General features: G+C 43.3%; 1 protein-coding gene and 1 long non-coding RNA gene across 2 annotated transcripts; one reads left to right on the top strand and one right to left on the bottom strand.

Moving 5' to 3' along the window:
* Nucleotides 1-20,224: 20,224 nt before the first annotated feature.
* LOC118711188 lies at nucleotides 20,225-21,641 on the bottom strand. The gene is made up of 2 exons (XR_006740688.1): nucleotides 21,538-21,641; nucleotides 20,225-20,845 (listed from the first exon to the last, which is right to left on the bottom strand). It is a non-coding gene; the product is annotated as an uncharacterized LOC118711188 (long non-coding RNA).
* Nucleotides 21,642-24,087: 2,446 nt separating this feature from the next.
* Nucleotides 24,088-57,044, top strand: TMEM154 (transmembrane protein 154). The gene is made up of 7 exons (XM_045576566.1): nucleotides 24,088-24,255; nucleotides 33,426-33,692; nucleotides 33,783-33,824; nucleotides 40,237-40,264; nucleotides 41,492-41,574; nucleotides 43,295-43,352; nucleotides 55,346-57,044. The coding sequence occupies exons 1-7, from the start codon at nucleotides 24,186-24,188 to the stop codon at nucleotides 55,359-55,361; spliced, it is 564 nt and encodes a 187-aa protein (XP_045432522.1). The 5' UTR covers nucleotides 24,088-24,185; the 3' UTR covers nucleotides 55,362-57,044.
* The last annotated feature ends 15,045 nt before the right edge of the window (nucleotides 57,045-72,089 follow it).

Below are 72,089 nucleotides of genomic sequence, written 5' to 3'. Positions count from 1 at the left end.
AAAATTTTAATATAGTGTAAATGTAAGCTTTTAAATAACATATTAGTTACAAAAAAACAAAACAAAACAAACAAAAAAACCCTCTAGCAGCAGGTCTAATAAGTTCCATAATTTCTAAGTAATAATGAGCCTAAACAACATTTCAAGATATCTGCAACAATTGCCATATAGTATAAAGATATCTGTGATTGCCGAAACCAGTTTGCTCAGTGGTAGAACGTTGGTCTGTGGACTGAAAGGTCCCAGGTTCGATTCCAGTCAAGGGCATGTACATTGGTTGCGGGCACATCCCCGGTAGGGGATGTGCAAGAGGCAGCTGGTCGATGTTTCTCTCTCATCGACGTTTCTAGCTCTCTATCTCTCTCCCTTCCTGTCTGTAAAATATCTATAAAATATATTTTTTAAAAAAGATATCTGTGATTTCTATTGGCAATAAAAATGCAGGTAATACATAGCTAATACTACTATGATTTATTGCCTACATTCACAATGGAAGGAAATGCCCATTTTCAGTTTGAAGTTCGTGGAAATAAAATGCAGTTTTCCCCCATACAAGTTTATAGACCCTGAAAATTATCCTTGGACACCTTAGGAGTCATGGACCCTTGGCTAAGAACTACTGACATAGTTTCTCCCTCATAGGTGAAGATAGGATAGGTTAAGTGATCTGCCAAGAGTCTCATAATTGGTGACAGAGCCAAGATTAGAACGCAGTCTCCTGGTTCCTAATCTTGTGTTTCTAGTCGTGGACATCCAATGCAAAATGGTGTACGTCTGACCTATCTCTAAATATGCCAAGGCCTTCAGCTCATTTCTTTGCACATAGTAGGTCTTAGTAAATAGAGAAAGGATGAATGGTACAAATTATAAGCAAGAGACACCAAGGCTGAACACATGATCAGCCCTCTTTGATGAGAATCTCCGTGTGAGGCCATTTTTTTTTCCCCCATCCAGCAGTAATAATAAGATAGAAATTATTATTTCATTTATATGGCTAAAGAAAAGGAAATTAAAAATTAAAGTTGGTTTGTGTCCCAACATTCATATGTAGCAAACATTATTTTCCAAGTGAATTCACGGAAGTCTGGTCCCATTTAAAAAGGTATTTGACTGATATTAGTATAAAAAGTCTTAGTAAATAGTTTCAGATTGCAAACTATTTTTTTAAAAAAATACTGTTATCATTTCAGTCATGTGCTTTGGAGGATATCTCAGCAGCATATGTCCCTAGATGTATTCTTTCCTGTTTAGTTTCTAAGGCATTAGCTGGGTGCTAGGGAAGCCCTGGCCTCAGCATGAAAGAAACCAAAGACCCAAAAAGAAGAAAACAATAAACTCAGCCTTTCCGTACATTCCTAGGTCACCCTTAGATCCTCCTTTACCATCTGAAGAAATTTGCTTGATCTTGCTAGTCGTTTTAAGTTTGTTCTTAAAACTGATGCTGACTTAGGAAGAACATTTAGATGACAATGCTTCTCCCATCACAGACAAAGCAGATGTCTATTAATTGTTAGATGTGTTTAGATTGGCTAGATTAGTCATTTGTCTGATATAAGATCTGTTGCAATCAAGTATTTAATGCCAGTTTTTCCAGTCCTATAATTGGCTGGTTCATATAACCAACTTCCTGTTTCTTTGACTGTCAGAAGCTAGAGGAACCTGCAAGCTGTCCCTTTGCTTCAGCGTTATCTGTCTGCCAACAGGCCGCTTACCTATTCACTTGAGAAATACCTACACTGACATTTCTTCCTGGAAAGCAATCAGCTCTGTTTCTGGTATGTCTGTGGATTTGGCGCGTCCAGCTTTTATCGGAGGCAAAGGGCCAAGTCTCTTAGGAAGTTTTACCTGTGTCAAGGCCAAGCGACTGTTGTTCTTTCATCGAAACAGATGGGCTGTTCCCTGAAAAGATTTAAAACTTACTAGCAGAGAGAAACATTGAAATAAGTTGGCATGGCACCACAGCTAGTCTAGGAAAAGAAAAAAAGAAAGAAGTTGGCATCATTTTTTGGCATCATTTATATTTTGTTTTCTAGGCTTTGGGGAAATGATAGAAAAATCCCTTTAGATATTTTAAGCGTTTAGCTCCTTAGATGCTAGGTGTCTGCTCTGACATCTTTGGCCCATAACTCCTATTTCTACGACAGGACAAGTCCCATTTTACTTTTCAATGCTTGGCAATCTCGAGGTGTTTTCCCATGAATGAGTGCGCGCATTTTCACAGGGAGGGGAAGCAGCCTCACCGGTTCGCCCAGGCCGCCGCCGCCACCGCAGGTGGTGCTGCACTTAGACACCTGCTGTTTGTTCTGAAGGCACGTTCACTCCACAGGAGTGCTGAGCCGGTGGCACCTCTCCAGCTCTGGTTTCTAAGGTCCGGAATTATCATTTTATTCTATCTCCCAGACAGCCGTTTTCTTTTTCTTTCTTTTTCTTTTTCTTTTTTTTTTCTTGGCACAAGATTAGGCCTGTCTGCTAAAAAATAAAAAATAAAAAAATGTAGCTGTGGATCCCACTGAATTCTCCCAGATCATCAACCTTCTCAGCAGGTCAATGTAAACCTCCCTTTAAATCCAGTCTGCTACTGTGTATTTACAGGTGAAAGTTAAAATAACATCAGTCGGTGTCGGGGGTGGGAGTGGTGATCCCTAAACGTTATGGGATCTATTCCAAGAGGTTATGAAGCCCTCTAGAGAATTCCTGTTCTGGATAAGAGAGGGCTGCCGAGAAAAGATGACATGGCCCCCAGCGCTCCTCCTCCACCACCTTAGGAGGGTCCACAAAGGGGAAGGGAGGGGAAGGCCCCACCTGGGAATGATTCTATGGAATGATCTGAAAAGCAAGTTCCTCTCTTTCATCCTCCTCTTCTGCCCACCCCCACCTGACGTTTACCATTCCAGTCATAGCACAATCCTCGTCCTTTGCTTTCTCTGCAGTGGGGGGATCTGAGCAGTCCCTGTGGTTGACACCACTGATTCCTTTCCTCCCCTTGGGCCAGCATCGTGCTGGAGAACAAGGGACACATGGGTCCGGAGGCATTCTTGAGTACAACGGTCATTTTGACCACTTATTCATACCTGGTCACTCAATCAGCACATGCTCACTAAATCTCACTGCTGCAGCACTGTCCTATGTGCTGGGAGACAGGGGTATGGGGTGAAAAAGAAAAACAAGGTTTTTCTTAGGAGCCCACATTCTGGTGGTGAGAGAAACAAATTACAGAGCAGGGTAAGTTCTTATGGTGATAAACGCTGTCATGAGATAAAGTGGGGTTCGTAAGGGACACCTGTCTGGTTTAGGAATCCAAAATTTAGGTCTTTAGCTCTGCCATGCTGGCTGCCTGGCTAGGGAACCCTGCAAAGCTTCGCTGCTGTGGCTTTCTATTCTGGAATGTTCTTTCTCTAGATTTCCACATGGCACACTCTTAGGCGGAGAAAACATTTTTCTTTACTTGTATTCAAAACAGGGAGGGAGAAATATTGCAAGGACAGTAAATTCATAGGCTGTTTACTCACCGATGGTTCCATTTGCTTGACTGTCTGTTTCTTGCTCAGGCATGTAAGATGTCTCTTGCGCATTCCCCACCTGCTCCAGTTTATCTAAAGGACGCCCTATGCCAGCAGTGTGACTCTCATGCTCCTGTTCTCTTTTTCTGATTTCCAGTGGCTGCTGGGAGAATGCAGCTCAGAACCCGGACTCTTCCTGTCACCCGGGAAGAGCACCCTTTGTGGCCTGCAAAACACTCTTACTGTTAGAACCACAGCCCTGCAGAGAGTGGTCCCTGGTGGGGCTGTCCCTGCAGGGACGGGGTTTATCGAGCATCTACAAGGCAATTATTATTATTTTTTTTTTTTTTAGGAAAGGAAATGTTGGAGTCCTTGGGCCAATTTTTCAAAGTCTTTGGAAGCTTTAGGTGTTTGTTTTTCCTAAATATGTTCTTTGGAGGAGCTTGAAGAGGAAAGAAAAAATGGTCCAAGTGTACACAGGTGGTAAATCTCTAATTCTCATCAACAGCAGCAAAGAAATCATCTTCACTCAAGCAGGCAACCTCTGAGAAGGAAACACAGCCTCGGGGGATGTGGAGGGAAGCCCCAGAACGATAGGGGGCTCCCAGGAGATCCACACCACAGTGGGCACCCAGTGCTCTCTCCCCCAGGAGACACATTTTTTAAATGGCAGCAAAGTTGATACTAAGCTGTGCAATCAATCAAGTCGTTGGATAAGTTGTTTTGATTTTCTGCAGTTTTTCTCACAGGATCATAAAGTGATTAAATGATTTTTGTTTGGAAAGAACGGCAAGAAAATATCAATGAATAAATTCATCTTCTCTTAAGGTAGGGAAATACTTTCTAATCATGGCATTGAAGATAGAACATAAGGGAAAAGATCAGGGAATTGAAATTGACATCTAGTATAAACTAAAAATGTCTGTAAATTTTTTTAGAAAACCACTATAAACAACATTAAAAGGCAAATGACAACTTTGAATAATATTTTAATATACATAGCAGACATAAGATTTTAAATCTTATTAGATAAGGAACTCTTAGAAATAAAATAAAAGAGAATACCCTAATAGAAGAATATGTAAACAAATTGGCTATTTATAGAAGAAATATGGAAATAGCCAATAAATCTATGAAAAAAATTTTCTATAAAACTAGTGAACAAGGAAATGTACATTAAAACAATCATGAGAGACCATTTTCACCAAATAAATGGCAAAGAAAATATAATCAGTATTATGAAGCAGTCATAAAAAGTAGTACCGCTATATATGTAGACTATTCTTTGGTATGTTTCTGAAGTTTTTCAATATGTATCAAAGGTCTTAAAAGTAAGTTTTCCCTTTGGCCTAAGAATTATCATACAGAAAAAATTAAGCATGCGTATAAAAGTGTGTATCAAGAATGCTCAAATTAGTATTGTTTATGATAACAAAAAGCCTGTGTGTTGGAATGCTATCTATCACAAGGAAATGGGTCCAGTTAATTACATTGCTTTATGAGTAAAAACCCACTGGGACTGTCTGGATTCAAATTCTGCCTCTCCACTAATTGCTGTGCTTCCATTTCCTCTTGTAAAATAAAGATAATTTTATAGCATCTGCCTCATTAAGTTATTGTGAGAATTAGATACATTACTCTATATAAAGTGCCTGCTATATTCTAAGTATTGTTTATGCTGCTATTATTACTATTATTACTGATATTACTATTATTCTAGTTGCTGTTGTTACTACTATTCTTTCTGTGAATAAACATGGCCACTAAATATGTTGTAGAAAAACATCTAAAAAACATGAGGAAATGGACATAATATATAAAGGGGCGGGGGACAGTACAAAAGAGTATTCATACAATAATACTCTTAGTAGCTTTGTAAATACATAATTCGTATAAAGAGAAGCAAAAAAAAAAAAAAAAAAAAAAAAAAAAGAGTGGCAACAGATCCAAGGTTAACAGTGTTTATTTCTGGGTGACTTTTATCTCTTCTCAATCTTTTGAATATTTTACAAAATTTCCACCAGGAAAATATTTTTTTGCTTTTTATCACAAGTTTTAAAAATACAAATCTATTTTTAACAATCTTTATTTAGACTCTGGTCTGCTGCATATGCCCTGCCCGTGGCAGAGTGAGATGGAGCTTCCTTCCTGCTTGTTTGCTAGTCTTTGATTTTATTCCACCTCGTGGTTGATATCCCTGGCCCAAGGATGCGCTCTATTCTGGTCACTCAGGACCCGATAAAGCTGGTGGGATTCTGAGTCCCGGGAATCCCTTTTGGGAAGGAAGTGGAACCAGAGGAGCAGGCATCCCCAGGTTGGGGCCCGGATGGGTGGGGACCACTGCTGGGCTCTGACTGTGAAGCAGTCTTCTGGTTGAGAAGCCCTCGGTAATGGGGTTTCTGCAGGAGCAGGGCCTGGTGGTAGACTTGGGTTTCAAATGTTACAAAATACTCATGTTCCTGCTGCCATGGTGAACAGGAAGCATTAGTAGGCAGGTAGCTTTCATCCCATCCAGTCAAGGTCTTTAAATCTGTTGGCATCCTGGGTTTGCCTTATGGCCCTGAATTGCCAAATAATGGCTTTGCTCACACCTCTGGGGGAGAACCAGTGGTGAGCGAGGCCTGGGATCCTAGTTGGTTAAGAGAAGCCACACTGAGATGTGTGAATAAAACAGGTTTTCCCCTTCTTCCTGGCTGAGGGCAAGAGAGGATTTGGGCGAGTCTCAGTCTCTGAGTCATTGATGGGCTGGTTTCTGTCTTTCCTGAGGCTTTCTCAGTGTTTTTGTCTCATTTCTGGAGCCTGAAATATTATGGGAGTTGCACAAATTTTGTGAACTGGTAAACAGATAAAGGAATGATTGAGAGAATGAATGAATGAATGAATGAATGAGTGGGTAGGTGGGTGGCTGATGGGCTGGAATGGAGCCCGAGGCTGACCTGCTAAAACCCCCTAATCTTTTGCCTCCTTTCAACCTCCTGGAAGGAAGATGCACCCCATTCTCCTCTTTATCACAGTTGCTCCTGCTCTCAGCACTGAAGCTGAGGCAATAGCAGGTGAAGCTAAACTGGAGCACATTGGATGCTGGTTATTTGGTGTAAATAAGGCAGGACATTTGATAGCTGTGGGTTTAAAGGTGGCTTCTCTGTAAAGTTTTAAAGGAATAGAATACAACAAGCAAACTTTCCAAACCAAGGCCCTCGTCCTGGTGTCCAAAGCTGGGGTTCATAGACATCTAGGTGGACAGACGGTAGCACTCACAGAGCTGTCACTGATGTCGGAGGAATCTGGTGTCCAGGACTAGGAATACCAATTTCTTGAGATGTTTGGGTTTGGTCACGAGTTTATACCCAGGTGAGAACACTAGGAAACTGAGCTGCAGACGCCTGATTTACTCTCAGGAAAACAGAGTATAAGGAGAGACCACTGATCAGGGCATGGTGGCTCCAGGAAAACTCAGGGGCCATCTGGCTGGGGTCCCCGTTTTCCCTACCAACGGCTGCAACCAACCCAGGCGAACAGCCAAAGAAAACTTTACACTCTTCTGCTGGAATCTAGTTAAGCTAATCAACTCCTCGATTTTTGAATATTCCCACTCTATGAGTTCCTTCTTCTCTGAATGAATACCAATATGCTCCAGGCTCCTTAGCTGAGAGAGAAAGAAAAAGTAAAAATTCTTACCTTGAACTATCAGCATGATTTCCCCTTTACTACCAAAGTCCTCCCAAAACACATCTGTCCTCTATGTTCCTCTGCTTCCTCATAGCCCAGTTGTTCCTTATTCCCTTAGAATATGACTTTCTCTGATGTTTTGTCATTGAAATTACTACCCAAGGTCACCATGACTTCTAAGTTCCCCAAATCAGTCGTTTCCACTGTTATGATCCTTTTTGGTAGCATTTGACACTGATGATCACTGCTATCTCTTGAAGTAGTTGTTGTTGTTGTCGTTGTTGTTGTTTATTTCAGGGGCTTCTCAGTACCTTGATTTTCTACCCCCAAGACCTTCCTCCTCCATTTCCTTCCCTGACTAATTTATCTCTTCTGATTGCAGAAGGCAGATATTACTTAGTGGGACAGTGTGCACCATGCATAGCATAGAGCCAGGCACATTGTAAGCACTCAAAAAAGGTCCGCCTGAGAGAAAAGAGCCCACCCCATTCCGTCCATCCTCCTCAGTCCTCTCATCCTCCCCAAGGGTCCCCCACCATCAGCTGTGTTCCCCCAGCATCCTGCATATACCTCTACCGCAGACCTTCCCATGCGCACCCGAATCCATTACTGCAGGACTCTACCTTTCTCTCTTGTGTAGCCCCAGTGAGAAGCATACTAGAGATTGTCCTGCTTTATTTACTTGTTGGTAAAAAGACCTCAGTGTGGGTGACCTAGATGTCTGTCTCCAGGAAGCCCTGCTTTTAAAGCTGCAAAGACATTTTTCTAATTGCCTGCTGAAAATTTTCACATGCATGTCTGAGTTTTACTAAATCCAAACTCATGGTTTGGAACTGTCATTCTCCCAGAAAGACTCAAAATGGCATCACCCCTGACATGCAGCCACGCAAGTCTGGGGTGTCTTCCTTCCCACTCCCTCATCCAACCCACTTTTCTATTCCCAGAACCCCACACTGGCAACGGCCCTCCCACCTAGGTTGAGACAGTAGCCTCCTAATTGTTCCCTTTACCTGCCAACTCACCCACTCTTTTATATTGTAACTAGAGGCCCGATGCATGAAATTTGTGCAAGAATAAGCCTTCCTTCCCCCAGCTGCTGGCACTGGCTTCCCTCTGGCACCCGGGACCCAGCTTCTCTTGCAGCCCAGGCTTCATCTGTAAGGTCAACCGGAAGGACGTCTGGTCTAATTAGTATATTATGCTTTTATTATTATAGAAGATCACCTGAGGATATGTTTATTGATTTTAGAGAGGAAAGAAGGGGTGGGAAGGAGAGAGAGAGAGAGAGAGAGAGAGAGAGAGAGAGAGAGAGAGAGAGAGAGAGGGAGAGAGAGAGAAACATTGATGTGAGAAACATAGATTGGTTGCCTCCTGTATGCATCATCACAACCTTTCAGAGTACAGATGATGCTCCAACCAACCACACCAGCCAGGGCCAACTCACCTGCCCTTATCCAACAAATCACATTAGAGCCAAGTCAACTTTAAAGCACTCATTGGTTCTGTCATTTCTGTTTCCTCAATCAGTCACAAAACATGGTTTAGGTGGAACCAGAGGCTTCCCTTCACACTTTCTTGTTCCACTTCTCCCCATGCAAAGACTAGGCAACATCTTTCCCAAAAACAGTGGGCATTCCCACCTTTGTGCCTTTCTCTTGGGATACCTTCTCCCTCCCTTTCCTCCTAACCAGCTCCTAGTACCATCGGCTCCTTCCTGACTACCATAGCGAGAAGTAATTCTTTTCTTCTCCGATCTCCTGAAACAGTCTGTTTCTCCCCAACATGAATGAGCGAGCATAGCTATATCAATTTATGTCCTGTCCTGCCTTTAGGGAAGATACTGTATCCACAGTGCTTTGCACATGACAGGAAATAAACATTCATTTGCATGATTGAATGAATCACTTTATCAGAATTTTACACCCAGAGACCTGTTATTTCCAGTTACTTCTGCTAGCTCATTTCCTCCCTAGATAGGTATGTGATAATTGGCCCCTATGGTAAAAAGATTATATTAGAGTTATGCTCTGGGCAAAGTCTATGCCGCCTAAAGAATGAGCCAAATACATACAGCTGTCCCTCATACATGGCAGTTACCGAGGGCCAGTGAAAGGAAGGGTAGGGGCATTTAATGGGCCCAGGGGACTTGGTGAAGCCTATTTGGAAAGTTTGCCTGGGGACTCTGAGGTGACCTTTCTTCTAAAATGGGGGGAGGGGGAGCAGAGAAGCAGTGACATGTTCCTTGAGGAAAGGCTGACTAAAGATGTGACATCACGGGCACTTACTCAGCCTGCTTGAAGACAGAGTCTGACTTTGACTTTATATATATATACTATAAAGGCCTGGTGCAAAAATTTATGCACTCAGTGGGGGTCGCTCAGTCCAGCCTGCACAGTCTGGAAGCCTTCAGGGGATGTCTGACTGATAGCTTATGCCCACTCCCCATGGGACATCCTTCGTGCTGCAATGGAGATGGAAGAGACTCCCACCACCAGTACTATACTCACCAGCCATGAGCCTGGCTTCTGGCTGAGCAGCACTCCCCCTGTGTGAGCACACTGACCACCAGGGGGCAGCTCCTGCATTGAGCATCTTTCCCCTTGGTGGTCAGTGCGCATCATAGCAATGTTTCTGTCTTTCAGTTGATTTGCATATTAGCCTTTTTTTTAATATAGGAAGGATCTTGATCTTTTTTGTTGTTGTTGTTAATCTTCTCCCAAGGATATATTTTTCAATTGATTTTTTTTTTTTTTTTTGAGACAGAGAGTGTGGAAAGGAGGGAGAGAGAGATAAACATCAATATGAGAGAGACACATCGACTGGTTGCCTCCTACACACACTCTGACTAGGGATAGGGATTGAACCTGCAACCCAGATATATGCCTTTAACTGGGAATTATACCTGAGACCCTCAGGTGTGTGGGCTGATGCTCTAACCACTTAGCACCATTGGCCATGGCTGACTTTATATTTTAAAATTTAATCTATTATTATTATATAAAACAGCTGCATCACTCTCAGAATTCTTTCATCAACCACTTTTTTTTCTGTCCATAAAGTTTTGCCTTTGCAAGAATATCATGTAAACATCATATAAATGGAGACATACAGTACATATATAGACTTTTGAGTCTGGCTTCTTTCATTTAGCATAATGTTTTCAAGGTTCCTCCATGTTGCAGCATGTGTCAGTAGTTCATTACTTTTCATTGCTGAGTATTATTTTATTATATGGAGGTAGCACAGTCTTTTTATTGTTTCTAGCTTTGGGAGATTTTGCATAATGCTATCAGAAACATTCACATCAGGCTGCTTTGTGAGAATAGGTTTTTATTCCAGTTAGATGTGAGATTGTTGGGACATGTGGTAAGCATGTGTTTAACTTTATAAGAAACTGCCAAGCTGTTTTCCGAAGTGGTTGTCACATTTTATGTTCCCATCGGCAGTGTTTGAGAGTTCCAGCTGCTCCACAACCTCACCAGCACTTGATATTGTTAATTTCATTTTGTAGGCATTCTCATAGCAGGTTTCCTGCATTTCTCTAATGACAAATGATATTGAGCATCTTTTGATGTTGGCCATGCATCTAAGCGACCCATTCGAATGCTTTCCTCTAGCTTCCTTTTTAGCAGCTGAGACGGAGTTTCTCCACATGACAGGGCTGTTTCTCTTGTGCCTGCCTGCACAAGCCACCTTAGAATCTAAAAGTAAAGCCGTGCACCCTGAGAAACCGGTGGGGCAAGGGATAGTGGATTACAGAGATCTGTGTAATGCTCCAAAAGACAGGGTGTTTCGTTAGACTGTAGAAAGGCACCGTGGATGTTTTCTCAGATGGCTCTACAGGACGGAGGACAGGAAGGGAAGGGACAGCCTGGTTCTGTTACAGGAGAAGGAAAGGTCTGCGGCCTGCAGCGGAGGGGAGTGGAAAGGGGCGGTTTGAGAAACATTCTGCTACTCTAAAAGGGATACTCAAGAGATACTGTAGTCTTGGGCCTCTTGGGCGAAGAAGGAGGCAAGTGATAATATGGAGTGACTAGGAGTTATAAATACAACATGGAATTAAGTATGTCACTGGCTAAAAAATGACTTTGTGCTTTGTTGTATTTATTTATTAAATATATTTTATTGATTTTTTACAGAGAGAAAGGGAAAGAGATATTTAGAAACATCAATCAGCTGCCTCCTGCACACCCCCTACTGGGGATGTGCCCACAATCAAGGTACATGCTCTTGACCGGAATCAAACCTGGGACCCTTCAGTCCACAGGCTGACGCTCCATCCACTGAGCCAAAAACGGTTTTGGCAATGCCTCGCTGTATTTAGCGTCTTGTTAAGTTCCTAAAGACTCTTTCCAAGAGTCCTCTTCCCCTTTGTGGATATGAGGTAATGGTTTTGCTTCTCTGCTAAAGCAGAGGCGTTATAACTAACGCTGTGGACTCACCTAACAAGAAACGCTCTCAGCACCGCTTGAGCCACGGGCTCGGCACGTGGGGTGCTGCAGGTTGGCCATTTCGCCGCTGTTCTGCGGCCTTTCTGCAGCTTCCCTCTGCCCAGACTCTCTGAATGCTAAGAAGTGGAGACGAAATGAATCATGGACAAGCTGTCGGATGAAGGTTTGAAGTGAAATGCGGATTTCACTTAGGCTGGGGTGGGGAGCAGAAACCCTCCGCACAGGTGCGGCCCCAAAAAATCCACTTCAAGTAGGAAGTGAGCCTGGGATGCAATCAGTTCAGTAATGGGACCGAGATATCATTCGGAAGAATATCTTCAAGAAGCGCCCGGTGGAAAGGTGGCTCGGCGCTGCCTTGCTCTTGGCCAGCAGGTGCCCACCTGCAACCAGTGACCATGCTCCTCCGCCCGCAGGACAGGGTCTGGGAAGCCGCTCTCTTGTGTATGCTCCATTCCAACACCACAGGTCTGATGGTGGCCAGGTGGGCAAAGCTGGGGGAAGCGCCGAGAAAGCCCGAGGCTGATGTCCCAGAGGGCCAATGGGACATGGTTTTGGTACTTTTGCTCTCCTTAAGAAATCTTCAGAAAGCATCATTCCTTTAAGCAACCGGTTTTCAGGCCAGGCCCAGCAGGCTGGAGGAGGGGTGGCTCCTTTGTTTTTCACAGGAGGGTTGTCTAGGTGACACGCTTAGGTGTTGGGACCTGGGCCAGAAATTGCTTTCATGCTCATGATTGTATCTTGAAGTTGTATAGATTTTTATTTGCAAACTTAGAGACATTCTAGTTTCAAACATTCTTTTGCTCAGAGAATGATTTCACACACACACACACACACACACACACACACACACACGCTGATGCTTTCCATAAACTCACATGAAGGAGACATAGTCCTTCCCTTCCTGGCTCCAGTGGCATTGGAGGCCAAAGCCGGTTCTGCGTTGAGGATAGAGGATAGGCCCTTCGTCCCTTCACCTGGGCTGCTGGTTTGACTCAGGGCATCTGGTGTGACTGAGTGAGTTCACCACAGCCCAGGGCATCGCCTGGCGGCTCCAGTTTTACTGGACAAAGATCTCTCCTGGAAGAGACATGGACCTGGGGCTTGTTTCTCAAGGGGCTCTGGCTTTACGCTGCAGAATCCTCCTTCTTTGAAACTGCACAGCTGCGAGCCCCTAAACAGACTCACCCAAGCAGAGAATTCCTAGATTTTATTGCCCTGTCGAGGGCTTCAAATTCCAGCTATTAATTTTCGAATGTTGTTTAGGTGCTGCTGCTGCTGCTGCTGCTGCATATAAGCTTCATTTGTTGAAATCTGTATGTATTTATTATGGTATATTTGCTGCTGTTATAAGTCATTTAGACTTGCCAGTTGGTGTATTCCGTTCTTACCCAGACCCTGCAGATCCCAAGAATGCTGAGGGAATGATTACTAAGTATGTGCTGTTCTTAGATGCCCTTGAATAGTGCTCTCACCCCGTTCACATAGTTTGAGTCCAAGGACAGACTTGTTACCTGCCTTGTTTTCTCCCACATGAGTGGGAGGCTGAGAATTTTTGTTTGTTTGTTGTTTTGTTTTGTTGTTTTTTTTGTTCCCAAAGAACTCGTATAGAGCTAAACATTTAATTAGGAGGACAAACATCAGGAACATATAAGAATGTAGTAAGAAGAGAGAAGGGGGAAATTTTAAGGACAGGCACAGAAGACCTTGCGTTAATATACTGGTACAGTTGACCTTTGAACAACATAAGTTTGAACTGTGCAGGTCCACACACCTGTGGGGGTTTTTCAGCTGCTGTTTTCAATCCATTGTTTGAAGCCCATGGGTGCAGAGGGCCAACTGTATGCATTGATCTACATGGTTTCATATAGGGGACTTTGAGCACCTGTGGACTTGGGTATCTGCGGGGAGTTCCTGGAACCGGCCTCTGTGGATACCGAGGAACAACTAAGTTCTGGGGGGCCAAAAGTTATATGCAGAAAAGAGCAGTTTACTCAGTACAGCACCCTGCCTGGTGCCAAAACTGAATAAGGACTTTCCTTTCTCGTGCCTTTGAAGGTGATGATCTCCATTCCAGGGTTAGCCAATGTCACTGACACTAGACACCCTGGGAACACACTGTGGCCTGTTTAGGTTCATGTGGATTTAGAATTGTGGCAATAAACCTATTTGGGTTAGTGTCAGATGATAGTTACTCATGTGAGTATTTGTGCTGTGACTTCACTTACTCTGTACTTAAATAGCCACCCAAAGGGACAGCTGTGCACGAAGCTATTTTCATCTGCCTTCAATTTCTCAGTAAACTGTTTCCTCCACATTGGAGCGAAGCACTTGCCTCTCCATAAAAACCCACCTAAATCAAGTCCGATGCTGTGAAGAACAACCTATTTCGTAATATGGTCAGGAGGAACAAATATTATTTAAGAGAAATGCTCTTCATTGAGTAAGCTGACTAAAATACCAGTTAAGTCACATTGCTTCTACCCTAAAAAATGTCCAGGGTTGTTCACTGCTGACAGAATCCAGCTCCGGTCATAACTTGATCTCCAGGACCTTCTCTAGCAGCATGTCAAACTCAAAGGCTAACATGGGCCAAATAAACAAGGTTGAAGTTGATGTGGGCCGCAAAAAAACACACACACACACACAAAAGCTTCCATTTTCATAGAAACAGAGGTTTATTTCAATAGACACTGAAATAAATGAGTAATAGTTAACACAAAATAACAGAACATTTTAATAAAAATTAATATTTTCTCTTGAACATTAAATTAATAGACACTGAATAACTACACAAATGAATAAGCATAACGCAAATAAACCTATTTTTCTTATTCTCCGAGAGTGAAATATTTCCTGTTGCGCACACCAAACAAGTCAGTGCAAGACTAATGATGTGGCAATCGGCCGTAAAATATTCGCTGCCAGTATTAGTGGAGAGAAATGGTGCACCTGTGCATAAGGCAGGTAAGGGAAATGAATGCAACACGATTATAGTAATCAGTCATTAGCGAACGTTGTATTAATAGTTCGCTATTAATAATTATGTACAACAGGATATTGTAAAAGTTAAGTTACAAATTTTTTCTTAAAACATTTCTTATATATGTGGACAAAAGGGGTCACAGACTAACCTGACAAGCTCAGGGAAGGCCTGCAGGGTGGTCTTGCAAAATCAGAGACCTAGAGTAACCACAAAAGATGGACTGAAATTAAACTTTAACTAAAAACAGGTGATAGTAGGTAGTTATGGCCTAGGCCAGTATTTTCCCTGAAAAAGAACAACTTAGATCTTTACTGAGCTCATTTGTCTTTTTGCATCTAAGATAACGTATCTGAAATATCTGGGTAACTTGTAACTTCCTTTTTTTTTCTTTTTTTGACCCCTCAGGACACAACAAATGGCACTAGGACATTCCCTAATTGTTATTGTTATCTAGACAACTGTTAACTGTGTTAAACTATCCTTTATCCATCTATGTCTGTGGTCAGCAAACCATGACTCATGAGCCACATGCAGCTCTTTGGCCCCTTAAATGTGGCTCTTCCACAAAATACCATGGCCTGGGCGAGTCTATTTTGAAGAAGTGGCATTAGGAGAAGTTTAAATTTTAAAAAATTGGCTCTCAAAAGAAATTTCAATCGTTGTACTGTTGATATTTGGCTCTGTTGACTCATGAGTTTGCCAACCACATAGATTCTATGTGAAAGAAGCACATGCCCATCAATTCACTGTTTATCCTATGCCAGAGGATTAGCTTTGCTTTATCCCAACTCCTTAATCTATCACCAGCTTTTCATGTCCTTCTCCAGGGTTACACTGTTCCTTCCCAGTGGATCTAATCCTTCCTGTTTTTTGTCCATATGCAAGCATACTTTTTTTCTCACAGCCTTTTCAACGTGTTCTTGTTTGTATGTGAAATCAATGATATCCTCTTAGTCTATCCCCTGCCATAATAATTCTCAGTCCGGACAGATGGCCAAGAGGAGGTTTTCTTAGTGTTCTGAAGGTATCAAAAATAGACTCCCCCTCCTGCCAGAGCCCCACAGAGGCGCCGAGTGTGCTAGAGTTGCCAGCAGCCTAAACAGGCCTCCAGACATGGCCAAGCAAACCCCTTCAAGCAGCCACACACAACACCCACAACATTAAAACCTTCATCCTATTGCTTTGATTTTATTTTATTTTTTTTAAAGAGGTGATGTGTTTTGCAAAGGAGTCCAAGGAGAGAGGAGACAGACAGGTTTACGTAATGGGGGGGAGGGGAGGAAGAGGGGGGCGGGGAAGATCATACCAGCGAAGACTTGAGGCAGGGCGTGCATGGGGCTCATTCCATTGAGCGTTCTCCCTGGCTGAGTTTAGTGAGTTAAACTCTTGGCAGGGAGATAGTAAGGATTATGCAGTTTCTTTTTTGGTAACTTGTGATCCTTTACAAAAAGAGGTGCCCAAGTGTTGAGAAGAAATTTTTTTTAAAATACCATTTGAATAAGGGCCCATTTTCTTTAATTTTTTAATCCTCACCCAAGGATATGCTTCTATTGATTTTTGGGGAGAGAAGAAGGGACACACAGAAAGAAAAACGTCAATGTAAGAAAGAAATATGGATAGGCTCCCTCTCACATACACCTGAACTGGGATGGAACCCAAAACATAGGTATGTGTCCTGACTGGGAATCAAACCCGCAACTCCTTGGTACATGGGATGACTCTCCAACCAACTGAGCCACCTGACCAGAGCAAATAAGGGCCATTTTTAGATTCTTTCTTTCATTCGTTTGTTCATTCAACATGTATTAATTGGCTTCATTAACACATGTTGAGCAAATGTATTTCGTATCTTGTAGAGCAGAGTTTTGAGAAGGAAGGTATAAAGTTAACTCAGACATGGCTCGTAACTCCAGAAGTACGTGGTCAATTGGGCCAGAAAGAGATTGTCTAAATGACACAACCCAAGCATAATGTGGTAAGATCACACGAGTACAGCTACCATTATGCAGATGCTACCTGATACTTTCCCCCCAATAAACACTGCCATAGACGTGGGTTCTAGCAACCATCCAGGGATGCCAGGGGTCATTCCACAGCATAACTCAGACACATACCTCTGCTGGCCCTGGACTGAGCAGTGGTCCCTGCAGGAGGAGGGAAGGAGGTGGCAGTAGTGAGTTAGGAGTAAACAGCCCTGTCTTCACAAGTCCTATCTTTATGTCTACAGAAAGGTGTGATGGCCATATTTCTCAGTGCCTCAACGCTTTGCCAAAAGCAGCTCTTATTTTCTTATCTGACTCCATTCAGGTTTATAACTTGTGAATGAAGAATCTTAAGAGATATATTAGTAACAAACGATCTTAAATCTCTGTGTAGCTTACAATCAAGTCCGTGGGTTTGGCTAATCTATGCTGTGCTAGGCTGGAATCAGGTTTGTGGTCTCACTGAGGTTTGCTGAGAAGTTAGTGGGCCAGGATACCATCAAATATGAATCTGGAAAGTCAAATTAAACAGAAAAACAGGAAAAAGCATTGAGACCACTAATCTGCATTTATCACTCTGAAGTGAACTTTGGTATAGATAACTATATGCTTACTAAATGACATATTTTCTACTTAAAAAATACTTGAAGAGACTTTGAAAAAAAAGTTATAAAGACAGGATTTGATCAAAAACGAAACAGCAGTGGAAGGAAGTTTGTTTCCTTTGAACTAGAATGGAAAGCCCACCGATGAGTAAAACTGGGGCAGTCAGCCCCGGGAGACATAACCAGAGACCTGATATATTCTGATGGGCACCTGGGGGTAAGGAGGAGATGGACATTTAGTCCAGCCCAAGGACAGGGAAGGCTCTGGAAAGGCTGGGGCTCCCTAGCGGAGATGGCTCCTGATCTAGGTCTTGAAGGATGAGTCAGAGTTTGCCAGGGAAAGAAATGTTCTTAGAATTGATAAGGAAACCTGAGCTTCGTGGCAAAAAAGGGAACTACTGTTTTATTTATGTCTTACTATCTGAGAAAAGGGACACGCCTTTCTAAGTGCTAAAAATGAAACTCTAGAATAATGATTCTCAAGTATTTTTTTGTGTAAAAAAATTCCCCCAAACATCTTGGGACCTCAGTTCTAGAGATTCTAAGTCAATAGTTTTAGGGTGGGGTCCAGGATTTTGAATTTTAACAAGCTCCCCAAATAATTTTGATGGAGGTAGCCCTCTCCAGCCCACTTAAGAATATACTGCTGTAAAAGGAATTTTTAAATATATATTTTTATTGATTTCAGAGAGAAAGAGAGAGGGAGAAAGAGATAGAAACATCAATGATGAGAGAGAATCATGGATTGGCTGCCTCCTTCCAGTCACACACTGGGGATTAAGTCTGCAAACTGGACATGTGCCCTGCCTGGGAATAAAACAGTAATCTCCTGGTTCATAGGTCAACACTCAACCACTAAGCCCTGCTAAAAATGTTTTAGTTCAGTTATTCATTCAGCACTGTCCTAAATGTAGGGATAGACTAGAGAACAAGACAGAGAAACCCCTTGCACTCGAAGACACTCTGGTCAGTTAGGGGAGAATTGAAGGCTCTGCCCCTGCCCCTCAGGTGGCCCCCAAAAGGGCCTCCAAACCAGAGCGCTGCACCTTGTTCCACAGGATTTCAGCTCCTACCCACAATCCTTCTCAGTTTCACTCTCGGTTACCAGGCCATGTGCTCCTGGGACCCTGTCATGGAGGCGGTCCAGGCTGATGACTAGGGTGGGAACCCCCAGGAGCCTCCAAACCCTGTAGCAGCTGCCCCGAGTGACTAGCTGACGAGTGAGTATGTGACCAGGGTTGGCAGTCAGAATAGAAGGACAGAGGCCACTGAGGGTTCTGACAAGTGCAGAGGGGCAGGTTTGGGGGGAATGTGGGTGTATAGGCTCCCAGCTTCAAAGGTGCTGTGCTCCGGGCTGAACTGTGTCCTCTCCGCCCCTAAAAGAATCAGTTGTTGACATCTCTAATCCCCAGTGTGATAGTATTCGGAGCTGGGGCCCTTGGGAAATAATTGGATTAGATGGGTCATCAGGGCCAGGCCCTCATGCTAGGCACCAGAGAGCTTGAGCTCCCTCTCTCTGCCAGTGGAGGATGGCTGGACGTCAGAGACTGGGGAGCCAGCATGGCCAGGCAGGAAGAGGCTCTCACTGAAACCTGACCATGCTGGCTCCCCAGTCTCTGACGTCCAGCCTTCCGGATCCATGACTAGGACACAGGAGAATTGCTATCAGCCTCTCTCCTAGCTGCAGCTGTTCTGCTCCCTCTGGAGTTCCGTTCAATCCTTCTGTCCCAGCCACGCCCATGTATCTCTCTGGCAATTCCTTCAGAGCCCCCTGTGCCCTCCTCCCTGGCTTCAGAGAGAGGGACAGGCACACCCATCACTCTTACCAGAGCTGAGTCCTGGCCACCTTGTGACGCAAACACTGCAGAGCCATCAGCTGCCACGGGTCAGCGTTCAGACAGAACAAGAAGCCTGGAAAAGCGTATGCTAGTGTGTTAGTGTATGTTTGTGTGGGTGTGAGATGTGTGTATATCTGAGTGAGTGTGCATGTGGGTAGGTGTTCAGAGACTGAGTACAGTTGGACAATGGCCAGACCCACCATCTGCAACACACAACCCAGGAAACCAGCCTGCTGTAAGTCAACGTGCAAAAAGTCAGACCCTATCCTAGTAACCACAATCCCTGTAACAATTGGCGCCATTTTCCCCCTCCCACTTGCAATTCAGGAGGAGAAATATATGCCTCCGAATCAATAACTCCCTTCTAGTTTCCCATGCCAACAGGGCACACCGGAAGCCTCACCTTTTCCCACGGTGAAGTGCTCTGCTCCTCTGCCTGCCTGGCAGTCTCATCCTAAGCGCGAGGAATGGTGGTAGAATAAACAGCCTTTGCTTCTTCTCATTTGGTTGGTCTCCATGGATTTCGACAGTGTGCGTGTGTGTGAGAAGGAGTGCTGTGTACATGTGTGAGTGTGTCTGAGTGTGTGTGTGTGTGTGTGTGTGTGTGTGTGTGTGTGCCTGTCTGTGTCTATTTTTTTGGGGGGGGGGGGTATGGCAATGTTGGGGGTAAGAGGGAATGTAGGGTAGCCTGCACTGACTACAAATCTTATCAGTTCTGGGTTTGTTCCCTTAGTGTCTGTCCTTCTGTTTTGGAGCTGATGAGAAGAAGGGGAAATAAGGAGACAGGAGGAAGGGAGGAGAGATTGGATGAGAGTCTCTTCTGTAACACAGATTGTAAAAGCCAGTTTTGTTGGGGTAAAATAATAAAGAGTCCCCAGAACCAGCATGCGCTTTCTGTTCCTGCCCTCCTGTGTGTGAGGCAGTCTCAGGCATCATTAACCTGCTGTGTGCCCGCTGTCCCCTGCAGAGGCACCCTGTGCCTCCCCGTGGGGTCTGGGGCCCTGACTTCCTGCCATGAGTGTATCAGGATTTAACCTGAGGCTGGGCAGCCACTTGCCAAAATGGAAGGTTGGTCAAATTAGAACAAACAGGGGTAGTAAATAGCCCATTACCTACCACATAGCCTCCCTGTGATTTTAGCTGCAGTAAAGAGATCACCAGGTGCTGCCATTTTCTGATCAATGATGGTAATTCTCTTCCCCCTAAGATCAGTTTAATCACAGCAAGGGCCTCAGAGAGCACAGAGGTCAAAAGAAAATTATATAGTTGTGCAGGATATCTCCGTGACCTCAGTTTATTCTGCACATGATTCTAACTGATGGAGGGCTGTGCTTGCTCAGAAGTAACGCACGGTGCACTGGTAGCAGCTCTGAGGAACTGTCTGACCAGGTCGCAGGCCTCTGCAGGGGGCTACAGAATAAGACCATTAGTTGTCCAGCCACAGATACCTGCCTCTGCAAAGCCTCTTGCCAGCTGTAGTTTTAAAACCAAAGAAACCAAGGCTAACACCTCGTCCTTGCCAAACACGTGCCTTGAGCCTGGGGTCCAACAATGTTTTAACGGGGGATGTGTGGTGAAATGAAGAGAGCTTTGAGCCCTGGGCCTCTTCTGTTGTGTGCGTGTGTGGCAGCTGGAGAAATGCATGTGAGTGGAGGAATAACTACCAACCAAACTCAGCGCTGGAGGGTCTCAGAGCCAGTGGCCTATTCACTCGAGCAGCAAGCGTTTGATGAATAGTTCTTTCCCTGTCGCCTTTCAATCAATCATCCAGTTTTGATGGTGTCTATTTTCTTCCACCATTTGTTCTCTGTTGTCACCTAAAGGGCAAAGGCATATTAAATCAGGAGTTGACTTAATTGCCAGTTTAAAACAATAAAAATCCATACTGTAAACCCATTAGCAAACTGCTCATTACACGAATCACCAACCTACTTCTTGTGCATGTGAACTGAGACAAACAGAGACTAATGACATTAAAAAGCAGCAATGCACTGAGCCAAAAACTAATGGCTATGTCTGGGGCAGAGACATTCCAGTCACCTCGAGTGTTTACACCAACCAGATCACTGGAGATGAAACCTGCTGGGAAGTGCTGACTCATGGTAACCTGCAGGAAAGGGTTACAGATAGGTATCTGATGCCCCTCTCTGTCTGCCCAGGCTCTCTTAGCACCATAACAACCATGATTATGAAACTACATTCTCTAGTGCTTAAGTCCTAACCCCAACCTAATGGAAGGACTTCAGTTAGAACACAAAAACCTAACACACTAATCTCCCTGAACACTGGCCTAAACAGACACCTCCTTCCTGCATTGTTTTAATTGGGTAGAATTTCCATCCCATTCTAATCCAACTCAGTCCTATTTTGCTTGTTGTTAATAACCTCAGAGGAATTTATTGTCATGCAAAGAGGAAGAAAGGTAAAATGTAACCCTTCCATCCCTCCCCTCCATTCCAATAGACTCTGCTTTGGAAATATACCCTTTAAAAGATCATTTCTCTCTTACCATATGGTCCGGCAATCAGGCCCCTTGGTATTTTTCGAAAGGAGTTTGAAAACTTACACACACACAAATATCTGCACAGGGATGTTTATAGCAGCTTATTTTTACACAAAATTCATGCACTGGGGAGGGAGGTATCCTTTAGCTCAGCCTGTTCCCTCTCCAATCTGGGACCCCTTGGGTAATGTCCGGCTGTAGGATCAGGCCTAAACCAGCAGTCAGACATCTCTCTCACAATCCAGGACTGCTGACTCCCAACCACTCACTTGCCTGCCAGCCTGATTACCCCCTAACCACTCTCCTGCCAGCCTGATTGATGCCTAACTGCTCCCCTGCTGGCTCAATTGCCCCCAACTGCCCTCCCCTGCAGGTCTGGTTGCCCCTAACTGCCCTCCCCTGCAGGCCTGGTCACCCCTAACTGTCCTCCCCTCCTGGCCTGATCAGCCACAACTACCCTCCCATTCCGGCCATCTTGTGGCAGCCATCTTTGACCACATGGGGGCAACCATCTTGTGCAAGGGCATGAGGGTCAATTTGCATATTACCTCTTTATTATATAGGATTGACAAAATTTGGAAGCAAACAAGATGTTCTTCGGTAGGTAAATGGATAAATAACTGTGGTACATGAAGAATATTATCCAAAGCTAAAAAGAAATGAGGTATCAAGCTGTAAAAAGACAAGGAGGAACCTCAAATGCATTTTGCTAAGTGAAAGAGCCAATATGAAAAGGCTACTTACTGTATGAGTCCAACATATGTCATTCTGGAAAAGGCAAAATTACAGAAACAGTAAAAAGATCTGTGGTTTTCATGATGGGGAAAATAAGACATTTGGGGAGCTAGCAATCTGAATCTGTGCCAATAACCTAATGTACATTCTCGATAGCCTATAATTAAGTCACTGCCCCTTTCTCTACAATCTGGTTTTGCAAGACCTGTTTACCTAAGAACTCCCATTTTACCGAGGCCATAAACCATGAACAATACACTGCCCCTGGAGGGGATTATCAGTGCTGGCACCAGGGCAGGCCTTTAGGTGTGGTCTCATGGCCTCCATCCCAACACACAGGGTTTTTTGCAAAGCCCTCGAAAGGTCCGGAAGTCCCACCCATATTTGGGGAACAAAGTAACCAAAGGGGATAAAAGAAGAGCTTCCACCATATTGGTTTGCTCAGGATATGAAGAGGAAGACTCTCCCCTGAGTCACTGTGCTTATACATGCAAAACATCTGAAAAACAATGTTTTTTTCCTATATCTCAGATACTTCTGCATGTTTTTTGGTCCCCTGGTAAATTCTGTAACAATCAGGGGTTGGGGGAGGGTGAGGGGTTGAGCTTGGGTGGAACACTGAGGATCTTCAGGCCAGTAAATCTACTCTGTACGATACTGCAATGAAAATACATGTCATTATTACTACACATTTGTCCAAACCCATAGAATGGACAACACCAAGAGTGAGCTTTGGGTGATGATGACATGTTCATCAGTTGTAAAAAATGCACCAGCCTATGGGGGATGGTCAAATAGGGAAGATTATGCATGTGTGAAGGCAGGGGATATATTATAGATGGAATCTCTACATCTTCTTAATTTTTTAAAATATTTTTATTGATTTTACACAGAGAGGAATTGAGAGGGACAGAGAGCTAGAAACGTCGATGAGAGAGAAACATAGACCTGCCTCTTGCACACCCCCTACTGGGGACTCATCCGCAACCAAGGTACATGCCCCTGACCGGAATTGAACCCGGGACCTTTCAGTCCGCAGGCCGATGCTCTATCCACTGAGCCAAACCGGTCCGGCTACATCTTCTTAATTTTTTTGTGAATCTAAAACTAAAGATTTAAAAAATAAATAAAGTCTTTATAAAGGAAAAATAAAAAAGGAAAAAACAAAATGAATAGAAAGTAACTCCCCAAAACCAACATAAAAAGATCATTTCTCTCCAGGGAAGCAGAGCACACCTTCCAGGCTTGGGTGTGGCATGGTCCCCTCCCTCTCCGTGAGCCCTGAGGGCGGGGCATTCCTCCAGGGCCCAGGAAAGAGGCTGGGCCTGGCTGGAGAGAAGTGGCCTGGCCATCACCTCACGGTGCTGATGCTCCTGCACTGTCCACCACGGCAGGACTAGCTACACAGAGTTATTTAGCAGGAAGCTAAGCAGGCAGTTCGCACCAGCCTCATTTCAAATCCTAGTGGCTACTGTCCTGGACAGCACCGGTCTGGAACATTTCCATCATCTCAGAAAGTCCTACTGCTGACTAACGCTGCTCTAGACTCAGCCACAGAGACTCACCTGCCGGTGGAGTAAAATCACAAATCAAAAATGCATGTGGTTCAGGACCCCCCACTCTCAGATTCTGAATGACACCTGAGCAACGGACGTGGCTGGGCGGGGGCTGGAAAGGGCTTGGGAGGCGTGCTGACTGCATCAGCGATGGAAGAGCAACCTCTCTTTTGCAATCCTTGCTTGTCTGACAGGCTCCTGCAGAGTTACATCACTTCCTAGAAAAACAGGCAAACACTTCTCCTTCAAGTTAGCACCTACCCAAACAAGCAGGAAACAGGAAATGTTCACGTTTCTAGGAGGCTGAAGCCAGCGCAGCAGCTTCGTGCAAGCAAGCCGGAGGGAGTGCCCAGGCCAGCTGACATGAAGGCTCCTCGTGCTGCCCTCCTCTGTGCCCTGATAATCGCGCTCTTCTTCACTGGCCAGGCTCAGGGTAAGCGACCTCCACTGCAGGGAGGAGGATAACGATGCCTTGTTTGGTGCCTGAGGCGAGAGAAGTCTGCGGGGCGGCTAACACCCAGAAAATGTAATCCTTTTTTTGTGAAAGAAGTGCAGGAAATTCGAACTGTCTTTTTTAAGGTAGCGGGGTGGGAGGGTGAACTTGCCTTTCCCTGAAGCTATCAGATCGCGCAGAGACCTCCCTGCAATCTTCTTGTCTTCTAAGATATGTAATTTACCAGTTTTTAATGGGCATATTAAGAAAACCATAAAGTCTTTGGCAGTTCATGGAAAAGAAGGTTTCATTCAGCTGAAACGGAGAAATAGTAATACATTTGATTTTAATAGTGTGGGGTTGAGAAGTCTGCTGGTTTCAGAAACTCCTAGAAAAGTTGTGGTATGGAGATTTACTACTGGAAAGTCTACGAAAGAAAAACATAAGTTTAGAAAAATGCAAACAGGAAATTATCCAAGGCGTTCTCAGGCATCCACTCTTAACTTTTCAAGAACGGTCTTTTCATTTGTTTTTATTTGATCATGTTACTTTGGGGGGGTAACAAAATTGAAAGTTGAAATTTTCTTTGAGTTGAGTGTTACTGATGCTTTGTTTTAAAAAGTGATATGATAATAATTGCAAATCAATGCTATTGAGAAGGGCAAAATGTTAAATCTAATTCTTTTGAGCTAAGAGCAGCTATTGGTTTATACAGCTTGACAGTTGTTACAACAAACATGGTCACCCTCAAATGCCTCTTACGGTTGTGTTGAATTGCCCTTGGGTAAATAAACTTGCTGCCAATGGTTTCTTCAGGGCATGCTACCTGCTTCTGGTGTAGGGCAGAACTTCAAGCCACAGGAGAGTTCTCAAGCTGCAGCTCTTTAAATAGGATGGGGCATTAGGTACTGGTGATCTAACCCGTGTCACAACTTCCTGGAGATTAGCAGTCAGCATCCAACCACCCCCACCCCTCCACTTTCTCTTTCCACAAGGTCCCTTCAGGCTTTTGGGGTGGGAAATGAAAGGTGAAAGGCAAACCATTCCAACAGAAAAGGTGTTTGGTTGAAATTGAGGTTAGTGTTTTAAAAAAGTTTGGGGGACATTGTTTTATGCACAAAATTTTGGAGCTGGAAGAGAGCCTAAAGGTTATGCAGCTCGAGCTGCACTGAAGTGACCAGGGGAAGAAACTGAGGCAGAGGAAGTTGAGACGTCTGAATCCCTGCTAGGCATGATTTTCTGTTGTGGACTCCAGGGTTCTCTCCTCTCACCCAGGGGACCAACCACACCCCCTGCCAAGACCACCGAACTAGACTCCCTTTTCCTCAGGGCACCCCTCAGCACTCCAAAGGAAGTGGAGCCTAGCCATCCCATTTCCACCTCTTGTAACCCTTATGACTACCACAAACACCCCTCTCCTCCCCCGAGAGCAATATTAACCTTGCCTGAGGATTTTCTTGAGCTTCTTAAAAATGAATAGAAGTATTTGCAATTGAGGAGATGCAGAAGGAAAATCTGAAGAGACTCAGTCCTTAAAACTTCTCTTTCTGAGACCCTACCTGGTCATGTGACTCTTCCACTTAAAGACCTCCAGTGGTTCCTCATTTATGTTCCTTGGACTCACACCAATCTTTCCCAATAGCACTTCCTCCCACGTGTCCTCCCACTCCCTAGCCACACCCTTCTAGTCACACTGAGCTGTAGGGTTATAACAGGTAGTGTTAGCCTGTCAGAAGTCAAAGACGAAAAGCTGCATTTAAATCACAGATGATAATCTGCATTGCAGTCAAGCACAGGGCTTATCTAGCTAATCCAACACATTTATTGGGCCCTTCCTGGATTCCCCAGGTCTGAAGATACAAAAATGCCACTTGCAAAATGCATGTATAACCAAAGGGTATTACTTTGAGATTAGTCGAGGAAAAGGCTATTCTAAATTAAAGACTGAATATATATTTTTAAATTTTAATTAATGTATATTCTTTTGATCTGATGGTGCCTAAGACTTGAGGATATGAGTTGGTGTATAGGTGTCACCCTTGTATTTTCTTGGAACTGTCTGGTGGGAGAATCCAATCTCCTGCACAGCCCAACATTCTCTTGTGAGCATATGAAGGGGTATGTCTCAAATGAGGCCGTTAGTACCCACGATCAGGCGACATTATCTAATACCTGCCGTTCCTGGAGGCCTGCCTGCCTCATTACCTCTGAGTCAGCATCTTTCTCTTTATGTAGATTGAGAGCCTGATGAAGAATTGGTTACCATTCCAAGTGAATAATCCACTTAGAAGTCACCAGGAGGCAAATGAGAAAACAGCTTTTCTGGGATTTGGACCAAACAGAAGAGCACAGTTAAAGGAAAGCTCTGGGCCCGGTATCTTGGCCAGTGTCAGATGCTATGCTAAGAAAGTTCAGCTTCCAGGGGTGACATTCTGCCCCCGGAGTGAAAGGAGACATGCCTACCTCATGCCTTACCCTGGGCCCTGTCAATGTCAACTGAACACTAATCAGCAAGCTAAAAGCAACTTCTCAGATACCGAAGGCATGGGATTTACTAGCTGCTGCAGGCAGGATGGTTTGTAGGAAGAAAGTCAAGGGCAGACAGTAGAAACAAGGTGGCTACCCCTGTTAGGGCGGCCAGAGTCAAACACCAGACTGGGAGATAGTCTGGGCTGCTTCAGAAGAGTAAGAACCATGTAATTACTGATTAATGAACCTTGAGAAGGAGATAAAGAACAGAAGAAAATACCTGTTGCATAAACAAAGTGGCACTTTCTGACACTGTCCTCGTTTCAATGAGTGTGACTGCCGCCTGCGATTTTCTGGGACAGTCCCAGTGAAGTAGTAATAATGATGATAGGGAGTATATACAGTGCTCATTACATGCCAGGCACTGTTCTAAACACTTCCCATTGACTAATTCATTTAGTTCTCATCACAGCCTTATACAACAGATACTAGTATCCTTGTTTTACATATGAGAAAACTGAGGCACAGAGAGGTTAAATGATTGGCTCAGGATCACACAGCTAAGCAGTCGATCTACATAAGATTCAGCTTCAGGAGTCTATGCTCTAACCCAGTGGTTGGCAAACTCATTAGTCAACAGAGCCAAATACCAACAGTACAACAATTGAAATTTCTTTTGAGAGCCAAATTTTTAAAACTTAAACTTCTCCTAATGGCACTTCTTCAAAATAGACTCGCCCAGGCTGTGGTATTTTTTGGAAGGGCCACACTCAAGGGGCCAAAGTGCCACATGTTGCTCGCAAGCCCCAGTTTGTCAACCACAGCTCTACCCTTATACACTACTATATTGGATCTGGGTTTTCAGGCTATGTGTCTAGTTTCAGGTTTGGAAAAATATGTCTCTGGTGCCTTCCCAACTGTAGGTAGACACACAAACTCCTGGCTGGGCTCTAAGATTACTTACCACATGTTATTAAAGAAGCTGTATGTGGTGTGGCCAGAGACTGGCTGACAGGGAAAGGAGTGGTGAGAGTTGGGTTAAACTTTGGCCTGGAAAGGGGGAAGGGAGGGGCTGAAAGGTACAGAGTGAACAAAACAGAATCTGAGGATTAGCATAGTTAACACCAGAAGCAGGTAGACCAATGCTGAAGCCACTGGATGAGAGGCTTCAGGGTGTGGGAACCAGGGAGGAAAAGCCCAGCCTTGCTGTGGGAGAGAACTGACCCCAAGGACCACACACGCGCGCACACACACACACGCAGAGAGGGATTTTCTGAGGCTTAAAGTCCCTCTGCGTCTAAAAGGATGACCCAGGAAATCAGAAGAGGACAAGATCTTGGCTGGGATGAGTTCAATTCTATAAAGAAACAATGCAGCCTGCAATTTGCTTACTCGTGTATAGTTTGTATAGCTTGCACCACCCTCAAGTGTTGGCAAAGATGTGGAGAAACAGGAACTCTGAGGGTAGATGAGTGCCCTCACCTAGTCTATCTTGCTGCTTAACACATCCATTGGGCTTTTAATTTCAGCTATCGTATTTTTTATTTCTAGAAAATCCTTCATCTACAATATATTATATATATATTGTGTCTTGGTTTTATTATCTTCTTGTGTTATTTATTTCTTCTTTTATGCATTTATTTTAAACATATTATTACTCGATAACTTTTATCTGAAGATTTTGTAGACCTACTATTGCTTGTTGTATCTGTCAACTCCTATTCATGATGGAAATCTTGGGGCCACTGAGGGCAGAACAGAGTGTGACTCACCCTATGTAGCAGAACCCCAAATTTTCTGACCCTATCACCAAGGTACTGCAAATATTTAACTAAGACAACCCCTGCCCTGGTACCACAAAACAGAATTTGAAAGAAATTCAATCAGGGATGTGCTGGGGTTGAGGAGGGCCAGTGCTTGGATCTCAGACTTAAACCTCAGCCTTGGATGGGGAGGGGCAGGCCTCTGGGGTCAACCTTCAGGAGTCACAGGAGGAGGTGCCAAAACCTTATTAAAAGTGCAAACCAGAGTTAGCAGTGGAGCCAAGTCACTAACCAGAAGCAGGTAGTCAAAGAAACCAAAGTGATTGCCAAAGAGAAAGAAGTAGACAAACACAAATTAAAAACCAGAGGAGGGGCCAGGTGCACAGAGTCAGGATGATGGATGACGGTGGATCAGCCTGGGGTGGTACACCTGACTTTGACTTTGAACTTTACTAAAATCAGTGCTGTTGCTTAGTTTTTCTCCCTCTTTCCCTTTCTCTCTCTCTTTCTCCCTCCATCCCGCCCCTCTCTCTCTTGTTTTTTAAATCTTCAAGCCTCCATCTCTGGACAGTCCTGTGACAACCTTCCTCACAGCTCTTACTGTCTCAACCAACTCCACAGTAACCTCAAGATAATAATAATAAAAAATACTGACTGACCTTTGAGCTAAGAATGATTTTTTAAAAAATAATTCTCTCTTGAGAACTTACATAATAGCCTGTATTTTGCCTCATGGCCTCAAGATCTAAAGTACTTATTCGGTGATCCTTTAAGAAAAAGTTTGCCAACCACTCTAGTCAATGTGGAAATATTTAATATAATACAGTGTTATCCGTTTCATTTTTCTCTATTCTTTTTAATAGGTATACATTCACAACTGCCCTCCCTTGCAGGCCTGGTTGCCCTCAACTGCTCTCCCCCTGCTGCAGGCCTTGGTCCCCCTCAACTGTCCTCCCCTGAAGGCCTGGTACCCTCAACTGCCCTCCCTTTCTGGGCATCTTGTGCCCACATGGGGGGAACCATCTCTGACCTCATGGGGGCAGACATCTTGTGTGTTGGAGTGACAGTCAATTTGCATATTACTATTTTATTAGATAGGATATATATATATATATATATATATATATATATATATATTACTAGTTTATATACATATATAATGCATACTTTCCTGGCCCTGCTGGTGTTGCTCAGTGGTTGAGCATCACCTGTGAACAAAGAGGTCACGGTCTGGTTCCCTATCAGGGCACATGTCTGGCTTGCAGGCTTGATCCCCAGTAGAGGGCATGTTGGAGGCAACCAATCAGTGATTCCCTCTCATCATTGATGTTTCTATCTCTCTCTCTTTTTCTCTCTGAAATCAATAAAAATATATTTTAAAAATACATATATTCCTTTAATCTTCTAGTCACTACAGGCCAGAATAGGATTGGAATGTACAAAAATGTAGTCTGATGGTGAAAAACCCAGCTTCCCCAGGCAGTTAACTTCAAACTAGAGACAACCTGAGAGTCTTGGAAAGTCTGATTAATTATGAGCAAACTTTCTCTAAAAAAGACATAAAAATAAAATAGAAACAGACACCAGAGCTTCATGGGCCCCCATTGTGGGGTATGTTTTAATCCTATATAATAAAAGCCCAGCAACCATAATGACAGAATGTTTAGAATGACCACGCAACCACTCACTATGAGGTGCATTGACCACTTCTCCGTCCCTTTTCCTCCATGGTAGGTTCCAATCGCTGATGGAAAATGGTGATCCAGGGTGGGTGGTGGGGAATCTGGTGGGAACACAGAGGGAGACTGGTGGTGAAAGTGGGGCTGATGAGTGGCAGGAAGGGCTGACCTCTTAGTCCCTTCCCCAGCCATCTGGCTCCCATCACTAGATGGCAAACAGAGAACTGGGGTGAGTGGCAGCGGAAGGGCAGGGGCCAGTTGCTGGCAGCCAGGGAAGATGGCCCTGATCACAGGCTAGGCCTAGGGACCGTACCTGCATATGATGTAGTCTGATAATAAATTGCAAATGCAGGTGTGCATTTCTTAAGACAATGAGGTCAAAATACAATTTGGCTTCACTAGTCAATTCCCAGAGCAGAAGATTGCATGAAAGCTTCTTAACCAGATGACCCTCCTCAAAATAAGCAAAATAAATATATTTTTATATTTTAACCCAGGCCCGGGTTACAGTCTCATTCCCCAGTAGGGGATATGCAGAAGGCAGCCAGTCAATGATTCTCTCTCATTATTGATGTTTCTCTCCCCCTTCCTTCCTTCCTTTCTCTCTGAAATTAATAAAAATGTTTTTTAAATGTGAACAAGAAAGTTGTAAAGATTAAATTAGGTAGTGCACATATTAAGCACTCCATAAACACCAGTGGCTGTTGTTTATTACTTTGAGGCTATTGTGGAGGGTCTTGGCAGGGAGAGCTGTGAGGAAGGTTGTCATAGGAGAGTCTGGAGATGAAAGCTTGAAGAGCAAAGAAAAGAGAAACTTGATTCTCATGTATTTAGCCACAAGAGAATCTTACTGAGTAAATGATGTTTAACAAGGAAAACGTACATATGAGAGGGATATTGTAGAGAGGAGTTCTGGCCCCTTTCACTGAAAAAGGCCACTAATGGCCACTAGTGACCAGCATTGTCTCTTATGCTGAAAAGTGTATGTACACAACCCAGAACTATCTGCTGCCCTTCTTTCCATGTCTCCTTCATTTCCTGTTGTCAGAAAGCCCTCATTTTCCCTGCTAGCTTATTTGTTTTCCCCTTTTCTTCTCTTTGGGGCCATAGGTCAAGTGGTGACTCGGGGTGCTGAGTGTTCCCCTGGGAACTTGCTGGCCTTTCTTGGAGAGGCACAGAGAAGACCCTGCATCCGGGCAGCTTTGTTCACAGCGGTCTGGGCAGAGAAGCTTAGCGAGAGCTCTGGCAGAGCCGAGGCTTCTGGGAACCCTTCCTCTCCCTTGCCCTTAAGCCAGGAAGCCACCTCCTTAGAAACTGATGGGCAAGAATATGAGGTCCCCATTGTTCACCACGTCATGATTTGTAATCAGTACATTCCAGCCAGGTTCAAACGATCACCCCTCCACGATAGCTCTGTGATCGTGGGCAAGTTGTGTAATCTCTTGGCCCCAGTTTCTATCTGAAAAAGTGGTGAAGACAAAATGAATTCATCCAGCTAAAAGGCAGAGCACAGGACTGGGCTCTTAGTAAGTGCTTTGCTTGGAATGGTAGCAGCAGCTACAGCAATAACAGAAGACAAAAAAAAAAAAAAAAAAAAAAAAAAAGAAAGAAATAAAAGGGAAATCTGGATGTTTGAAAAAGATCCATAAGGACTGATCTCAAGGAAAAGGGTCATTACCACCAACTCCACTTGTGTATGTACCCCTCCCCCATACCTCCCTTCACTGCCCCCTTCCCAGTCCCCCTACTTCCCACCCCCATCAGGTCTTCAGTGGCCTGGATTTTCAGTAAATAGTGCAGATTGCTTCTAGCAGTCCTGCAAGTGAATGAGTTTAATGAGGACACTGCCCTGGTAGACAAATATCTTTTCCTGACCCAGGATGGTATGTAATATATCAAAGCTTGAGTGAATACAGCATTGACTTACTTTATTTCAAAGACATAAAAATAGGGCAAAGTCACTTAATCCAGAAGGCAAAGGTCAATAAATGGTAGGTTTTCTTTTTAATCCTGCTTTTGGTTCATTCAGGTGAAGGAGCACCAGTTAGTTGCATTCTGCAGTTTGTCATTGCATGGATCACTCATGTGATCATCAAGTGGATTCCCTGGTCTTGGGGAAAATGGAAATATATATATCCAAAATAACTAGACAGTGATCAAACAAAGGTTTTATAAATCAAGTCAGAGGAACCCGTTGTCATATAGTCATGCATCTAGACAAGGTACTAGATTGCTTCTACTGTGGCTAGCAAGGTCCTTCTATTGGAGCACTGGTCTAGCCTGTAGCAACAGGGCATAGTTTAAAACAGCCAACTTTTCCATTTCCATAACACCTTAGAAAGAGCTTTCACAAAAATGAACTCATTTGATAAGTGTTCTGTAGCCTTAACTCATACTCTATTTTCCTCAACGGGCCCCATCTGAATGACAGATAACCTTGTAACATGGTAGTGAAAACCTTTAGCTCACCTACCCATGACCACCACATGGCCAGGTGTGAGGAAAGATCTTTCAAATAATAGTCCTTTCCAGTGCTGTGATGAACCACAGGATGGTTTTCCAACACAATCTGAAGTTTACACAGAATTAACTTGCTTGGAGTTTCTACATAGGGACGTTCTAAAGATTCATTTTACTAAATACTTTTAAATATTGGTACCATTTTTTTTTTTGTCTCTGAATTCTGCCTGAGAATGTCACTTGTATTTTTATTTAGCATCCAGGAGGATTTCTGTCAGATAATCTCGGAGGCAGACACGTTTCTCTGCAGAATGTGAGCCCTGACGCTGAAATTAAAGCAGTTACTGCAATTTCAAAAAATTCTTTTCCACTCATAGGTAGCCTTTTATTAAAAGTGTTATGTGGCAAGTACCTACCTTTCAGTACATGTGGCTCAGATTTATTCAGAAATGCTATTAAAATATGATACCCTACAGGAGATGTCTCAGGATATCACCCATGACAGGGCAAAGGTTCTTAATGCCTTTGATTAAATGTATCTAAAGTACCTGTCAAAGCTAAACTGCCTGCATTTGTGGGAGGTTTATCTGGACTCTGATTCCATGTTCAATGTACTCCCAGCTTGAGTGCCATTTATGTTACTTCAGTACTCTATAACACACTGAACTGGAAGGCCCAACTCAGGAAATCAAGTTTACCACTGGATGCATGTAGAGAAAAATTTAAAATACCATTGAAAACATAACTTACTAGCTTAGTCTCCATGGCAACCTCAATTTTGTGTGTGTGTTTCTCACAGAGAATTCTGAGGAAGAAAAAGAGTCAGGAGATGAGTCAACAGATGTCACCCACAAAGTGGAACCTACAGATGAAGATACGACTATTATAAGTACAGTTGCTGCACTGACCACAGAAGTAGACTATAGGAATAATACCTTCGGTAATGAGAAGGACACTCAGCTAGAGTTTATATTGATGGTGTTGGTCCCATTGGTTTTCTTGGCACTCCTACTCATATCAGTGGTACTCATTGTAATCAACTGTAAAAGAAAAAAAGCTAAACAAGGTAAATATTTTGTGTGTTCCCAATCCCAGACAATCGCTCCATGGGTCAATGGCCAAACACTAAAACAAAATACTTTTTGCTTCTACACAGAGCTGCCTTCTAGCCAAGGATCTCAGAGTGTTTTACAGACATGTGAGTATTATCCTAACACCTGCCTGGAGTTGGGGATAGGATAGGAGAAGGAACTGAGAGGTTTTAAGTTAAGCAAAAAGGATTATATAAAACTAGAGCCCTGGTGCATGAAATTTGTGCACTGGGGGGTGGGGGTGGGGGGGGGGGCGCGTTCCCTCAGCCTGGCCTGCCCTCTCTTGCAGTCTGGGAGTCCTTGGGGGATGTGTGACTGCTGGACCCTAAGGCGGCAGTCAGACAACCCTCTCACAGTCCAGAGCTCTCGCAGTCCAGGACTTCTCACTTTTTACCTCCCGCCTGCAGAGGAGGCAGGAGAGGCTCCTGCCACCACTGCTATGCTTGCCAGCCATGAACCCAGCTTCTGGCTGTGTGGGGCTGCCCCTGTGGGAGGGCACTGGCCACCAGGGGGCAGCTCTTGTGTTGAGTGTCTTCCCCCTGGTGGTCATTGCATATCATAGCAATTAGTCATCCCACAAGTCTTTCCACCATTCTGTTGATTTGCACATTAGAGTTTTATTATATGGGATAATAATAAGTCATGAATGACATATTTCAACGAAATTTTCCAAAATTTAAGAATGCCATATTTTGTTCTTTTTTAAAAAAGAGAATATTTTTAGCCTAAATTGAAAGTTAATATACACAGCTACCAACTCTGTACCTAATCCAGATAATGCCCTTGTATAATCTTGGCCAATAGGTCAATGTAACATGTTCCTACAGTTGGAGGAAAGGGTGAGGATGGTGAAGCAGTGGGGTCAGGGTTGGGAAGGCAGAGACCATGGCATCATTCTGCAAGAAGGAAATTCTTCCACCTAAATTTCTGCCATAGATATTGTTTTCTCCCCCATGCCACATTCCAATTTGATCTTGAAAAGGCCTGGGTGATGCATTGTTCTTATTCCCATGAAAGCTATGCTAACTTTCATAAGCAAAGTCCTACTTGGCTAAAGATTGCTATCATCAAGCTCCTAGAAAATCAGTCTCATAGAAAATTCCCCAGGTCAGAGATTCACTCTGAAAGTATTCAGTTCCTATTCCAGGAGCACCACATACTAGATTTTAGGGTATCTAGGTCCAAAGGAGACTTGGATACTTTTGGCTTGTGCTGGTAAAAAAAAAAAAAAAAAAAAAAAAAAAAATATATATATATATATATATATATATATATATATATATATATATATATGATTCCAATTAGATTTTTGTTGTTGTTGTTGTTGTTAATCCTCACCTGAGGATTTTTAAAAAAAATATATATATATATTTTATTGATTTTTTACAGAGAGGAAGAGAGAGGGACAGAGAGTTAGAAACATCGATGAGAGAGAGTCATCGATCAGTTGCCTCTTGCACACCCCCTACTGGGGATGTGCCTGCAACCAAGGTACATGCCTTTCACCGGAATCGAACCCAGGACCTTTCAGTCCGCAGGCCGACGCTCTATCCACTGAGCCAAACCGGTTTCGGCCACCTGAGGATTTTTTCCCATTGATTTTTAGAGAGAGTAGGAGGGAGGGAGAGAAAGGGTGAGAGAGAGAAACATCAATGTGTGAGAGAGAGGTCACCAGGGCCAGGGAGCAAAACCTTCACTGGTAATCAAACCTGTGACCCTCCAGTGTGTGAGCCGACACTCTAATCACTGAACCACACTGTCCAAGGCACCAATTAGATTTTAAGTTGAAGACTTTATTCACTCCAGAGATCACTCACAGGATGAGAATTTCTCTAAGATACATATTCATATGCACATACAAAACTCACTGTATGTCCCTCACACCCATTAACAGGGCATCTCTGGCTTTGAGATCATGCCCTTGGTCTTCAGGCCTTGCTCACTGTCCTAGCCCCTGGAAAGCCTTCAAGCTCTCAGCAGGAACTGTAAATGGTCTTTTCCCATTATGCCCTCATGAGCTGGGGAAGAAGCACTTATGTTTGTTACCTTTCACGATAGGGGCTGATATAATAGATTTCAAGGAAGGAGGAAATACACATGTTCCTTCCTTGCTTGAAATTTCGGGGTGACCTATTAACCGTGATCACATGGGAGCTCCTTTGGAAGCTAAAGAAAAAGAAAAAGCAAACAGAGGTGCATAGGCCTAATTTTTTTTTGTTTGTTTTTAGTAAGAAAGGTGAGAATTTCCTGCCTAAACCCTTTAGCCAGCCCCACAGCTGGTTTTGCTAGTGGGGTCATGGGGTTGGGAGGAATTTGGGGGTATCAGTCAAATGGTCATACTCTTAGGCTCTAAATCCAGAAAGGGGTTTTTCATTGAACTTTACTATGGGAATCTCAAAGTTCAGAAGCCATCATATGAGTGAGAACCAGCCTCATCTTCAGACATGGCCTATGCATCCTCCACGGCAGCCATACTTGAAGTGTTTGCTGTTCCCAGAGCAGGGCTTGTACTTTCAGGATGCCTTTATGCCTGGGTGCTGCCATTTCTTCTGTCTGGATTGCCTTCTTGTCTGATTAGCAAATTGCAGCCCCATTCTTCAATGCTCACTTCTAAAGTTTTCATGAAGCCTTGAGTAATCGCTCCTCAGGCAAAATTAATCACCACGTCTTCTGTGCTTGCATAGACTGTGGTCACAACGTGCACAGTATTTACTTTGGCATAAAATGGGAACTTGCCCTTTTCTGGTCTTTCTTACCAGGTTATGTTCTCTTTAAGGTCCAAGAGAGGCAAGAACTTGTCTTATTTATCTGTTTAACAGTGTGGGCTGGAGGTGGAGAGGGCAGACTCTGGAACCACACTGCCTAGTTGGCTTTTGCATTTCCTAGTTCTGTGACTTCTTTGTCAGCTTCCTCATCTGTAAAATGGACGAATTCAAAACCTACCTCACAGAGTTGTTGTGAGAATTAAATGGATTCATCTATGGAAAGGGCTTAGAAAAAAACAATACCTGGCATATTGTATTAGCTTGTTATTATTATCCCTTTTACATAACCTAGTGCCTGGCCCAACATAAAGATTAGCAGCTCAATAAATGTTTATTGAGTAAATAGAACAATGTTATGACTTATTTTAAAGAAGACCTATTCTCAGAGATTAAAAAACAAAATTTTCACATATCCTTGCTATAAATTGGCACATTCCGTTTAGTTTAAGTATACCCTACTTTAAGAAAACACAACATAGAGAGCTCAGCATTTTGAAGAAGTTGCTTATTACAAAATAAGTAAATAAATATATAGAGTTTGACTTGAATATTTTCTTTTAGTATCCACTCCTTTAATATAGATACTGGTGGTTAACCTGCATATCTCCTCAGACAAACTGAATGCTAAAGGGTTAATGATGACTGTCCACTGAATTCTACCCATTCGTATTTCACATCATAAGCAAGCCAAAAAAAAAGGATAATATTTAAATTTACAAAATCTGATTTAAATACATTTGTTTTCCAGGAAAAATAAAAGTTCCAGGGGACTTAAAAAGTTCCCGAAGGACTGTTATGTGGGAGGCATGAAAGATGTCCCCTCAGAGTTAGCAATAAACACACGATTGGTTTCTTTCTTCATATATTCTTCTACACCAGAAAGTAAGTCTTTAAATTTGACACTGGCAATGACTTGGCCAGTATGTTTAGGAAGAACGCATTCCTCCGTTTGGGAATTGCCTTTTTGCTTTGGGCCCTTCAGGTTCCCGTCCAGGAAAAGGGGAAATGCTGTGTAGTAACTCGATGTTCTATTGTCATTCTTCCTACACCTCCAGGCGTTGCATTTGCAGTTGTTATTATTAAATGTCTTGGTGTGCTGTGACGCTTTGAAAGAGCTGCAGGGGAAACAGCTGGCAGTAAACCATCACTTTGAACAGGCTGTGGCCACATGACACCTGGCTCTGCTCAGTAAATCTCTAGAAAGAGGCTGTCTCCCTTGCTCACTGTTCAGCATGGAAACAAGATAAGCGAGCCAGCCCGCTGCTGGGTTCCTGTTTGGTGTCTCTCCCACCTCCTTCCCCTCCTTCTCCCCCACCCCCCAATGCACAGGGGTAGCTTTGAGAGAGGGGGCATTGTCAGGCCAAGCCGGTGCAATGTAGGAACTGAAAGAGGAGGACAAAGTGGGTGGAAGGATGTGAAACCGGAGGCGATGGCAGGGAAAATGGGAGCAAGTGAGGGTGAGGGGCTGTGTAAGAGCAACCTTTGCCTCCTGGATGCAGGGGAGTGGGGGGCTATTAATAAAGGGATTTAGGCCAGGTGGAGTGGAGCGGGCAGGGCCTGATTGCTGGGGACAAATAATTGGTCTTTCTCCTGGTTTAATGCTCTGCTCTGGCGTTCTCTCCCAGATGTTTCTCTGTTGCCATGGCGGCTGGGGCAGGGGTAATGGTCCTGGAGCAGGGGAGATGAGGCTGCAGAAAGCTTTTTGCTCTGTTTGAATACTGATTATAGGAGCTTCCCATTTGGTGCCTCTGGAGCACTTTGGTAATGGAGTTTTAAACTTTTCCATCATCTGCAGCGAGGGCTAGCTTTTACTCACCACAAAGCCTGTGGGCGCTCAGATTATAGAGATAAATCCATGCCCTAGACAGTGGGGCTCCAGGGACACTTGCTCCCTGAGAATTTAGCGGGGGGCGGAGGTATTAAACAGGGAAGAGGGTGAGGGAATGACAAAACAGGGGATTTTTATGGGTCTCCTGTAGTGGCTTTAATTTATAGTAAAAGCCCTTAAGGAAACAGAATGTAAATTTTAGATGAAAAAAAATATTAGTATATATTAGTATATGTATGTATACATACATACACTCACATATATATGTACACACACATATTTATAAGATGTACATGAATATAAAATATACGATGTACATCTCCCCTTCCTCCAAAGTTTTAAGGAGTCAGGCCTCTGCAGGAATCTTCAGATTCCTATTTGGGGGCAGCAGGTGGGAATCAGGAGGACATAACCTACAGCCCCTGCAAGGTAAGCAGTGATGGCATGAAACTTACATCTGTGCCCAGCTTTCCTGGATTAGCAATGCCATTCAAGCCTGCCAACCCACAGAAAACTACAGCCGTTCCCAGCTGCGGCCAGGAGCTCAGTTCCAAGGGCCTGCTGGTTATGTCCCCTCACTGGGGACCTGCATTTCTGCAGACCAGACAAAATGAGGCCTCTGACTGCCAAGGACTGGGAACATCCAACTATTTGGTGGGCCTCTACAAAAGTGCTTTGTTTCTTTCTGGTTTTCACATCATAAAAGGGGCAGCAGGCCTGTGCTGTCCACTTGCTTGACATCATAGCCTCATTTCTCTGGGTGTGTCGATCCTCTTGCCAAACAAAACACAGCCTGCGCTGGGACACTGGGCTCTGATTCCTGCCACATGTTCATTTGCAGTCTGATCTGCATGTATCAGAGCCTTTTTGCAAACTGTTCTCTGACTCTTACCTCTACCAGTAGCAGGAAAAGCAGGGAAAGGCAGGGAAAACCTGGCTTGTTGGAAGCAGGCATGCAGTTAGGCTGTTTTGCAAACTGTGGTCTGACTCTTACCTCAACCAATAGCAAGGAACAGCAGACTTGTTGGAAGTTTCACTATTTGATAATGTTAAGTCCAAAACAGCAGCCATGAATTTAACCCCAGGGCTGGGCGATATCCAGATTAAGATCTGTTCATTTACTCAGTAAATGAACGCTGCGTGGTTCCCAAGGATTGTCCTGGGTGGATGGGAGGAGAGGGCGCTATGACAAACATGACAGACACAATCTCTACCCTTTGGGAGCAACTGTCGATTGGAAAAAAAAAAAAAAAAAACGATGGAAAAGAATTAAACAGATGAATCTCAGTGACAAATTGGGGCCAAGGCTATGAAAGTGTTCAGCTGGGGAACAGTATGGAAGAGGGGCCCCACTTCAGGTAGAGGAGTTGGGGGAGGCCTCCCTGGGGAAAGCGTGTAAGTTGAGGATAGAAGTGAGGGTTCCAGCCACGCAAAGAGCAGGTGCTAGGACCCTTCCGAGGGGAGCTCTGGATGGAGTCCCCACCTCCTACTCTGCGTGAAAGGGACAGTCACAGTGTTGGGTTCAGTGTGTCACAAGCAGATGGAAAGCAGTGCTTTGAACTGGGACATTTTGGAGCCATGGGCCAAGGAGCAAGCCCTCTTGTAAGACCCTTTTCTTCCCCCCTTTACCACTGCGGGTCCTCTGTGTGTGGAGAAAACAAAGAGGGAAGGACGTCTGAGCTGAAGTGAGTGCTCCCTGAGCACCTCCGATCTAAAAGAAAACAGTTTTCCAATGGTCTGGGGCCTCATTTCAATATGGCAATCAGCACACGTTTGATTTAGAGGTTAATTACTGCTCCTTTAAAAACGCAATTTACTTGAGGCCCATTCTGTTCTCTTTGTGAAGCAGATTTCAGCTGTTGTTGAAATAAAAAGCTGTTCCAGGCAGACAAAGCCAGCATGACCTTTATGTTTATTCCCTTTTAGATGAACCTGGAGGCGACAACATGAAACTGTAAGTCTTCCCCGCTCCCTCCGCCCCGCTCGGCGTGGACAAGCACGTTGGGGAGGGGAGCAGATTAGAGGACCCACTGGTCCTTATGAGTTTTTGTTCCTTGTGGGGACTTCTTGCTTCCCGAGCCCCAGAAAACAGCCTGTCATGGTCTACAGCCTTTGGAAGGATGTCCCTGTCATCAAACCTCAACCTGGAAGGGGGTCTGGGCTGGTGACAGGGTCCTCTGTTCAGAAAAGAATCTTTTTCTGCCTCCTGCTGCCAATTCCAAACGCACCACGCTGGGTGGTTTTCAAAGATGTTGCTTCATTTATTTGGATAGACATTTTTATCACCAGGGAAGATATAGTTCAGCTGGTATTAAGGAGGGAGATCCCTGGTAGAAGGGGAATGGAGGGGAGAGGAAGACAAATTGGCGGGAGGGGGGAAGTAGAAGCTTTACCAGGGGAGGATGTTCTAGAACCATACCCACATCCTCCTCCGGCCCCCACCCCAACCACAGCAGCCTTACTCCTACATGGGGCCTGCTTCCTATTCAAGGTGTCATACCTTTGCAATGTTCAGAGTTGGTGACCGCCCTCCTCGTCCCCACCTCCATTCACCAGGGGCTTCTTTCTCCACACTGGGGGCTCCAAACCTCTAAGCCCTGGCAAGCAAGCGAGGGCAGTGGATTTCTCAAAGGAACTGCTCACTTTCTCCAAGACAGAAAAGCGTGGGAACTGAAGGGAGAGGCGATGCAAGCAATTCGTTGACTGTAGCCTCTTGACTCGGTTTGGTGATCAAAAACACCAAAAAAAAAGAGAAGTGAAATTAAGCAAGGTGAAAACGCTAAATGTGGCAACGCCGGGGAGGAGCCGCCCAGTGGAAGCCTTGTGTGCTCCGCTCTGTGCCTTCCCGGGGGTAGTCTCCGGTTCCCTTTCAACCCCTTCTCCTCCACCATCCCCCGCAACACACACACACACACACACACACACACACACACACACACACTGGGTTGTGCTGGGTTATGCGCCCTCCATTTTCGGACCAGTGGTAGGCCAAGATTGTTGTTCTTATTTTCTCCCCGTTAGAGTTTGGTACATTGGAGCAGGCCACACGCTGAGTCTACCCTGGAGTGTAAGACACTGAGTCAAATTTATCTCCTTCACGGCCAACATGCTAGACGCCCCCACAGACATTCAGCCCACCAAGCCTTTCTTTCTTTCAACAAGCTTTTTGCTCTCTTTCTAGCCCTATTTTTGAGGAAGACACGCCCTCTGTTATGGAAATAGAGATGGAAGAGCTTGATAAATGGATGAGCATGCATAGAAATGGTACGTGGTAACCTTGTTTTTTTCTGTCCTATCTACTCACAGAAGGCTGCAGCAGCTCTGTAGATGCCCCATAAACCCTGGCGTGGAACGGTGTGGGCCCGGTCCACACACACTCTGGTGCACACAGATAGCACACTTGGGCCTGTCCGTCCTTAACTATTCAGTTTAATAATCGCATGATTGCCGCTTGTTTTTATTTTTGTCCACGGTTTTCAAATGATCTTTTTCAAGAAGAAAATGGTTTGTTTTTTTGTTTTTTTTCAAGCAAGGAAACTGGAGTCCAAATTATCTGGAAAAAGTTAGCTTGTGACATCACTTTATATTTAGAGATTTATGATTGTAATCTGTATCTGGTTTTAAACTTCATCAAATATATATAGTTGACAGATCGGTGCTGTCCAATACAATAGACATTAGCCATATGTGGCTATTGAGCTTAAAATTTTAAAAATAAAATTTTAAATACTGTTCCTCAGTCACTCTAGTGAAAATCTAGAACATTCCTATCACTATAAAGAAAGCTATTGGACAGCACTAACATGAACAGTGATATAAATATTCCAATTTAACCTAATTTCCAATTGATATCTGGCAGTAAGTGCAGTATATGTTTTTAGTTTTCACTAAATATTTGGACTTAAAAATAACACTAGCCGTTTTTTCTAATTTCTTTAAAAATCAATAAATTATTTTTAATGCTCAGCTTAAATTAATAAAATCCACTATTGTTATTGTTATATCATTTGTATTTTTAACACTTATCATAAAAAAATACCCCGGGGACTATCAGATTCAACAATCTACAATGGAGTTTATATAATTTAAAGATTTTTATTAGAATTATTGCACCAGAGGCTTATCAAGACCAGTTTTCCAAAAGCTTAGAACCACTTAACTAACTAGCATAATTTTGAAGTTTTTGGTAATCCAATATTGAGGACTGAATGTCTCTGGAAAGTATGTGAGGAAAGGAAACAATCCTTAAATTAGATTCACTTCTTGTTTTTAGTTTATAAAAGTAAAATACATACACCTTAGAATTTAGACAGTAAAAAAAAGAATGAAAAATAATTTCACCACTCAAAGACAGCCTTTCTTAAAATGTTGGTGTATTCCTTTTGTTCCTGAGATCATTTAAATACAAAACCATGATCCTGGTTCACTCACTAAAAGCATAAAAGGGGGAAAAGACATTTCTATTCGACACTAAAGCCGTTATTTTGACACACAGGTGATAGACTCAATAGTTCTCTATTTCCCTTAAAAAATGGTAGTGGTGTCATAGAAGTCTTGATGACTTTAAGGTTAGTTGCTCCCCACGTCACCTGCTTCTTTCTGATGGTGCATCCTGATTGGAGTCATTCTCCAGGCACATCAGGGCCTCAGGTGAAGCCCTTTTATTCCAGCGAGCATTCTGAATAGTGCAGATTTGGGCTTTTGTAGCCACAGTGGGGTTCTGCAGGGGCTGAATGACCAAGCCACCATTATCTGTGCCCTTTCCAACAGGGCTAGACGCACACTGAAGTCTTGCATCTGTGCGTTAGTGCTTTGTCCGTTTCAAGAGCCTTGCCACCATTAATCCCCAGACCTCTGCAACTCCCTGGCGAGGCCATTTCTGCACATGCAGGCTGGGGAAATGTGATGTTTAACTGTGTGAGTTTTATGGATAGAAAATAGAATTTCAGTGACTAACAATGCGTTTGCTTTCATTCTGTCCTAGCCGACAGTGAATGTTTACCTACTTTAAAAGAAGAAAAGGAATCAAACCACAGCCCAAGGTACTTCTAATTCCTGCCATAGATTCCATGTGCATCCAGGAGGGAACAGAGACCCCTGCAGAGCACTTTTGCTCACCTTCTCCCTGCCTGTACATTTATGTGACATTTTCCATGGCTGCATATATGTGTAGTGTGGAGAAAAGGAAGTGTGAATTTTGGAAAACAGAAAGGTACAAAGTAAATAGTTACTCTTTATCTTTAGAAATAATTTAGTATTGACATTTTCTTGCCCTTCTAAAGAGACACTGACTTATAAGTCTGCTTCTGTTTCAGTTATAAAAACTTTTTTCATTATAACAAACTGTAGGTGTGTTTATCTTGGATGAGTAGATGTTTGATAAGGAAAATAGAGGTGATGGTCTCAAAGGGGGTAGCTGAAAACAGGAGTAAAATGAACAGGAAAGAAAGGAGGGAGATAAAAAAAAGGAGGGAGAAAAGAAGGAAGAGAGGGAACCCTATCTGAATGGGATTATTATAGGAGAGAAATTAAAGGCGAATTAAAAAAAAAACAACATTTCATTCTACCACTAGGTGGCTCTGCTTGATAGAAAATTTTAGTGCATGCGGCTTGGGTGTCTCAGCATTACACAATCTCATTTAAATTATATTATCTTTTGGATAGAGGATAGAAATTACCATGTTTGAGATGTTTTGATAAGAAAATTGTCTGGTCAGGACGTGGGAAGTGCTTGCAGGAAACAGGATTGACTGTTCGCCGGGCAGGGACGGCTGCACAGGGCACTGCTGTGATTTGGCAGGCACCGAACTGTTGACAGAGGTGACTCGAGATGACCAGCGAGCAGAGAACCTGACTGAGCCCATGACTGAGACATTACACTTCTGTCGGAATAAGCGGAATAAAAGTTCAGAGCAGGATAAATAGCACCCACCTTTGCTCCCTCCGTGCTGACCAGAGGTCGTGTGCCAATCATCTTCAGAGTGCAGCCACTTACCATTGGGGCCCTCCTCGGTCAGGGCACTACAGGAAAAGACCATTATTGGAGCAATCAGATGTTTGTCTTTTGGACCCTTATTCTGCGCCTTCCCCTAAACCTTACCGAAGAAGTCATATTCTATAGTAGGGGTGTCGAACTCAATCAGAGAAGGGGCCAAAATCTAAAATCCAGCCTAAATTGCGGTTTACTGAACAGTCATAAACTGTCATTGTGATGGAAACGCAGCGGAGTGCAGTGATAACAGTGCGGTGCAGGCCACATTGCAAGGCCTGGCGGGACGGATTTGGCCCGCGGGCCTTGTGTTTGACACATGTGTTCTATAGTATCTTTCCCCTCATCAAACCTCCACAATCCTCTGCTCTGATACAGAAGTCTGTAAATCTTATCACAGATGTGACCTGTTGTTACCTCACCAGGTATTGCTGCTTCAGAAAAGATTCTGTCTTATCTAAACGAGACACCAGATATTAATAAACAGATAAAAGAAAAAAAAATGCTAGGGCGAGTTCCCAAAGGCCATTACAAAGGAGTATTTCCCCTGCATTTTTATCTTACCTAAAAGTGAACCACTAGGTATGTCCAGTATAGGGCTCAAGTCATCACTAAAACTCTATAAATATCTAAGTATTGTATCTCTGATGGGATTCTGTCAAATGATGTAAAATGCCAGTGGTTTCATTTGCCTCTCTCTCTCTCTCTCTCTCTCTCTCTCTCTATTATTGACAGCATTGAAAAAGCTTAACATTAGAGCCTTGTATGATGGAGAAAGTTTAGAAACCATATTTTCTAAATATTGAGAGGTTGTTCTTAGAAATAAGTTCTAGCCCATTTCTACGTTTAAGGCAAAACTCCCTAACTTATTTGGAGATCTGCTTTATGCTAAATTATTGTCTTTTAAAAAACATATAGTTTGATTGATTTCAGAGAGAAGGGAGAGGGAGAGAGACAGAATCATTGATTGGCTGCCTCCTAAACACCCCACACTGAGGATTGAGCCCACAACCCAGCATGTTCCCTTGACTGGAATGGAACCCCAGACCCTTTAGTCCACAGGCTGACACTCTATCCACTGAGCAAACTAGCTAGAGCTAAATTATTGTCTTTAAAGGGAACAATTACCTTCTTCTGGTGGCCCAGAACCCTCTGGTTGTGATTCACAGAATGACTGTCAGGCCTTCATTCATTCCTCTATATGAAGCCAGCACCAGAGTTATAAAACCAGAGTGGCAAGTCCCACATCTGGTGCCATCGGCACTTTCCGGTTACTTCAAAGGGTGTTACAATATTGCAAAGCAAATGTATTTTTTATTCAGTAAAAACTAAGAAAAGACATAATGCTTAAAACAAAGCCTGGCATAAAATAAGCTCTCAATAAGTATTGGTTATTATTATTAACACATTAAAATTGAGGTACATAGACTCATGTCTTTTGGACTGAGTGGCTGTGTCCTGAGGCCCAGGCACATCTAGTGTTGGGTGGGCATTATTTTTGCACCTGGTTTTCCAGGTGACTTCTCTTTGAATCTCACTGATCTGAGAAATCAGGAAATTGTTTGATCTTCTAGGAATGACCTGGAGACGTTTGATTCCTCTCCATTATCAGCATTGGCCCATTCATGTTGGTAATTTCAGTACAGCCCTCTTAGCAGCCTGGAGCTTTTCAAAGGATATGCATATAGTTTGGATACTTTCATAGTTTAGATTATTTATACTTTTCATTGTGATTTCGTTTACATTTCTTTCTCCTGCTATTGTCTTAATTACACTGATAATCGGTGAAACTTACTTTCACTGGATTTGGTCACGACCTTGTACTTAATGCACCTCCTCTTGTTAGGCTCCATTATCTCAGGTGTTTCAGAACGTTGAATATCTGATCTAGGGAGAAATAAGATTTGTTCTTTTCTCTAGAAGCTGTGAATCCTAAGAGATACAGGTGGTGAGTGCATTGGTCATTGGACTTAGAATCAGAAGACTATTTTAAGACCTGACTTGTATGGTCTTTTGTTCCTTATGGGAAGACAAGTCACTTTAACTCACTGAGCTTCAGTTTCCTCATCTTGAAATCATGGCACCTGTTCTTCCATTTTCATGGGCTCATGAGAGAAAAAAACCAGCTTTGTAAGTCTTAAACTATCATGCAAATGAAAAGAATTCTTTTACACTCTGGCAACTGCTCCCCCTCCCCCAATTGGCTTTTTAAAATTTTTGTTTATTGATTAAGGTGCTACATACGTGTCCTTATTCCCCCATTACCCCCCTCCCAATTCTCTCCACTTATGTCCTCACCCCCCTGTTGTCTGTGACCACTGGTTAGGCTTATATGAATGCATACAAGTCCTTTGGTTGATCTCTCCCCCTTACCCCCACCCTCCCCTATCTTCCCTCTGAGGTTTGAGGGTCTGATCCATATTTCTCTCTCTCTGGATCTATTTTTGTTCATCAGTTTATGTTGTTCATTATATTCCACAAATGAGTGAGATCATGTGATATTTATCTTTCTCTGACTGGCTTATTTCACTTAGCATAATGCTCTCCAGTTCCATCCATGCTGTTGCAAATGGTAAGAACTCCTTCCTTTTTACCACAGTGTAGTAGTCCATTGCCAACTGGCTTTTTAAAAGACTATATTTTAGAGCAGTTTTAGGTTCACAGCAAAGTGGAGCAGGAAGCACAGAGATTTCCCATATATTCCCTGCCCCCCACACAGGCACAGACTCCCCCTCCAGTGAGATTCCCCCACCAGACAATCAGTTAACCTACTTTGACACATCATCACCCCCCAAATTCCCCATTGGCTTTTACCAACACGAGTCACCTTTCCTCTACCATTTAAGCAGTTACAGGTGACTCTGATGCTTCAGAAAGTATATCGTAGTCACTGAGGCTTGATCTCAATGGAAAACACACTTCCCCATCTCCTGCTAATAAAGACTTCCAGAGTCTGTTTACAGAGTTCAGCCCTTCTTGATGCTGGAAAGCCAGCCTGACACAGAAGCTCTGTTATGTATTGTCTTTTGTGCTTTTGGGGAAGGGGAGTTCATCTGGTCCCCATCCTAAGCCTAATGCTTCACCTTGTGTGCGGAAACTTCAACCCTTCAAGCTTCTCTTGTTAGGGTTTGTACTCTCAGGTCTTTTTGAACTTTCCCCACATATCCCATTGGCCAGCCCTGTCCGCACTGCAGGGACCTTTTCCCCTGGGCTGTGGAATTTAAACGTTTGCATAGGATTTAAATAAGGGCCAGAGATGTACAAAGCATATGGGGAATTTATATTATGGTTTTCATGTTTCTAAAAATTTCAGTAGGAAAAGAGAAAGGAATTATAGGGGAGGCGGAGTTCTAGATTATTGTTTCTCACATTATTACCTTCTCCTGCAAATCATACATGTTATGTGCCAGGCATTGTCTTAGGCATTGGGAACCGTGTCAGTGGAATAGTGTCCAAGGGGTGGGGCCGGGCGGTGGGAGAGGTCTGCCTTAGAGCGGGAGAGATTTCATCACTGACATTGTTAAGCATTGCCAGCTCATGGTGATAACGAAGGACAAACCCACTGAGTTGGTTTCATGGTTGTTTAAATGTTCTAAAGAATGTACTCTCTCATTGTCTACCCTACCCTCATAACACCTTCCTGAGTGCCACTGGATAGTGATAAAAGCAAGAAAGGCAGAGTCCTTTTTATTACGGTGCTTACAGGCTAGCCAGCCTCTTCCTTCTTCCAGAGGCCTTTATATTTAGGCAATTTCCTGAAAGCTTGGTATTTTTATCTCTGCAAGTTTAGGTGAACAATTGTAGAAAAGAAATAGCAAATATTAGCCAAGTGCCCATCTTCTTTCCCTGGATGCTTATTGGCCACAGTAACATCATGGGAAAAGATTAGGGGGGAAATTAGATTAGGTACCCTCCAAGTGGACTTATAATTTTGTTAAGTACAATAATAATAATAAGACATTTGTAAAGATAGCATTTTTTTTATATATCCAATGCTTAGGTATTTGTTTGTTTTTTATTGTTGTTGTTTTTTGTTAAACCTCACCCAAGGATATATTTTCCATTGATTTTTAGGGAGAGTGGAAGGTGGGGAGAGATAGGGAGAGAGAAAGAGAGAGACATGGATGTGTGAGAGAAACATGGATTAGTTGTCTCCCCCACACATGACCCAACAGGGGCCTGGACTAGAACCTGCAATCCAGGTATGTGCCCTTGATCAAGAATCTGAAACCCTTCTGCCAATGCTCTAACCACAGAGTAGCACAACCCAGGACAAGATAACTATTGTTTATTGATTCATGTCTGAATTCAATGACAGTAGAAAAATGAATCACTTCGATATTTTTCAGGAAAACCCAGGTTAGTTTAATATTTTATATATATATATATATATATATATATGTGTGTGTGTGTGTGTGTGTGTGTGTGTGTGTATATATATATATATATATATATATATATATATATATATATATATATATTATTTCTTCCTGTTTCTTCCTTTCTCTTTGTCTTTCTTTCTTTCTTTCTTTCTTTTTTTTTTTTTTTTTTTTTGAGAAAGTACAGTTGTTGATGTAATTTTTCAAACTACACTTATTGAGCACCTAATGTGTCTGGCACTGTCTACATCATGCCAAGACAACCAGTTAAAAATTAAATAATTCATCTGCATAAACCTGGAACTCAGAGAAGTTAATTGACTTGTCCAAGTTTACACAATCAGTTTATGATAAAGGTTAATCTAGAGAAGAGTGTCTTTTAAAACTGAATTTTTTGTTTTCTTTTATTAATTAGTTAAAATAAAAGGATGTTCCATAAATTAAAAGACAAATTGGAGACATAAAACAAAACAATAACCCTTAGCAGCAAGAAAGCCAGCTACCATGGGGCTAATACATGAAAGTATTTGGCGGATGATGGTTCATCATGTAGTGCAGTCGTTGACGAGACCCAAACCATTAATTGCAAGAAAACAGGCATTTTGCATGAACTGTTTTTGGCCTTTCCACTCAAGTAAATCTCTGTGGCCATGTCCGATTATTTTCTTTGTTTATGATCTCTTTCCTCTTTCCCTCTCAAAAGTCATAAGTCAAGAAGGACTGAATATTAAGTGTATTAAGTGCCAACTGGCTTCCCTTAAATCTAAGCTAAGTATTATGAGGGATACAATGGAACAGTTTATAATCCTACAAGATGATAACTTCAAGTAACACTGTTAAAATGTAGGTGTGTGGGCAGGAGGGTGGGAAGATAGACTACATTTAATGAACCACAGCATTGCTTGAATAGTGGCCCAGATTAAGTCTATACTGTGAGGGTGATCTATATGCTCTGGACTAATGCTGGGCCTGACTCTGATGTTAGCCAGATGCGTGACCTCTGTAATTTCACCCGGACCAGGCCTCTTTCGGGAAGAAGAAGGGACATTATATTGATGCACAGAAAGGGAGCATGATCTAATTGTTATGTGACTTTGTGCTAAATTGAACTCCGCACTCTCCAAAAGGCACGTTAGAGAGCATCATACCGCAAGAAAGGTTTAATGCAGGTTTATTGTCATCTTCGGGGGGGGGGAGGGGAACATTAGCTGTGGTCATAAAGAGGGATTGTTACACGTTAAACCGATCAGAACAAAGATGGCTTATCTGATCCTGACGGCAACAAAGGGGCAGTTATGAAACAAGGTGTCAGAGTTGCATCTGTCCTCATTTAACTGGTAGCGTTCCAATGAAGTGTTTTTCTTAAAAAATAATTAGGTGATGCGTTTTAATCCATTCAATTTGTTTTTACAGTTTGTAGGCTTGTTACTACACAGGCTTTGGGGGAAAGCTGTCCCATCGTCTTAAACTATCTATATACACTCCTAGAATAATTACTGCACTAATGCTGCTGTCATAAATAAGTTACTAAGACCTAAGGAATCAACATCAAGGCAAGCAATAGAGATCTGAAGCAAGATCACTTATTTTATCTGTTGCAATTCTGGGGCAGCTTGCCAAGATATTTTTAACAGGGAACTCTAGAATTTGCCGGAGTTTAAAACGTCTGGGCTTATTTGATTATTTCACAGAGATGATAAATAGCCGCAGAGACAGCAGGAAGCACATCTAACTAAATAAAGGAATGCGTGAGAGAGAGAATGCCTCCAGGCTCAGATGGTAGGCCAGATCCTAGGCTGTTGACTTACTAACAGGCTGTGGAGCCACCGCTGGAAGTTTGCATGTGCGAGTTGCGACACTGGGAATGGCACGCTGCCCCACAGCTGAAGCAACTTGTACCTACATTGGGTCAGTCCCATGTCATGGGGTCTGCCAAGTTGCTCAGGGTCTGCAGAGCCGGAGCAGGAGACGCCATGCGTGAGCTCCTGAGCTCTTCGGTGCTCTAAGTGAGTAAGTTCTGGTTGGTGGGCAGTGTCACACACTAAGCCTTCAAAATGCTTGGAGAGTGTTCCAAAGGAACCACTTGTAAGCACATTCTGCTCAAAAACCGAAAGATTGTTCCAGAAGATGGTTTCTTAAAGCCTTTGGAAATTTGGCAATGTTCCAGCTCCTGTGTCACAGACAAATAGTTGCTAGTGTAGAATCTTTAAAATAAGAATAGCATGCAGTCTATGACCATTCTACTCCGAACATGCCCCATCTCGTTAGATCTCAGAAACCAAGCAGGGTCGGGCCTGGTTAGCACTTAGATAGGAGACTGCCTGGGAATACCAAGTGCTAGCAGCTTAAAAACTAATAATAATAACATGCATTCAAGTGCCTGTACATTAGGCCTGGGGTATAGTACTTTAACCTACATTTTCTCATTCTTTTTATTTTATTTTATCTTTATTGCTGAAAGTATTACAGATGTCCCTGTTTTTCCCCATTTGATCCCCTCCACCCCACACCCCTCTCCCTTCTACCAGGCCTTCACCACATTATTGCCTGTGTTTATAAATTATACATATAATATATACATGTAAGTTCTTTGGTTAATCTCTTCCTGACCCCCTCCTTACACCCCCCCCAGCCCCCCCCACCCCCGTTCCATCTAAGAGTCTCATTTATTCTTTACAACAACTCTATAAGGTGCATGGTATTATTAGGTATGTTTTGCAGATGAGATGAGAACAGAAAACTGAGGCTAAGAAAGGCTAACTTGCCCAAGGTCACACAACACGGAAGTGGCTGAGCCATGGATTAAGATCTGGCCATCAGACCCTCTGCTCTGCCTCCTAGGCCAAAAAGCCACGGTTAGCACATCCAGCATTCACACTACCATAAAAGCAACACAAGATGTGAAATACCCAGGCATAAACATAACCAAAAAATGCATGGGATAACATAAAAAGAAATTGTTCAAATTTTAATTTAACTATTAAAGATTTAACTATTTTAAAATAGTTAAATAAATGGAGAGACATACTGTGCTCCTAAATGAAAGGATTTTCATTTTAAATCATTTTAAATTTTTATCATTTTAAAACCAACCCTGTCTCTTTTTATTTTATTTTATATATTTTATTGATTTTGTACAGAGAGAAAGGGAGAGAGATTGAGAGTTAGAAACATCGATGAGAGACATTGATCAGCTGCCTCTTGCACACCCCCTACTGGGAATATGCCAGCAACCAAGGTACATGCCCTTGACCGGAACCAAACCCGGGACCCTTCAGTCCCCAAGCCGACGCTCTATCCATTGAGCCAAATTGGTTTCGGCCCAACCCTGTCTCTTAAAGATCCCAATGAACATTTGATCTGGAAGAATCACTGTGTCTAAATAGTCAGGACAATTCTAAAAGAAGGAAAAAGTAATTGTGAGGTAGTAGGGAAGGGCCAGGATTTGCAGGGAATATGCTCCAATCATTACAACTATGTACACACAGAATCAAATGAGAATTATTAATGGAATAGAATTTAATAACAATAAAATAGCCTCAAGTATATGTAAACCTCTAATATATTATAAATGTCAAATATAAAAAAATATAGAAAAATTATAAACAAATATTATTATAATTTTAAGGTAGAGACTAGTTTCAAGGCATGACACAAAGTCAGAAACCATATCAGGAAATGATAGCCTTAACTACATTAAAAACTCAAATTTTCTGTACTTCAAAACCACCGTATATAAAATTAGAAGGGAAATGACAAACTGGAGAAAAGTGTTTGTTCATGATGAACAAAAAAAATTATTATTAATACACAAACTAATAAAAAAAAAAGATTGATCCATTTTCATTATGAGAAAAGTACCAATAAGCAATTCAGAAAAAGAAATTCAATTACCAATAGAGCTTTGAAAAATGTTTATTCTTTCTAGAAATAAATAATAATGAAAAAAGTAAAGGTAAATACTGTACTATTTCCACCCAAAACAGTAAAAATCCATTATTGGAGAGAATGTGGGGAAAAGCATATTTCCCTAAAGGAAAGCATTGAGAGAAGATAAATTATACAAAATTTCTAGGGAAGAGGGTAATTGGCAGCAGGCTAGTCAAGCTTCAAAATTAAAAATACTTTAAACTAGCAATTCTTCTTCTAGCTATTTATGCAAAGCTTAATAACTGGAAGTATGCAGCAATTTTATAATAGATAAAAACAAAAAATTGGAAATAGCCAAAATGTTTAACAATAAACTTATGTGTTAAAACAATATACTTGGGGGAGGGGGGGGGGGTCTAGTGATAATGGAATTCTCTATAAGACACTAAAAAGGTATTTTATATTTATTAGCAAGAAAAGATGCCTATATGTGAATCAGAGTGAATAAAGCAGATTACTACACACTATGCATAATATGATCCCATTTTTGTACAAAAGGGACATATATCATTATCACAGAAAAAAAGTTTGGGAGAGTAAATAGCAAAACGATAAGTGTTGTGAGCTTGTTAATATTTTTTTGCTTATTTGTATTTTCTATTTTTTCAACAATGAATATGGATTGGTGTTATATAATTAATATCACTTCTTTTTTTTCTTTTTTCTTTTCAAAAAATATATTTTATTGATTTCTTACAGAGAGGAAGGGAGAGAGGTAGAGAGCTAGAAACGTCGATGAGAGAGAAACATCGACCAGTTGCCTCTTGCACACCCCCTACCGGGGATGTGCCCGCAACCAAGGTACATGCCCTTGACCGGAATCGAACCAGTCCGGAGACGACGCTCTACCACTGAGCCAAACCGGTTTCGGCTAATATCACTTCTATTATAACTGCTGGACACGGATCAGGGTTGTGGACAAAAAAGACATTGTGCTCATTCCTAGCCAGCTTTGTCATACACTCAGCTTGGAGCAGCAGAAATGTTAAGGTAAACAAAAGGAAAACATGGAATTAAGAGACATGCTCTGTGGAGATGCACTCTGGATTTTAGAAATCTTATCTTGCTACCACCAATTTCCAAGAAATGAAACTTCTTGGCTCAGTTTAAAAGTTGCTCAGGGTGATTTAAGTGCAGTGCATTGTTACATCTACTCTCCAGATTTAAAAAAATAAAAAGCCCTGGCTGGTTTGGCTCAGTGACTAGAGCCTTGGCCCTCGGACTGAGGGGTCTCAGGTTTGATTCCTGGTCAAGGGCACGTATCTTGTTGCAGGTTCGATCCCCAGTGCCTGGTCAGGGTGAGGGAGACAGCAACTAAATGTCTCACATCGATGTCTCTCTCCTTCTCCTCCCTTCTTCCCTCCCTCCCACTCTCTCTCTAAAAATCAATGGGGGAAAAAATATCCTCGGGTGAATATTAGGGAAAAAGGGTCTTAATTTTCAACTAGGCTTCCATTTTAAATAAGTTTTGCTACAGAAGTTGTCCTTTTGACAACGTCTACCTTCCCCCTTCTTTCCCATTGATCATCCCTCCTTATCACAACCTCTTCCCCATCTTCACAACACAAACACACACACACAATGTTTCCCTCCTTTTTCATGGATCTGCCTGTCTATGACTATCAAGTTGCCTTAGAGTCCTTTTTGGAACACGGGGTGTTTCACTGAGCAGGAGAGCACCGAAGCAGGAGTCAGAAGAACAATCTACGGCAGACTATACACGCCTATAAACCAAGGAGACACCAGGTGGTGTTGATTAGTCTCATTCAGGCACTTCCTTGGAGACAGAGGTCGCTTCAAGTTCAGATGTACTAGGACCTGAGTGAAGGGACACCAAAGTAAAGAGAGACACAGAGGAGAGGGAGACTGGCCTGCCTTCCGGGATACCTGAATGGTGGCTTGGTCCTACTGGGGAAAAGCCACAGAGCCAGGTATGTGGCAAAGATAGCCACGTTAGAAACAAAGCACAAGTTAGCCAGACAGCATGGTCATGCCCAAATACGATGTCCATCATTAATGTCAACGCACCCCCCAGGATGCCTGATGATCAGATTCTAAAGGACACCGAGAGGGCACCTCCTGATATGAACAAAATGGGCTGGCGGGAGGGGGGCAGGTAGGGGAAAATCATGCCCTGGCCACAAACTCTTCAGGGAAAACAGCACATGGAATTTTTTTTAAAAGGGTGTGAGCGTGTATGTGTGTGTGTGTGTGGGGGGGGGGGGGCAATTGGCATTTCTTCATAGAGTAGGGGTGTCGAACTCAATCAGAGAAGGGGCCAAAATCTAAAATCCAGCCTAAATTGCGGGCCGAATGGTTTACTGAACAGTCATAAACTGTCATTGTGATGGAAACGCAGCGGAGTGCAGTGATGACAGCGCAGTGCGGGTCACATTGCAAGGCCTGGCGGGACGGATTTGGCCCGCGGGCCTTGTGTTTGACACATGTGTCAAAGAGAATGGGATTAGATTTAATTAAAAGGGGAACCCCCAACTCCATCTGGCTCTCTCCACGTCAGCACGAGGGAAGGATGTTAGAGCAACAGTTAGGGATTATTTCTTGGCCTTCATGGATCTTCTTCTCAGGAATAATTTTAAAAAAAAATACCCTAATTGACCTTTGTTTTAGAAATTGTAAACTGAACGCTGTTGGCTTGCTGACTGTGAGTCACCTCCATGGTGGAGTGACCAGGACTGGATAGCTTCTTGGAAACACTGATTGTTCTGTGTTTTTGCAGTGATAATGAATCCTAAAGCTGAATGGTGCTAATGTTCTCCAAGAGGAGCTGCCCGGGGTGAGCCTGCTGTGCCTGCCAACAGAGGATGAAGAGGATACAGATTTAATTAATTTCAAATCAACATAGACATAAGCACCCTCTGCTGCTTCTCCCGACGCCCACTCTTCCTAGGGATGGCATCACCTGTACTTGGAAGAATGTGCTATTGAGAAGCCCAAGGAAAAGGCCTGGCTGACACCCATCGCCAAGGGTGGAGGAGCCTTAAGATAACAGTCACCCCTCATCAGAGGGTGTTCCTCCCTCTCAGCCGACCTCTCATTGACTGCGGTCACTCTGGCCATGCTCTCTGCGTCCTTGGTACCTTTCTGCTTCATTCCTCAGGGTTTAAATCAGGCAGCTGTTTTGTCTGTTTCCTTCTGGGTCACACTGTTACCTAATTAGCCTTGGATAATTTCCTCTGATTAGTCAAGTGATAGGTCCACTGCACTCAGCAGGAAGGTTTCTCTAGGCGAGTGTCTCACGGAGAAGACAGCAAGCAAAGCAGGTGTTTTACTGTCTACAGTACACCATCCCAGGAGGTTGGTAAACTGGCTTCTCCCTGTCAGGAGGATGCAGTGAGAGTCCACAGTCCTGAGGAGATGTTGTTTGGTGACCAGTGGACCCACGTCATCCAGATCGAGTCACTTTTGGGGACTTGTCAGAAGCATGGGAATCTTGGATGAAAGAGCAAATGCTTTCTTTCTCAGCAAAAATCCCCTACTTGTTCACATGTCCTCAAAGCTGGTTGTTGTTCTCACTACAGCTCCCTTGCACGTAGTATATAGATAGGGGGAGTGGGGAGTGGGGGTGACCTGCCACCTTTGTATGTCTCTGAGATCTTTAAGGTCACTTGAAACAAGCCAAACGGGAATAGCAAATAAAATAGTGGCCCATGTCACTTGACTCACTCGGTGTTGAGACACGCTTCATCTCAGCTTTCCAGGAAGTCGCTATCAGCCCATCAGAGATGACATTCTGTGTGATTTCTACGTGGTATTTGTTGACATCCTCGCGCTAGAGGCAATGGCACAAAATGCAGAAGGGCCTGTTTATCACTCCCACTCACGTATTATCAATCTCCAGTTAATCCTTAATTTTCAAATTCTGACCTTTAAAGCAATCTAGCAAATGGAGAGTCAGTCCTCCGGTCATCTATGCCACCTGATACTTTATTCCAGGAAAGAAACAAAGAATAAAAGCTTTATTTATTTTACTGCTTCCCATATACACTGAGGGGAGATAAGGTTCATCAAACATCTGCTGCTGAATTTGGTGCCTCGTGCTTGAAAGGCTGCTTTAACACAGCCCCTCCTCCCTGTCAGAATCCCTTACCTCATATGTGCCTTCTGAACTATGCCCTTAACTTTGAAGGCAGGCTTCCAAATCAGGGAGGTCTTGCCCCACAGTGAATGATAGAACTGTCTGGCCGTGTTTAACCACCGCTATCTTGCTATCCTGGCACTACATAGAGCTTTGGCAAAAGACGGTCTTCGTGGTATCTAACTTCAACAGATTTATCAGTCATATTCTCTTTGGGACATCCTAATATGACATTTTTTGTTTGTTTCCACTGCTGTTTTATATATTCATGTTGAGCTTGTGGTCCACAACTTGTGACTGTCAGATAGTTATGCCAACATTGTCACTTTCTGAATCACCATTTCTGCCTGTTTTGGTTATTTTTTGTTTGTTTATCATCGATGTGTGACTCTCAGAAGAGTCTTAGTTCTTTCTCTAAGCAGCTAAGATTTTTGCTGAACACTTTGACCTGTACATTTCACCCAACCCAATCATATAATGGACTTTAGGAGTTTTGAGAAGTATAAGGGTCTTGGAATCTTACTTTGATAGAGATTCAATGAAGCAATATTTTATGATCTTTTAAAAATATTCTTATTCACTATTTAAAATAACTTCAAATTCTAGAAGAAGCCAACTTCAGCAACATGTCATTGAGTTTTAACTGAAAAATGTACTAACCTCTATAATTGCACAGCATAACTATATTTTTAAAAATGTAGTTAATTCTGCCAAGATATGTGAAATTAGTATGAGTCAAAACAGCCAAGGGTCAGTTTCAGCATCCTGGGTCTTTTTTTATTACTGTCCAATTAATAGGTATCATAGGTTTATGGTAATGTCAAGAAATTTTAAACCCAAATTTCATTTTATATTTCAGATTATTGTTTGTGAAAATCTAATCAATTTGCCCAAATTGAGTAGTGAACCAGAGCAAAATCTGACTAGAATATTTTAGAGATAGATATTTTATTGCATTTTTGTACATTTTAAGCACACTAGGTTAATTACATTGCCTCTCTGAACTCCTAAGGAAACTTGTGTTTTGTTGTTGCTTTTTAGGAAACTTGTTAGTTTTTTTTTAATCCTCACTCAAGGATATTTTTTCATTGATTTTTAGAGTGAGTGGAAGAGAGAGAAAGACAGAGAAACATTGATGTGAAAGAAATACATTGATTGGTTGCCTCCTGCACAAACCCCAACCAGAACCCGTAACTAATCGAACCTGGGACCCTTTAGTCCGCAGGTCGAAGCACCATCCACTTAGCCAAACTGGCCAGGGCAAGAAACTTGTTTTAATAAGTATGTGAAAGTGTTTACCGTTACCCAGTGATGTGACTTTTCTAAGAAGGTCATTGTCATACCAAACACGAGCACACAGCATTGGATCAACCTTGACATCCATGGAGTGACAGATACTTCCATTGACACCCTCACAGCTCTAGCAATGGAAATGGGTGCTTTAAGCAATACTTTTACCTACTCATTTATTTTGGTTGTTTAGACTATCAGTTTGTACCAGCTCTGAAAGAAGGCTCTTTGATGAGTAAACATAAAATGGAGACTCTGGTTTTAACTTCTGTCAGTATTAGTACAAATTATGAATGTAATAAAGTGATAAGGCATAGTTTTACACTGGGAAGACACTGCTATAATAAAATTCTCAGTGTGGTTAAAAAATTGGATTAAAAATGTTTTTTTAACTACACATAGCACTTTTTTTCACACTCAGAAGATACTCTGGGTGAATTCTGGGGTTTCCATTTAGTATCTATTGTAGACAGTCCAGAGTAGCTTTATCAGATATTACATTATTTGGATCTTATAATAACCAGAAAAGTCACTGTATATTAGTGAGCAATGGAACTAGTCAAATTGGTTATTAATAATGTCATAACCAAATGACTTATTATTATTATTTTGAGCAGTTCTTTGATTTTGCCTTTGTCTTATCTAGCACCAAAATTTTATTTTCCTCCTAGTCCTTTTAAAGATGGTTATTTGTAGATGCCTAGTGGGCTTTTTGTTTGTTTGTTTGTTTGTTTTTTGCCCTGTTACCTTTTATAAATAACATGCTCATGAGATACAATCCATATAATTATATAAAATAAAACATTTTTTACCAACTTTATAGATGCTTTCAGCTCTTTTAAAAATGATATTTTAAGAAGTTACATTCCTAAACCAACAAGCTTATAATAACATCAATACTTTAATTTCAGTTCTGTACAAGATTATAAATACAATGTTGAACTATTTACGATAACCCATGGTGAACGGGTTCTTTTTACAATTGAACTTCAGGTACAGAGGGACCCATTAATTACACCGCTGAGCTCACACCACATTATCATCATTGGCCTTTGGTGCTTTATAACTAACTGGACATTTCACAAAAAGCATTTTCCACTTCTTTTGTCAGCATGGATGGACTAAATGAATAATATATGGATACTACAAACTAAGTAATCAATGAGAGTAATCATGTATTATTCTAACTGAGGTGAAACGCTTGAAATTATAACTAATATCAGGAACATGGGAAATTTGTAATTTAATAAATGCCAGCTTTCAGAAAGAGCAGGGATTATAATTATTCAACAAGTTAAAAACAATCTGGCAAATCAGTAATAACTTAGTATGTGTACATCCTGCTTTTAAAGGCTGGTGTGATTCAGTGGTTGAGCATCAACCTATGAACCAGGAGGTCATGGTTCAATTCCAGGTTAGGGCATATGCCCGGGTTGCAGGCTCAGAAGGCAGCCATTCAATAATTCTCTCTCATCATTGATGTTTCTATCTCTCTCTCCCTCTCTCTTCCTCTCTGATATCAATAAAGATAAGTAAAGTTTAGAGAGAATAATATAAAAAACAAACCCCACTATATTATACTTCCTCATTTTACAAACTTGTAAAGTATTTCCTCAGGAGATCAGTAAGATCATCAAATGTTGTGTTTATCACTTGGCTTTTGTCCCAGCAACATATAAATTCTACTTTCAAGCCTCATCTAAGAAATGGTCCCATTGCTACGATTAGAACTGATTTGCAAAACTATCAAAATTTAAAGACTGATTGAGGCTTGAGGTTTTTTCCTCCTAGCTTGCATGCTGAGAATAATATGTATAACAATATTTTCCTCTATGACTTAGGGCTTTATTAATGTCAGGTATTCATATATAAATATACAGTATATCCTATGTAATAGTCCTATATAATAAAGAGGTAATATAAAATTGACCATCACTCCAACACACAAGTTGGCCACTCCCATGTGGATGCAAGATGGCCTGCAGTTGTGGGCGATCATGCCAGCAAGGGAGGGCAGTTGGGAGGGACCAGGCCTGCAAGGGAAAGCAGTGGGGGCAATCAGGCCTGCAGGGGAGAAGAGGGGAGGGCAGGCAGGGGTAACCAGGCTGGCAAGTGAGGGCAGTTAGGGGTGACCAGGCCAGCAATAGGGCAGTTGGGGGCAATTGGGCTGGGAGGGGAGCAGTTAAGCCTCCATCAGGCTGGCAAGGGAGTGGGTAGGGGGTGATCAGGCTGGCAGACAAAAGCAGTAAGGGGCAATCAGGTGAGATATTTGTTTACTAAAATGCTGATGACTGCCCAGCCAGTGTGACACAGCAGTTGAGCTTTGACCCAGGAACCAAGAGGTCACCTGTTTGATTCCTGGTCAGGGCACATGCCCTAGATGCTGGTTGTATCCTTCTAAAGGGAAATAATTTTAATGTAGTTCTATGACTATGAAAAGTAGGATTGTTGCCTTCATAATTGCACTCTTTGATTTATATATGTCTTTACATAAGCAAGAAATATCAATTCGAAAAGTTCTTATAGCCCTGGCTGTGTTTCTCAATGATTAGAGCAGTGGTTTGGAGCCCAGCAGGTCTGTGGGCCAGGAACCTTGGTTTTTATTACACAGGACTTCTTGGGCTTCTGTACAACACGGTAGCTAGGTTCCAAGAACAAGTATCCCAAGAGAACCAAGTGGAAGTACACGGCATTTTTATAAGCTAGACTCAGAAGTCATACTCTGTTGTTTAAAACAGTCACAAATCTCAAGGGAGAGAAGACATAAATCCCACCATTCAATGGAAGCGGTGTCAAGGTAACATTGTGAGAAGAGCAAATGGATAGGACATATGTTATAAGCATTTTGGAAAATATAATCTGATAAAGTGAGCATGAGCCCATGCAATGTGGAGGAAATATATTAGGCAATCTCACATCAAGTGTCCTTAGCAATATTTGACCTCCTCTGAGTCCAGTGCCTATGTGGCTATCTTGAGCCTGGACAAACATCTCTGGTCCAATAATTTTTGGTAGGTGGTAGAATTGGTTTCATCCACTACATGAGGCATGATTCATGGCACAGAACTGGTGTGGGTGGGTCAGACACATATAAATTTATGGATACTCAGTACATAAGGTTCTAATGGGACCTTATGCTCATCCTCACATAGAGTGTGAGCACCTTGAGAATAGAGATGAAAAAGACTTAAAGTCTCTGTATCCTGAACAGTGTTTGGCACTAGTAGATGCTCAGTAATCATAGAAAAACCAATCACCTGCTGAGTTAAGAGTCACTGCATCACTCTTACTCCAGTAACTAATTAGTCTTCATTGTCAGTGAGAGCAGGACCCAAATAGAGAACTGTTCATTTTCCACCATCATTTTCTCTCCACATTTTCCAGTTTAATTGTGTTTTCCTCACCTTACATCTAATGGATTCTGATATCATTTTTTTTTATCCTTGTTTGAAATTGTCCTATTGTATGTGCATTCTATTTTTAGCCACCTTGAATCAGTCTGGAAGGACACGGAGAACAATCATAATTGAACTAACAAGCACGTGGAGGTGGAGGAGATAAAGTGGTCCTGATTGGAGGGTGAAGGAACACCTGGGAAGGAGCTCAGCAGATCATTAAAACCTCTCAGCAACTCTTTCTTCCTTAGCTCTGGGCTCCTCTTCTTTGTTCTTTGGAGGGTCACAGAGAAAAGAAAAACAAGTTTTATCAATTAAAAGTATCAATAATCTATTCTGGGTGATGATACAAGCAAAAAGATACAAAATACTTCTTCTCTGGGCAGGAAATTTCTCCATCATTGTTACAAGTGGTGCTGCTGACTTTCTACCCCACGTGGCTGTGCCTCTCTGCTCATATCCCCCTTGTGCCATCCCTGAGGGCCTCCACCCTCCCTCTTTGCTCATACTGCACAGCCTTCTGCCTTCAGAAATAGATCTGGGAAGTTGCCAAAGGAATTAATGTCGAGATTTGTTTTCTGAGTGGGACCAGGAGAGCTTAGTGGGCTGGGAGGAGTGAGGGAGAACGTGGGAAGAAGGACTTAGGGAGTTCTCTGGTGAAACAGGGGAACCAGGGTTGGTTGTGAAGACCAAAGGTGCAGGAAAGGAGTCAAATCTGAGCTACAAAGTAGAAGTAAGGGTCAGACAAGAGCAGGCTAGAGAGCATTCTGGTGATTTCCACAACGGAGTTGAGCTATCCAAAGTCTACCTTTATTGGCCACTATGCACAGAGAACGGTGGTCAGCCTGGCCGAGGTTGGGAAGGACACTAGATAGCCACTACCTTCTCTTTGCCAGCGTAGCCCATCCTTCCTGGTAAGTTGGGAAACCCAGCTGCCTGGAGAGGGCATGAGTAACAGACCTGGGCTGGGACCTGACTCCTCCCAGCGCTGTGGGCGTGGTGGGAGCTAAGTGAATCACCTGAGGGAGCGGGCAAGCATCTACATCTCTGGCCAGATCCACTGTAGGCAATATGAGGCGTGGACACGGCAAGGTCCAACACTTTCCCTCAAGTAAGTAAAAAAAAAAAAAAAAAATCCTAAATAAATACGCTTCACCTAGTTTTCTCTCCTTTAACACAATGTTGGTGTGTTTGTTTAAATAAGACACTTGGTTCCAGTGAGAAAAAATGTCCAACTCAAACTAATCCAGACCAAAAGGAACTATGGGCTCACACAGCCAAACTGGACAAGGGCAGGAATTTGCTGCCCTCGGAGACAGCCAGACCAGGGACTCCAGCACAAGAAGGCTTCTTCTGTTTTTTGTCTTTCCTTCCCTCTGAGACCAACTTTCTCCAGAAGGCGGTAACTATTGCAGCTAGTAGCTCCAGGGAGCTCATCTTTCTATCTTCACCATCAGAGCAGAAGGGAAATCTCTTTCCTTGAATCAAATTAAGAAACGTCTACCAGAAAGAAATAGATTAGACAGTCTGGATTTCATGTCTAACCTTGTGAAAATGGGTGTTGGGACTGACCGGGATTGACATTTGTGTCTATGGCCACAGGTGTGTGTAGGGGAATGTGGTTGGCTAGGTGGGTGGGTGTTTGATTTGTTGATTGCATGATTGGTTGTGGGAAGAGAATATGAGGGCGGGGTGTGGGTGGTGGTGGGGGGTGGAGCAGAGAGAAGTTTATAAAGGGAACCAGTGTTGTGGTCACACTCAGGGCATTTGGGAGCAGCCAAGCCCACAGTTATCCATCACTATATACATTCCACTTACTAATCCACATCCAGAGCGTCAGAACTTGATAATGAGCCAGGTACTCAGGATGGTGAACTTACTAATGCTTTTCATTTCCTTCTTGTGCATTTTTTTTTTATATTTTCTAACTGTTCTATCGTTAATATGTATTACTTTTCCACTACGTGTTAAATAATAGAGTAAGTTTTCATTAACCAAGGTAGAAATATTAAGAACCAAAACATAGAAAAAATCCTGATTTTTAGGGCTAATATTCGTGCAGCATAAATATCTTTTGACACTTACTTGCAAAGCTCCCATCGGAGGATTTAAAATGGTTAGTGAGAGAGGAAGCCAGCCAGAAATCTTGAATAGAGAAAATACTAGAGGGCTCCCCTGAAGATGCCGCTGGGATCCATTCATTCATCTGGCAAACATGTATGGAGTGCCCGCTATGCACCAGGTATTAAAGATACGAATGGGAGGTGGGGTAGCATAGGAGAGTCCATAGCCTGTCAGCCACACTGGCTGCGTTTGGATGCTGGCTGTGTGTCCCTGGGCAGGGTGCCTAACCTCTCTGTGCCCTGCTTCCCTCACATGAGTTGATCCATGTGAATGCTCTTAGCAGTGACTACTGTGCAATACAATTGAATAGACCTGTATGTTATGGTCCCTGCCCTTATGAAGTTCCCAGTTCAGAGGCTGAAGGAGTACAAACTGGAAATCTGCAAAACAAGAAGAAGGACATGCCAGGTCCGTTTTGTTACTATATGGAGTTGTTGGAAGGCCCCCATTGCAGAACAGCTTGCAGGAAATTATCCTGCCCAGGACTCTGGCGCCGATTTCTAGGTCATTAGGTCACAGTGGGCCTGCATGTGCCTTCTCACACAGTGAGAGTCCTAAGTGGAAATGAGAGGATGACAAAGACTTTTATTGAGTACTTAGTATGTAACAGGTACTTGTCTAAGTCCTCCATCAGCATTAACTCGCTTACCTCTCTAGGAAAGTATATTATTACCCCATTTTACAGATAAAGAAACTGAGGCACAGGGACAGGAGGCAACTTGCTCATCGTGGCCATACAGGTAGTATGTAGTAGAGATGGAACTTGAACCCAAGTAATCTGTGTCCAAAACTAGCCTTCATGTTACCAGGGCCACCATGTCATATGCCATTTTTATTGACCACAAAGAAATCGTACAAAGTGTGACCCCGGGTGCTATTTGCCCACATATTTGAGTATCAGTTATTTGCTCCTTCAGTTGACCCCTTATTCTAAGAAGGGCACAGTGGGATTTGTCAGCTGCAGAAAGGAAGCCAGGATCTTCCCATCAAGCTGTTTGGGAAGGTAAGGTGTGTGCACAAATGCAGAGAGTAACAAGTTCCTAGTGAGAAGTAGTTGCAGGGCTCAGAGACACAGAGGAGGAAAGATGAATAGGTTGGGGAGAACAGCAAAGCCTCAGAGAGAGAGTTGACTTGGAGCAGAGCCTAAATTTTCCTACCTTCCCTGAGGTTTTGACAAGCAGTCAATCCCAGAAGCTGACATTCCAGGTCGCAGGGAGAGCATGCGGAAAGGCACAGAGACAGGGAAGTGCAGTGCAGTACAACATGGCTGGGGCACAGGAGTGTGAGGGAGAGTGGCAGGTGATGAAGGCTGCCCAGGAGGCCAGACGCCTTGAATGCTGGCTTAGGAAGCTGGATTTCAAGTAGCAGGAAGTGAGGAGCTCTTGAAGACTTTCAAAAATGGGAGCAAAATAACCCTCCCCCCTCACCTTCCCTTTTCTTGGCGACAGTAAGTCCCACTCATCCTTTAGGTTTCAGCTCAGTCAAAGCCTTCCCCAGCCCCCATTGTATGTTCTCAGTTTCTTTTCCTGCAGCACTTGCTGCTGTTGCAATTTTACATGTGTTTGTGTGATTATTCAGCTAACGCCTCTCTTGATTATAAACGTCATGAGAATAGATAATGCCTGCCCTTGATTGTTAAGCATCATGAGAGCAGAGAAATATCTGTTTGGCTTACCCTTTTAGCCTCAGCACCAATCATATCTTGAGATACCATGCCCTCAAATGTTAGATCAATGAGTGGAGAATCCATAGGATTTGATAACGGGTGGAATAAGAGGAATGAATGCTAAACACTGGGCTTTGGAACACTAACAACAGGAAAATTGGTGTTGCCATTTACTGCAACAGGGAACACCGGAGAAATGGTTTTCTAGGATGATTATAAATCTAGTATTGTCTGTACTGATTCAGAGGTGCCAGGAGATCATCAATTTGTACAGCAGTTTGTAGTAAATTCAACATTACAATCTAAGGAAAATATTACAGCTAAAGAACAGAAGAGCGAAGAGTTAGTAGTTTATATCGGTGAAAATTGGTTTGCCTGCATGTAGCATAAAAAAAAAAAAAAAAATCTTTAAAAAAACCCAAAAAACTGCAGAGGCTTTTACATTTGAGTTTTCCCCTCCCCCTCACACCTAAAAGAAGTTTGGAGATAGGAAGCCCAGGGTTGGTAAGGTGGCTCCATTGTCATTAGAGAGCCACGTTCTTCTGCATGTGGATGGATGGCTGCTGGAGCTGTAGTCATCAAACCTCTTTTTGGAAGCAGGAAAGAAGAAGGGGAAGATGAAACAAACTCCCCTGGAAGCCTGATCCACTTACATCTATTTCATTGGCCAAAATTTAGAAAGAGATACATCTTGCTTTAAGTAAAAGCCAAAAAAAAAAAAAAAATGTAGCCTTTTAGATAGGTACCTTGAAGAAAGCCAAAGAGTCTCCTACTAAGGATAACGTATATCAGATCGGCAATAGCTGATTCCACCACAGGAAGCAACAGCCTACCCTGTTTCCCCGAAAATAAGACATCCTCCGAAAATAAGACCTAGCGCATGGAAAGATAAGACATCCCCTAAAAATAAGACCTAGCGCAACTTTGGGAGAAAAAAATTAATATAAGACACTGTCTTATTTTCGGGGAAACAGAGTAGATGAGGTCTAGAGAAATGTGAAGTTTCATAAATGTTCCCCCAAATGTGAGAAATGAGTACCCAGTAACAGATACGTGACATTTTAGAGCCACAAAGAATTTCAGTAATCACCTCGTTCAGGTTCTGCATTTTGCTGATGAAGAGACTTGGCCCAAAAGGGATGTGGGAAATGTCACACAGCACCTGGGGGCAGAGCAGGGACAAGAAGCAGATTCCCTGGATGAAGTGCTAGAACAGCCTGGAAGAGGCTCCAGCAGCCCCATCTGAACGTGCCTGAAGGACTGACTTTATTCAACATGATGCCTGCTTCAAAGGACAGGCTGGCATGGAACAGACTTGGATTTGGATCCCAGCTGTGTGACTTTGGGCAGTTACTCAGCTGCTCTGAGCCTCCGCTCCTCATCTGTGCATCATATGGGAATGGTACAGAGCAGGCACTGTGATAATGATAAACGGCAGTCATCATTATTGTTGTTATTAGAAAACAACAAATATTTTTGGAACTATTGACACTGCCGTTCTTTTAAGGCTTCGTCACCATAAACAGCACATAACTTTTTATGAGCTTGCGATGCGTTTTTCCCTTTGCGGAAATAAAAAAGCAAAATATGACGAAAATGTTCCTTTTGATTTTCCATTTTTCAACGAACGCCAAACGAAAACTACAAAACAGATCAAAAAACTTTTTTTTACTGATTAACAGCTGAATAGCCAACTATCAAATAACAAAATGTGTTTTACATTTGTACTACGTCTGCAAACCTAAAAATTCAACTGAAGCCATATATGTGTGAAACACGCAATTACTTAGTTGCCGATCCAATACTATAATATGAGTCAGTGGACAAATACAACATGAATGAATGAAACTAGAACAGACAGCTATCCATCTCAGATGGTTGAGCTGTTTGTCTGTTAAGAGATATGAAGTTGGAGAGGTAGCTTCTTAATATACCCTAGCTTTCAATTCTATCACTCTAGCTTTTTGCATTTGTCATCCTAACGTATGTGCCTCTTTGGACTCCTCATGGCCTACCTGTCAAACCCTGCCACTCTGCTCCATGACACCTGACCCCCTTCTAAACACACCGGTCCTATAAAAGACTAGCCAGACACCGTCTTCCTCCAATCCTTGATTTCATTTCCTTTTTCTCACCCTCACATATCCCTTCTCTCACTAGTTCACTTTCTCCTCAACTTCCTCTCCTGTTCAGCAGGTGACACAGTTTGATTGTTTGCATAAGACTGAGCTTAGTGTTGTGGGATAGTTTAAAAAGACCTAGTCAGATTCTGGCCTTGAATTACTTACAATAGGATGACAAGTGCATGATCCATTAATAACATTTTCCCAAGACATCATTACTTAGAGGAAAGACACAGATATCTGTTCTGCAATATTTTTCCTACCTTCCCCCTTTATTGCTGTCATTTCCCCCAACTGTCATTATCTACTCTTTGCTACTTTACATTAGTTGTGTGTTTAATTAGTAATTGTGATAGGATTTGAAAGGCTGAGAAATAGTTGTAGTTATGGTTTTCCTATCTTAAAAAAAAAAAAAAAAAAAAAGAGGTAAAATCTCACTTAAATTACCAAATGAAATAAGCAAAATCCATGGGCAGTATAAGTGAGATCCACATTAAAATTAATTTATTTTCATTGGGCATATACCGGATTCTGGTTTTATTTGGAAATGCAGAAAGGTGGCAGTGAGGCCAGAACTGTTCGCCAACCGAAGAGCCAGCCCTCAGGGTGTGCATTTGTGTGGAAAGGTCCAGCATCCTCAGTGGGAATGCCCCTGCACTTCTCTCCTGAGGCTTCTGCTTCCACCGCTCACCAATGGGTGACTTGGGGAAAGCTGTTTTGCTTCCATAGGCCTCAGTTTCTCCATCTGCCCTGACTCATTTAAATCTCCAACAAACCTCTGAGAGAGGTGTTACGGTTGTATGGATTTCCCAGAAATGGAGGCACAAGATTAGGCACTTGGCTGAGGGTCGTGCATCTAGTGAGCAGCCAGACTCTGCAGCCCAACTTCTCAACGGCGTGGCTCTGTTGCCTCTCGTATGTTTGGAGGAGTCTTAGCGCTCCTTCAGCTGGAACCTGCAACCCCCAAAAGCCATCCCTTTCCCAATTTGCATCTTTGTTCTGCGGAGGAGGAGGGGGGCTGTGCAGAGGGAGGGCTCTGGGGCGAAATGGGGGACAGCTTCAAGGGTAAACAGGCAGAAAAACATAGAAAGAGCAGAGAGCCTGGTGGGCAGAGAAAACACAGGAACTGCTCAGCAGTGACAACCGGACCGTTGCAGGCCCAGGCCCTGCTATAAACATGCACACCACCCCAATAGGAGCTGGAGCCACCACCAGCCCCATCCCCACCCCACCATGCCCCACAGCCTTTAAGATGAAGCATTTTTCCCTTTGGGGGTTGCACTTCCCCTCCCCCTCTCCCCCCCTATGCTCCTCTGATTCTTCAAGTGATTAGATGAAAAAGATAAACGCCTCATGCATATGAAGTTTCCTCCTGCAGGAGGTGAGCGGATGGGAGAGAGCCGCTATCATGTCATGATGAGTCACCGCCTGGACTGGGAACAAACACCTACGAAGATACACAGGGTGTAGACTCAGTCAGTAACCGGTTAACTGGCACTTCTGACGCCAATTCCTGCCCCTGATGTGTTTTCCTAATTTTGTTTCCTCTTCATTTCTCACGGCTGTGGAGCTGTCTGAAGTTAGCAGCCTGCTCTTTCCCTCCATTAAAATGCAGGGCTCTGCTTCCTCTTCCACCTTCAGAGTCTTGGGAGCCAGACTCAGTACAGAGGGGGGAAGCGAGGGCAGGGCTAAAGAGGATCGTATAAAAAATAAATGAGCCCTTCATAAAAATGAATATTATTACCAAGGGGAGCCGCCTGCCAGCATTGCCACGTATAGATTAACTCAGCTGCCGAGCTCTGTAACAACATGGAATTAAGCCCATGCGTCATCTTTTCAGTGGTTGCTCCCTTGATTTACTCTTAACTTTAAACAACCAATTGTGAAACGAGCGCTTCTCTTTGCCATAATGATGATGAGGCTTCACGCGGCACTATTTTTTTTTTTTTATCATGTTAAGCTTGGAAATAGGAAACATAAATTTAGCGGTGCTTAGTACACTCCACGGCTCTCCAAAGACACCAGACATTTGGGTGGGTGGAGGAGATGGGGTGAGGGGGAACTATTTAACTCAACCAGCTTCATGAAGTCATTTGCACAAATTCTAAAAACTGACTTCAGTCTCCTTTAACGTAGCATATTTCTCCCCGAGGATTCCAAATGCCAAAAAGCTGGGTCTTTTTGCTGTCTGCCTGAGCAACTGCAGATGGCCCTTTTTCTTCACACTGAAAGGCGTGCATACCTATTGGAGGCCCATTTTCCCTTCGGAGGCCCGCAGCCTATCAAGGGGACAGTCGGAAAGAAGACCACAGAGCCTTCCTGATGACAGCGTGGCCCCGGAGGCCACCTGAGCTCCTGCGGCTCCTGTCTTGCTGGGCTTTTTGCTGAGTCGTACGTGTCCTTTTGTTCTTTGCTTCCTGCAGTTGCTGTGCACTCCGGCCCCTCGTGAGCTCTGAAGACAAGCGACTGAGTCCCACATGCCCAGCTGGTGGCATCGGTGTCATTACTTCACAGCCACACCTTGTAAATCTCTCCGGGCTACAAGCTTGTGTCTGTCCCCAGTGGTTCCGAGAACAATCTGCAGCCTGCGCTGACAGGAAGGGCCATTATGGTCGCGATGTTCTCACCATCTGGAATGGTTACAGTGTCAGGATCTGAGATGACTCACTGTGCTGAGCAATCATTTCTCTGATGGCAGCACTAATCAGGGGGGACGAGGCCGTTGCTAAGAGCCGCTGCGTGAAGAATACCCAGCCAGAGGAGAGGAAGGGCGTTGATTTGCTCTGGCCCACTGGAGAATAAAGTGGCCTGGAATGCCGTCTTTGGTTCCACGGGCCATCCTTTAGGACAGGAGCCACGCCCCTTGGGCCAGCCGTGAGACATGTAGCTGTTTCTATGGGCAGGGGACCTGCCCCGGGCTCTCTGACCTTCTCTGGGGCCAGCTGTGGTCTGAGGAGCCTGGACAATTCCCCGATGGAGGCTTAGCAGTTTGATGTGGAAAGGGGCAGTACAAACATGTGAATAGTGTTTTATGCAGCCCCTCCCTCCCGCGTTTGCCCTGGTGCTATTCTGTGCAAACGCTTGCCTGGCCGCAGGCACCCTGGCCCGCAGCCTGTCCAAGTGGAAATTCCTATTGGCAGCTGGAGAATCTGAGGAACCAGTGAGCTGAGCCTGAACCCTGTTTCCTCCAGAAGGAACCCCGAAGACACCTTGATTTTAGACTTCCAGCACCCAGAACTGGGAGAGAATTAATTTCCTTTGTTTTGTGCCATTGAATTTGTGGCAATTTGTTACAGCAGCCCTAGGAAACCAAATTCACGGGAGACCAGCTGACCTTGTGCGTTACAAGAAGCAGCACCAGACAAGAGCCAAACAGACTCCCTGTATGACTAAAAATTTTCATCAGCTCCTCGTTGAGCTGCTGTACCCAATAGCCTTCGAGTCTGTGCTCCAGGTCACTGTATCATAAAACACAGAACAGTTATGTTTCATGTGGGGTTGATTCATTTGATTCCACTCTTTTTGTTACCATCATTGGGTCCCAAGTCCAAGCTGAACTCTTACCCCTGCCCTTCACCCACTGGTGGCCACATTGTCCTTTTCTCTGATCCTCTTCCCAGCCTCCTTCTTCTGCTTGGCCTTGCCATATGCAGCTGCTCACCCACTTCACCAGTGGTCCTAAGACTTTTGTAAGGAAATGCAACAGCATCCTCCATCTTCAGATACAAGCTAATACTCATGCAGCATTGACATATTACCAAATGGACTCATTTACTCCTCACAAGTAACTTGCTAATATCCCCCTGTCAAAAGCAATGACATTGAGGCCCCAAGAGGCTAACTTGCCCAAGATCAACAACCAACAAGTTACAGGACTGAGACAGAAAGCCACCAAGTCTGGCTCAAGACAAACTGCTTTGCATAACGACTAGGCAAAGTGCCTCTAAAGTGGGCCACTGAGGGAAAAGCACCACCGGGGCTGGCGGCCAGGTGCCCTCTGCTTCCCAGTGTTCACCATCCCTTTGGGCCGCTCCTGCATGAGACACAGCTCCCCGCAGAACACACTGGCCCAGACGAAGACTGTCATTCCTCACACCAGGCCCAGGCTGAAATCCACAAAGCAATCCTAGAGGAAAACCAGAGAGTGGCCACACGCTGCCACACCGGCCATGCTCCCAGGTGGTCTCCATGACGGAGGCCTCCTGATTCTCTCCCCCTCAGGCAGGGGATCAGAAAATGTCTAAATTTTGGCCCAAGGACAGGAGGGGACCATGAGGAGAAGGGGTTGCCCTTCCTGTCTGCCTGCCTGGTCTTCCCACTTTCCTACGGATGTCCAGCCTCCTTCCTTGGGAGTGACCACACATAAACTCTCTCTCTTTCCCCCTCTCTACTCCCCGCCAATTGGGAAAACTCCTCCCTCTGACCACATGGATGTGGTCTTGCCCTGGGATTTCATCAAGACCCTTTCATCCTAATACAACACAGTAAGCCTGGTATCACACCCTGAGACCTGCAGGTCCAGGAGCAGAAAGGGGGAGTGTCCCCCATATCCTCTCTACTACAGAGTGGGGAGTTTCTGGCTCATTCTTATCTCTGTTAGCCATGTATTCACTGCTGTAATCCAAAAGACGTTTCATTAAAGAAGGGAGAAAGACCAAAGGAACTGAATTTGCTGAGGAGTACGGGGAACATTTGTTTCTTGTTTCGCACACTCATTGCAGTGTGAAGATGTGGCAGCCCCAGTGGTATCTAATTAGCCCACGACACTTAGAAAATGAACGGGACAA

This window comes from Pipistrellus kuhlii, unplaced genomic scaffold, assembly GCF_014108245.1.
Source record: "Pipistrellus kuhlii isolate mPipKuh1 unplaced genomic scaffold, mPipKuh1.p scaffold_m20_p_8, whole genome shotgun sequence".
Lineage (NCBI taxonomy): Eukaryota > Metazoa > Chordata > Mammalia > Chiroptera > Vespertilionidae > Pipistrellus > Pipistrellus kuhlii.
The sequence above is the reverse complement of the archived record's forward strand: the minus strand, read 5'-3'. Positions and strand labels throughout refer to the sequence as shown.

Coding starts and splice junctions, on each gene's coding strand:
- TMEM154 (XM_045576566.1), top strand. CDS start 24,186: ATGAAGGCTCCTCGTGCTGCCCTCCTCTGTGCCCTGATAATCGCGCTC. Junction 33,825..40,236: donor TCAGAGTGTTTTACAGACAT/GTGAGTATTATC, acceptor ATTCCCTTTTAG/ATGAACCTGGAGGCGACAAC. Junction 41,575..43,294: donor GATGAGCATGCATAGAAATG/GTACGTGGTAAC, acceptor ATTCTGTCCTAG/CCGACAGTGAATGTTTACCT.